Below are 55,728 nucleotides of genomic sequence, written 5' to 3'. Positions count from 1 at the left end.
TGTCTCCTCTCTACCCTAGAGTTTCTTCAAGGATTAGGACCTTAGAGGTAACATGTTTCCAGTGCCTTCCTTTTCTTCAAGTCAGAAATAAAAGACTTGCTTTTGGTTTTCTTTTAAGGTTTAAATGTCAAAATGGTTTTTGTGTTATAGCTATATGGCCAATTTAGTCCCCGTGTTTTCGATTTGGCTAATTTAGTTCTTGTGTTTGTCTATGTTAATCAATTCAGAACATTGCATTCAATCTCTTTTAAAAAATTCATAAGAAAATTCATATGAGAAATAATTACCCTCTCTCATTATAGAAAAATGCAAATCAATGAGAAATAACACATATAAGAAATAAAAATTTCAATGTGAAAAATGATTAAGGTTGTGAATTAGAAAAGAGAGGGGTAATGTTTAGGGATGGGCAACGGTTATGGCGGGCGGGTAACCGCGGTTATTTACCCATAACCGTTTATGTTCATATCCGCATAACCGTTTACCCATTGGGTAATTGCATAAACGGTTATACCCATACCCATAACCGTTTATAAATGGTTAACCATACCCATAACCGTGTACCAATTTAACCATAACTGTTTACCCATTTAACCATAACCGTTTACCCATTTACCATTTTTTGAACCCGTTTATCATTTTTTTTACCCATTTACCCCTTTTTCACTTGTCTAGATGTTTTTTTTTAACAACTTGAAAATTACAAAAGAAAAATTTGTCATAATTTTCGTTTTCTGACAATTAAACACCGTTATAAGTACATTTTAGCATGCATTTTCCTATTTTAATCATTTAAGTCCTCATACAATTCCAATAATTGATATAATAGTTTACGAACGATATTTTTCTGCTACATCCAAAGTAAAAAACAAAAAATGGTGCACTGACTTTCAAGTTTAGCAGCAAATCTTTGTTGTCTGAACCACACCCCAACTCCCTAACCCCCACCATCCAGCAAGCAAGCAAATAAATTAAAGAAAAAGGTATGCTGGTCGGGTTGAGACTTTGAGTTTGGCATAAAAATTGAAAATTTAGAGTGTTTAACTTTTTTTTTTTAATTTTACATATATTAAATTAAATGGGTAAATAGATACCCGTTATAACCGCGGGTAATACCCATAACCGATGAATACCCATTATAACCTCGGGTAATACCCATAACCTTCTATTTAAATTTCACGGATAAACGGTTATACCCATAACCGTTAGTTCATCTAAACAGTTACCCATAATCGTAACTGTGAACTTTAAATGGGTGGGTAACCGCGGTTACCCAAACCCATGGGTATTTTGCCCATCCCTAGTAATGTTAGGGAGGAGGTCGGAGAGTTGGGAGGAGAATAATTTTTTCTTTTAATTTTTTATTTTATTTCATTTTAAATCAAATAAAATATAATTTTATAAATAAGTTTATAATAAATTTTTTTTTTTTAAGAAATTAAATTGAAATGTCATTAATTGGCTAATAGAGATAAATACAATGATCAAATTGGAAACACATGGACTAAATTGACACGATAACTAAAACACATGAACCATTTTAACATTTAAGCCTTTCTTTAAAGTAGCTAGTGATTTGTACATGTATGGGAAACATTGGCACGTTTTTTTGTAGCCTTCTTCATAAAAAGTTAAAAATCATGAGGTTCTTACTTTTGATCATAGTCAAAAACATTGACCAATAATACTATAAACATCAACTTATTCTATACCAAACTTTGGGTATGAAAATTCAACCAAGCTAGATATGAAACGAATGAAGTATTATTGTATCAGTCGGTAAGAAACGCATTAAATATTATCTTATCAGTCGATAAGTATCTGGCTTATATTATTCCTTCTTTCTGAAAAAAATAAAATTATTCTCTCTTTCTCCAAAAAAAGTAAAATGTTGGGTATCCTAGGCAGGTAAACAATTGGCAAGTAATGAACTTTGTAGACCTGGAATCTTAAATTTAATTAAAGTCTCAATCGATTTTGTAACATCTCACATTGTTCAGAGGAGTGGATCATCTAAGTTTTATATGTATATTCTCATCTCTACCTACCACGAGGCTTTTTGAGAGCTCACTAGTTTCGGGTTCTGAGTTCCCAGAAACAAACCGTGAGGGCGTGGTCGGGACCCAAAACGGACAATATCGTGCTACGGTGAAATCAAACCCAGAATGTGGTGGGGTCTGGACCGGGATGTGATAGATTTGCTTTTCCCTTTATCCAAAGGAGTTTTCAATATGCAAAACTTTGGTGCGTTAACTTTTGCTTGATAAAGTTGGCCATGACGAGAGATATATCGAGGAAGCAACAAACATGCATGCATGCTTGATTACAACTTTGATCTTGAGATATATACATATGTCATCAATCAAGAAATATACGTTAAAATAAGAACGGTAGAATAATTACACTGTTTATCTAAATACAGGAAGAGAAATTCAAACTTGCATATAAAAAATGAAACACACCGCTCTAACTAACTCGATTAAATCTGTATCCGCTCATGAAATTACCTTTCAAGACAACGTTATCAACCTAGGCCCAAAGCTTTCAGCTTCATGATTAGTGAACGAAGACGGTGCATGCACTGACTTTCAAAATACACAAGTGCATGATATGCACAAGCTTTTGCTGTCATCTTATCTCCAACAGGGGTGATTAATTTATAAAGATGCTCTCATTGACCAGTATCATATTCCTATTTCTTTGCTGACCATTATTCCCTTTCGTTACCAAAGTAGGTTGAATTTAGGGCTTCAAACAAGGTATTTTATCACGTCAAAGTGTTTGCCCTTGTGATCATCACATTAGTTTTTTAATCTCCTGCACTCTTTCTTTTAAGTGCATACAAAATTATAAATTATTCAAATTAGAATGCAGATGCAAGCTTCAAAATTGTTATCCTTATTCAAAGTTAACTTTTTGACACACGCTTTCATTGGCTTTTTAGTCTACGACATACGACATAGAGTGTGATACTGAGGGATTGATTTTTGTTTAGGTTGCCTAATTTACCCTGTTAGAGCATCTCCATCAGGCTAGTTAAAGAATAGTAATTTACCCATCTTAAGCTTGTGAACAATAACTAGCTAGATTTAGTTAGGAAGAGAAAGGTAAATTTTTGTGAAACATTAAAACTATAAAATTGCACGGCTTATAGGCTCCAAGAGAAGAAAAAGGATTGGGTTGTTGAGTTTAAGGAAAATTAACATTTGTGTCGTTTGACCAGCTACAATAGCAAAAATTTAATTACTATTGTTGGAGATGCTCTTATATTAGATTTTTTTTTTTCTCTCTAAATATTTTTGAATTAAGGGTGGTTTTTTGGTATTTTTCAAATTTTATTTTGTTAAAGAGAGAGAGTCATAGTGAGTATGGGCCATTGGCCAAGCCTTGAGCCCAGTTCAGGCGGGCCGGTTTTCTTTATTCCATTTTATATGGGCAAAATGGTCTTTTGCGAGGCGATAATCTCAGCGCTGATCAAGGGCGCTATTAACTGTCGTTTTCTGAAAAGAAGGCACGGAATCTCAAATGGTAGCCGGCAAATCGACCGTTGCCGTGTCAAGGTTGAAGAGGGAAGATTGCAAGCGCGAGCAAACACGACTCTCACTTATCCAATTGGGAGGTAAATTTTCTGCCTTTCTTATGAAATTGTAATTTTTGTTAATTAACTTTAGTCTTGAATTTGAGGATAAATTTGATATCTTTGGAGATTTCTACTAATTTCAGTCACTATTCGGTTATTTCGACCAAAAAAAAATCACTATTCGATTAAATTTTTTCAAATTTCCTCCAAACTTTTAATAAAAAGTTTGATTCACATAAAAGCTTAAACGCTCTAAATCTCACACCAAACAAAACCATAAATATTTTTTGTTGTTTTAAAGTGTCGATTATTTTCGAGAGATGTCAAAAAAATATGGTGAGTGGGAGAATTTATGTAATATCGAATAAATGACAAAAGAATTGAATTGTCAAAATGTTACATCACAAACTCGACTCCGCCGTAGCACGATATATTGTCAGCTTTGGGCTTCGGCCATGCCCTCACGGTTTTGTTTCTGGGAACGAGAATTTCCCAGCAGCGGATCACCCATCCTAGGATTGCTCCCATCCAAATTCGCTTAACTTCTGAGTTCTGATGGAATCCAAAGCAATAAATTCCCAAAAGGTCTCGTGCTATATAGAGGTGGACATGTACATATAAGGCACATCATCCTCTCTCCGTTGGTCGATGTGGCATATTACAATCCATCCCACTTAAAAATAAATAATTGAACAAAAAAGAAGAGATAATATTCTTAAACCACAGAAGATACAGCAACCACTTAACCTGCGCACATACATCGCCCCATTTCACTGCTAGCCCTCCACTATTGTGCGCAGCAGAAGCGGTAGCCATTTCCAATATGATGCCCGCCGGTGACCTCAGGTGCGCAGAGTGGTCCTCGGACGTCGAGGGCGAGGCCTGGGTGTGGACCTAGATCAAAGCCGAGGCGCGCCGCGACGCCGAATTGGAGCCGGCTCTGGCCAGCTACCTCTACTCGACGATACTCTCGCACTCGTCATTGGAGAGATCATTTTCGTTTCACCTGGGAAACAAGCTCTGCTCCCCCACCCCTTCTCCACGCTCCTTTACGATCTCTTCCTCAACACCTTCTCCTCAGACCCCTCCCTACGCGTCGCCGCCGTCGCCGATCTCTACGCCGCCCACGAACGCGACCCCGCCTGCGTCTCGTTTTCCTACTGCCTACTCAATTACAAAGGCTTCTTGGCCTGTCATGTAATTGATTTAAAATTTAGGGCTGGTAATTTAATTTTCTGTTGAATGCCGATAAAATATGAGGAAAAATAAAGAAATTGGCTTAATCTTTAGGCGCATCGAGTCAGGTTAGTTAATTTCCTGTTTGGATTCCGAGAAAGTGAATTGAAAGAAATGATTTAATTTTTTTTGGCGTGAATCGAGTGAGGAGGTAGTTTTTTGTTTGGCGTCCGAAAAAATGCATGAAATGATTTTATTTCTAGGTGCGCATTGAGTCAGGTAGTTCATTTGCTGTTTCAATTGAAAAAAAAATTGTAACGCATTGATTTGATTTATAGGCGCACCGAGTGGCGCACAAGTTGTGGATCCAAAACCGCAGGCCGTTGGCGCTTGTGTTGCACTCGCGGATCGTGGACGTGTTCGCGGTGGACATTCACCCGACGGCGAGAATCGAAAAGGGGGTGCTGTTTGACCACGCGACATGGGTGGTGGTGGGGGAGACGGCGGTGATCGGAAACAATGTGTCGATACTTCACCACGTGACGCTGGGAGGGACAGGGAAGGCCGGCGGAGATAGGCACCCGAAAATCAGGGATGGAGTTTTGATTGGCGCGAGCGCGACGAATTTGGGAAATGTTAAAATTGGGGAGGGCGTGAAGATCAGGGCGGGGTCGGTGGTGCTGATTGATGTGCCGGTAAGGATGACGGCAGTGGGAAATCCGGCAAGGTTGGTTGCGGGAAGGAACGGTCATTGAAGCACGAGGATGTGCCTGGGCAGTCCATGTATCACACCTCCTTTATCTCCGAGTGGTCCGACTATATTATATAGAATTTTAAAAATTAATTTCTTTTCGACGGTTATGTTAGTTATTTCCCCGCCTCTAATGTTTCAACAATGCAATAATCCTTTGTTTTGTAATTTTTTTTTCAATTAAAAAGGAGAATATTAATTACAAAGATGTTGTATGTGGAAGGATATTGGTTCAATTAAGTTAGAATGATAACATTTTAGATTAATTGGTTCAGTTCGTCAATGTCAGTTTCTTGTAACATTTGATATTATTTTTATCTTGCAATTATCTAACAAGATTTGTCCTACATCAAGGACCTCGTCGAACAAGATGCTAATATGAAGTAAATAGACTTTAATGATAAATTTGAACAACTCGTCGACCGACCACTCACATTCCGCAACCATCCTGCAAGATTTGTACCAAATTGGAGAAAACCTTGTTGAACAAGATGCTAATGTGAAGTAAATGGACTGTTGGAGTGAGATTTCCTACAAGAAGAAATACCTCCACAGACTTGTTGACCGCAATCCTCACGTTCGCCGAATCCTTCTTCGAGATGTCCCAAAATAATCTTCCTCCGCAGTTTGGCGAGCGGGTACCTGCAAAAGATACTCCGACGCTCAAGTCAGTCGATTGATTTCTACTCTTTGGATTCTCTCGGGTTCTCCTCACCTCCTTTGCTCTTTGGCTCCACTCCATCTTTATAGGATTGCATGCCTGGAGAGCAAGTACCACGATCTCTCTCTCCTTCCCACTTCCTTAGTGGTCCTCGTAATATGACTGCATGCTTCGGGAACAAGCACCACGTCATACTTTCCTTTCCCACTTCCTCGGTGATCCTCCGTAATGGAGGTGGTTACCTGGACACGTGCGCCTGCTTGTTCCTCGTGGGCTTTCCTTACGGTTTACCTTGCATAACACCATCCTTAGGTGACTTGGATTGGCCCATGAGTCAAAACCCAGATTTTATCCTCCCACAATGCCCCCTTTTTCCTTTTTTTACATATGTAAAATAGGGGAAAACTAAGTTTTTCGATCACATGTGGCCTTGAAACTATGCTTTTTGAACCTAGCTAACTTTTAGCATTTCTTACTAAGACCAACATTTGTGGGAGTTGTTTTTCTACGGGTAAACTTACCTTCAGTGAGTTTACCAAAGTCATTGTTTCGTGTGCTTGACTCTCGAAAGCCAAACAGGCTGCTTCTCTTACTTTACGAAAGTCACCTCATAACTTCACATAAAATATGGGCTGACACCATCCACGAAAGCAGACTGATATTTACAAACGAGGATTTACGAACAAAGATCTACGAACGAGGATTTTCGAGGACATTACGAAGGTGGACTGAGGACTGACATTACGAAGGACTGACATTAGGAAAGTGGAATGACACAACGGAAAAGACTGACATTACGAAAGTGGACTGACATTACGAAAGTGGATGACGAAAGATGACTGATATTACGAACTTGGACTAACATTACGGAAGAGGACTGACATTACGAAAGTGGACTGACATTACGGAAGAGGACTGACATTACGAAAGTGGACTGACGTTACGAAAGTGGATGACGAAAGATGACTGACATTACGAACTTGGACTAACATTACGGAAGATGACTGACATTACGAAAGTGGACTGACATGGCGAAAGTGGATGACGAAAGATGACTGACGTTACACTAACATTACGGAAGAGGACTGACATTGCGAAAGTGGACTGACATGACAAAAGATGACTGACGAAATTTAACTGTGCAGTCTGACATGTCACACTTATGCGTACTATCTATAACTCATTGTCATGTCCCGTCTTACCTTTATACATACATACATATATATGCATACTTTTGAGGACCTCACGTTCTTGCCAGACTTTTGCACGTTTCCCTATATTTACTTTTGTAGACATCATATCCCGGCCAAATTTTTGCATGTTTTTGCATGCCTTTCTATATGTATATTCGCCTATATATATATATATATATATACCCATGTGGACATCACGTCCTGACTCGGGCCTCCAAGCTTGAGATGAATTGCTGGAACCATCACCACTAGCCGAGCCGAATGTGGGAGGAGCCGATTGCCATAGCATGGATCTTGGGGCTGTGCCGAAGATAGTTGGCGAACCACGCCTAGACTTTTTGGGCCTATCTGCCAGAGGACGCTTATCCGACCTGCCTGCAATTCTGGGTACAGGAAGATCACGTGGAGGCGACGTAACGCAGTGAGACGGTGGAATGTCAAAGGGTGGTGAAGCCATCGCAGGAGAATAATTTGAGTCAGAATTTGTGTCCGATTGCCCTGACTCTTCGTCTTCTCCTCCTTCGTCTTCTTCTTCTGAGCCCTCCGTTCGAGAGTCGGCCACAAGTAAGGAAGACTTTGCGCTGAACTGAAGGTCAAGATCGAGAGCGAAGATAGATTTGAGTAGGGGGTCTGGGGGCAACGACCGGTCGACCAAACAGTACGGGAAGTAAATGATGGAGTTGCGGAGAGAGGTGATTTGAGTGAGGGTGTCGGCAACTTCTCTAGAGCTCCATATCTTCCTCGTCACAAACTTCTTTAGCCAGCATTTTCGGTCTTTAGAAATGATCTGTTCGGGACCATCTAATAAAGCTACGAAAGAAATTCACGGTAAGTAAAGTCCGCATATTTATAAAAAAATAATAAAGGTAAATTTATATATACCAGGTTTAGGACCGAAAGCAGAAGGAATAGATAGTTGTGACAGCTCAGGAGCCTTCTAGTTCCCCCAAATCAGAAGATGACGGTTCTTCCAATCTCTGGCTCTCGAAGGGCCCAATGACAAGAATTTCTTACGATATCTAGGTTTAAAATTAAAGAAGCTAGTTTCGCCCTTAATAACCGTCAAGTCAAAGAGATAGAGAAAATCCCTAAAACCTAAGGATACACCTAGCTTCAAACCCAACGCCAGAAAGGTCGACATAATCAAGTAAGAATTTGGGTTCAGCTGCATAGGGTGAGTATTAGTGAAGAATAAGATGAGATGAATCATAGGGTGGAGCGGGAAACTAATGACCTCTAAATGGTCCGGAGACAAAACGGTAGACCCAGCTGGGATACCGAGGCCCGAATACATGTCGGCTCCGGCAGGAAGTGTGCTAAGGTGTATGTCATCTGGAACATGACCTAGGTCACGAGCCTTGACAATTTCGAAAGGTGGTGGAGTACCACCATATTTAGACTAGGGTGTACGTCTCAACATGATAAACGGGTGGGAGACTTACCGGTCAAAATTTGGTTAGATAAGACAGAAGGGGAATTTGTGCTCGTAATGTTTGAAATATTCTCGCAAGAGGAGTTTGAAATGAAAATTACCTGTAAACTAAGAGGTTTCTGGAGCAAGAAATCACAGGCTTGGAGAAAAAACTAAGCAGAAGAAGTGAAGACAAGCAAAGATTGAGAGACACAAGGTAATGACACGCACACGCACATATATATACATATATATATATATATATATATATGAACAGTACGTGCAGAGATCCGCATGTCAGTATGCAGAGATATGCACACATAAGTTGCTCGTAGGTCAGCCTATATATGCCTACGAATCCAAACATATATATGTGTGTATATATATATATATATATATAGAAAAGCATGCAAAAAAAAAAATAATAATCTGGACAGGACGTGATGTCCCCAAGAGTGCATATACATATATATATATACAGAGAGCTTAAGGGAAGGGATCCCCATTTTTTGAAAAAAATGGGGATTAGGTGTGGGGCCCACTTCACATCTAATTTCAACGATCCGAACCGTCTATTTTGTTAGTCTCGATTCATAGATCATCCTTGCAAAATATTAGCTAAATTGGAAATGTTTAAGACATCTAATTGGGTTCAAGGAAATGAACAAATACTTTGTTATATAAGAAAACATGAAATTTGATATTGATAATTAAATAGGCAAATGGTTTCGGATTGAATTGAATTTTTGTAAGGATGATCTATGAATCGAGACTAACAAAATAGACGATTCGGATCGTTGAAATTTGATGTGAAGTGGGCCCCACACCTAATCCCCATTTTTTTCAAAAAATGGGGATCCCTCCCCTTAAGCTCTCTGTATATATATATATATATATATATATATATATATATATATATATATATATATATATATATAGAAAAGCATGCAAGAATCTAAACAGGACGTGATGTCCACATGGGTATATATATATAGGCGAATATACATATAGAAAGGCATGCAAAAGCATGCAAAAATTTGGCCGGGACATGATGTCCACAAAAGTAAATATAGGGAAACGTGCAAAAGTCTGGCAAGAACGTGAGGTCCTCAAAAGTATGTATATATATATATGTATGTATGTATAAAGGTAAGACGAGACAGGACAATGAGTTATAGATAGTATGCATAAGTGTGACATGTCAAACTGCACAGTTAAATTTCGTCAGTCCTCTTTCGTCATGTCAGTCCACTTTCGCAATGTCAGTCCTCTTCCGTAATGTTAGTGTAATGTCAGTCATCTTTCGTCATCCACTTTCGCCATGTCAATCCATTTTCGTAATGTCAGTCCTCTTCCGTAATGTTAGTCCAAGTTCGTAATGTCAGTCATCTTTCGTCATCCACTTTCGTAACGTCAGTCCACTTTCGTAATGTCAGTCCTCTTCCGTAATGTTAGTCCAAGTTCGTAATATCAGTCATCTTTCGTCATTCACTTTCGTAACGTCAGTCCACTTTCATAATGTCAGTCCTCTTCCGTAATGTCAGTCCACTTTCGTAATGTCAGTCTTTTCCGTTGTGTCATTCCACTTTCCTAATGTCAGTCCTTCGTAATGTCAGTCCTCAGTCCACTTTCGTAATGTCCTCGTAAATCCTCGTTCGTAGATCTTTGTTCGTAAATCCTCGTTTGTAAATATCAGTCTGCTTTCGTGGATGGTGTCAGCCCATATTTTATGTGAAGGTGTGAGGTGACTTTCGTAAAGTAAGCGAAGCAGCCTGTCTGGCTTTCAAGAGTCAAGCACACGAAAAAATGACTTTGGTAAACTCACTGAAGGTAAGTTTACCCGTAAACGTCATACTTTCCTTTCCCACTTCCTCGGTGATCCTCCGTAATGGAGGCGGTTACCTGGACACGTGCGCCTGCTTGTTCCTCGTGGGCTTTCCTTACGGTTTACCTTGCATAACACCATCCTTAGGTAACTTGGATTGGCCCATGAGTTGAAACCCAGATTTTATCCTCCCACATGGACTTTTGACAATAGTTGAATATTTGATGACCAAGCCCACGTGCAAAGCACACAACGACAAAATGACCCAATTTTCCCCATCAGTTCCACATCTTCCTTCTCTTCGCTTCTCACTGGTCGTAGCAGTTTTACCACAACCATGGCTTCTCTAACTTCTCTTCCCCCAACCGGAAACTATATCGTCAATACCCGTTTCAAATCCCGGGTCAAGCCGAATCCGCACGACCAGCTCTTTCTCAATCCCACTCTTTCTTCCGTCCTAAAAATCCAACCTTCTTCTTCCTCCTTCAACCCCACCCCATTCAACCGGCTCTGCACCTCCGCCGTCCACAGCGCCAACAATCCCAGAGTCCGCCGCCGCAACAACGGCTCTTCTCCGTCCCCACCCACAACATCTGGCGCCAATTCCCAGTACAAGACCCAACCTTTACGCAAGTACAACAGGACCCAGCAACCAAATGAACCAAAAGTTGACAGAAATGAATCGAATACCCAAAATGTGAGCGCCCCACTACGTATGAACTCAAAAGATGTGGATTTGATGCGTTTGTGCGAGGAGGGTAAGGTCGGAGAAGCGTTGGAGTTTATGGGTCGAGGTGTTTCCGCCGATTACGGAGTTTTCTGTGCGTTGTTGGAATCGTGTGATGGATCGAAGTCGCTTGAGATTGGGAGGAAGGTCCACGAGTTCATGAGACAGTCGCCGTTTCGCGGGGATATTGAGTTGAACACTAAGTTGGTTCAAATGTATGGGAGGTGTGGGAGTACGAGAGATGCGCGCAAGGTGTTTGATAGAATGCGCGAGCGGAGCATTGGTTTGTGGCATTCGATGATCACTGGGTATGCAGTGAATCGGCAGGGTGACGAGGGGATGCTGTTGTTTGAACAAATGAGGAATTCGGGGTTGGAGCCCGATAAGGAGACTTTTTTAGTGGCGTTGGCAGCGTGTGCTAGTGCGGAAGCTGTAGAAGAAGGGTTCGCCCTCTTCGAATCAATGAAGAATGAGTATGAGATTGTACCGGAGATTGAGCATTATTTAGGACTTATTGATGTTCTTGGGAAGTCTGGTCATTTGAATGAAGTCGAGGAGTTCATTGACAAAATGCCATTTGAGCCTACAGTTGAAGTTTGGGAGGCTCTTAGGAACTCTGCGCGAATTCATGGAGATATTGAACTTGAAGATCGTGCGGAGGAATTGTTGGTTAATATTGATCCTTCTAAGGCCAATGCTGACAAAATCCCATTGCCTCTGCGGAAGAAGCACTCGGAGCTTAACATGCTAGAGGATAAGAATAAGGTGAGTGAGTATCGGAGTACAAACGAGGCGTATGAGAAATTGAAAGGTTTGAAGGGACAGATGAGGGAAGCAGGCTATGTGCCGGATACAAGATACGTGCTTCATGACATTGATCAGGAGGCAAAAGAGCAAGCCTTGCAGTATCATAGTGAGCGTTTGGCAATTGCTTACGGTCTGATTAGTACTCCAGCCAGGCAAACTCTGAGGATAATTAAGAATCTTCGAATCTGTGGCGACTGCCATAATGCGATAAAAATCATGTCGAAGATTGTTGGGAGGGAGCTGATCGTTAGGGATAACAAGCGGTTCCATCATTTCAGGGATGGGAAGTGCACCTGTGGGGATTACTGGTAAACTTATCCGCAGTTAGTTGATAAAGCTTTCAAGAGACAAGGCTGTGGTGCAAAGTTAAGTAATGTTGAATGCTCTGCAGCAAGAAAATTCAGAGTAAGTTTTTTGGCTGGAAATTAACTTTGTCAAAATTTATGAGTGTCGTTCGTTGTAGATTATTCTAGTACTTAAATTCATTCACACTTAATAGAAAACAAATAAACAAGATGTTTTGTTTGCTCGATTAATTCTATGTTTTATTTCTGAAAGCATGTGTCTGGTGCCGTGTATGATTCATTTCCTTTGTTTTATCCTGGAAAAGAAGAAAGAAAAAGTGGCAACTGCTAATGGGGACTGCAAATAGTGAAGAATCATGTATAGAATGAATTCCTTTTTCGCCCGAAAAATGGGAAAAATGGAATCTGGTTCTATGGCAGTGGTGAATAATTGTGAAACATTGATTCGGTGCAATTCGAGTTTCTAGAACCAGTATCTTCAAGCGAAAAGATAGTAAGATGAATCACAAAAGTAAGATCATAAGTATACATTGCCCTGTTTGGATACCTCTTGTACAAAGTAGTCTAATCGACGATTTCTCCTACCTTAAATCGGTGGAACTAGAGCTTCTACAATGTCTAAGGGAAGGGTTTAACCTACAGATGGACTATTATTCAGCTTCAAAGAATGAAATGTACAGCTGAAAATGGTATGGTTGGTACAAGAAGTCAACCTAATACACGATTTAGAAGGGAAGAAAAGCTCCGAATCATTGTGTAGGACTTCTGTTTGAAGTTAAAATTCCGAAAGAAAATGTAACTAGGAGTCAAGGGAGGATGGATGGGTACTTCTTTTGTTGGTTACCACTTTTCTCACAGCTTCAGCTTCGTCCCTTGATGGAACTCGAAGGCAGGACTTCATTATATCGTAAACTGTGAACCCGATTGCCACAGATGGTACGACCTGAATTACACATACAAAAAACGTGATTAGACACGAAAGACAATGGGAAGTTTGAAAAGAATGACTAGGTTCTTTACCACCTTCAAGTAATTGATGCTAAGTCCTGAAAACAATTGCTTCCATCCTTGCTTTTGAGCGATCATAACAAGGGTTTCGATTGTTCCCTTCATCTCTGGACTGCTTGATACCATAATTCGTTGAACCTGTTTGTAGGATTTTCGCCCATTAATGTCACAAATTCTTTTATTTCAAACATTATTTTGAGGACCATTGAAAAGCAAATTACCTGCATCTGCCTCCTCACCACATCAAGGGGATACGTAAAAGTCTGGCCTAATACACCAGCAACAGAACCACATACGAGTTTGAACACAATACTCTTCTTGTGCTCCGGAGGGACATGGCGCTTCATCTCCTCGTAGAAGTAAAACTTCAAACCGGCATATGGGAAGATCCCATAAAGCGACGGAGCTGATAATAATGTTAACGCATTAAATGCAGAATCCTTACAAAGATCACAAAAACTATAGAAACACACAAGGACAGCAGTGGATGAAACAAGCAGTTTTCAAATTCCTACCAACGCCACGGTAGAGGCCTCTAAGTCCAGCCTCTCTGTACGTCATTGAGAAACAATCGAGAATTCCTTTATATATTTGTTGAGAATTCAGTACCCCTTGAACATTTAACTTCTGTGAACCGACAACCTGCAGAAAAGTAAAAAAGACGTGGCTGGACTCAAAAAAACGTTTTCTGGGGTGTAAGAACAACCAACTCCTCCACTTGGGGGAGGTTTGTCAGGATTCAATTAATTACCTGATAGGCCAACTTTGTCCGAACCAAATCAAGGGGATAAGTAAAAAGCACAGCTGTTCCTCCAGCAAAAGATCCTGCCACAAGATCAAGACCAGGTCCCCGCCCAACGTCAGGAAAGGTGAGAATAATCCATCTGCGGTATTGTTCATAGGTCATATAATGCAGGGCTGCATATGGAACAATTCTTGCAACACTAGCTCCATTTCCCCTGTACGAAAATTAGTTAGTTGATCAAAAACTTGATAACAACCTTCACATAAATGACTCATTACTCGAGTATCCACCTGTAGAAACCCATAGGCCCTTCTGTCTTTGCAATTTTCCTAACGGATCCAAAAAGTCCGATGCTCTGGTATTCTGCTCTTCTGGTCTGCAAAAGATAAACAAATAAGCTATCACATGTATTTATCGACGACAACTTACTTATTGGTAAGTCCAATTAAAGTTTGCAACTTGTTTCTGATTGCCATGTGAAAGAAGAGGGAATATCTTAACTTCAATTTCCCACCTCAGGGAAGAACACAAAAATCCGAAACACAAAACTTGCAATCGAAATTAACATATGTACTAAATACAAGTTCTCTTCTTTTGTCTCCGTTTTCGGATAGGGGAAGGAGAACTGAATGGCATGCATGTACCCATAAGTCATCCGAAAACCTTACAGTGTGTACTGACCATGGAAAAAAAAAACAAGTATCGGTAAAACAAGCCCTTGAATCAATTTATTTGATCACATTGTTACTCAATCGAATCAAACAGCCAAGAGAAATCCATTTGCACAAACCATTCAATTTTGTACTACTTCACTCAAAAGCAATCATCTTTCATCAAAACTCAAACTACCCAATGAACAAATCCAAGAAACTTAAACACCCAATAGACTAAAACTAAAAATGCATTACTAATCTCTACAGTTCCCAAAATCAAGAAGCAAAAGTTTCAGTAACTTCCCCGGCAAAAAGAAGGAAAGAACCAAATTGATGTTCAAATCTCCAGAAGAATTTAACGCAATTGTCACCTGAAACAAAATCTTGATGCGCTCGAGTGGCGCAACCACTGTTTTTGCAACCCCGCCGGCGACGCCACCGGCGATCAGCTCCTTGGCGAACACAGGCATGGACTCTATCATCCCGTCCAGGTACACGTTCATCTCTCTCTCTTCCCTCTTCTCTGACATTGTAGCAAACTTGAAGAGAGAGAGAGAGAGAGAGAGAGAGAAAAAAGAGAGAGAGATTCTGGGTTTGTGATTGAAGGAAGAGTTGGAGCAGAGAGGAAGGAATGGGTTGAAGAATCGAAACGTCTCCTTTTGTGCTGTGGATTTTATATGTATCGGGTGAAGAAGAAAACGTTTCTTCAAGTCAGAGAAGTACACAATTGACTTAAAGATTCCCCTTTTTTTAATGTAAGAGAGAGAGAGATAGAGAGATAGAGAGATAGAGAAGAATTATTGGGTGCGGAGTTTTTGTTCAGCTGCTTTCAGTTCTATTTTATTTGTTTAGATCAGGACCGTCCAATTAGTGGGCTAGTTTTGAATTATGGCCCTTTGACGATAGTACTTGGGCACTCAAAAGAGTTCGATGTAGTGGAAGGATTGACAAACATCAAATTTAACAAAAGTGGTAAAGCCTAGTTAAAGCATTTATTTTAGGAAGTTTTAACGAAAAACCCACGGTACTGTTCACTTTAACGAAAAATCATATTTTTACACTAAAAAGTCAAACCTGGTACTATTCACTTTACCCTTTATTTTGTCCTTATCATTAAAACTCAAAGTTTTCAAGCCTTTTTCATTAGTTTTCCTTTTATTTTATAGGGAGCATTTTTGCTCACCACCATTTGGTGTGGTGTATGCTTACCACCTTATTAATTACCGTTAGATGAGTTTGAATTTCAAGATTCGTGTAGTGGATAAACACAAATCTCAAAATTCAAACTCATCTAACGGTGATAAATATGGTGGTGACCATACACCACTCTAAATGGTGGTGAGCAAAAATGCACCCTATTTTATAAAACATTAAATTATGATTAAATTAGTAAAGAACTTGTAATTTAATTGAGTAAGAGCATTTACTTAAGTGGTGGCGTTCAACTTCCCTCCTGTCATGATCAATTGGATCCATTGCTGCACCTCGTCCCTCAAATTCTCCATTTATGTGAATGGTGAATTGACCGGATTTTTTGCTAGTAAGAGAGGTTTGAGACAAGGGAATCCTTTGTCCCCTTACCTTTTCATTATTGCTATGGAGGAGCTTTTTTTATTAATTACCTCTAATATAAATGTTAGCCTTTCTTTCAAATACTATTGGCGTTGTGAGCAGTCCAGTTTGCTCATATTTGTTTTGTTGATGAACTCTTTATGTTTCGTGGAAGGGATTATCATTCAGCTAAGATCTTGAAGGTCTCTTTATGCGGCTTTAATTCTTTGTTTGGTCTTAATGCCAACCCAACAAAAAGCTCAATTTTTCTTGCGGGTGTGGATGAGATGATCTTCCAGAATTATGCTTCTTTTCAATTTTGCCATAGGAATGTTGCCTATTCGCTACCTTGGTGTGCCTCTCATTTCAACAAAGCTTAATTTGCAAGATTGCTCCATTCTTACCGAGCGCGTTGAGGCTAGAATTAGAGCTTCAAGAGAACAAGGTCCTCTCTTTTGCCGATCGTTTACAACTTGTTCAATCTGTTCTCTGTAGTATGCAAGTTCTTTGGGCCTCACACCTCATGCTTCCTAAGAAAGTCTCTGCAATATTGAGCAAAGAGTCCAAAAATTCTTATGGTATGGTAAGCTTTCTAGTCATTAAGTTGCCAAAGTTGCTTGGGATGATGTGTGTCTTCCTAAATATGAAGGAGGTCTTGGGATTAAAAAATTGATTTACTGGAATAAAGCGTTTATGATTAAACACATCTAGAGCTTGCTCATCGATAAAGACAATATTTGGTCTATCTAGGCTAGAATCTATGTTTTGAGAAATATGAACTTTTGGCAGATTAAGACCCTTCAAAATTGCTTGTGGAATTGGAGGAAGCTTCTCCGATTGAGAGATTATGTTCGGCTTTTCTTTTTTCCACAAAATTGGAGATGGTAGGGGAACATCTCTTTGGTATGATACTTGGCATCCTTTAGGTTCTCATGTTGTCAATTAGGGTTGCCATATCATTGCTAATTCCAGGCTTCCAAAAACTGCTTTGGTTTGCAATATTTTGCATGGTTCTAATTGGTACTGGTCTAATAATTCTTCTCATGAGTTGTTGGAAATTCAAATTTCTATGTCTAATATTGTGCCAAATCCTAGCTTGGGTGATATGATTCGATGGACTCCTTCATTGTCTGGCATCTACTCTGCTGCTTCTGCTTGGGATAAGTTTCGGCAATCCAAGCCTACGATAGGTTGGTCTAAGCTTGTTTGGTATAATCCAAATATTCTCAAGATGAGCTTCATTCTTTGGTTGGCTATTAAATGAAAACTGTTTACTATGGATAGAATTTTGACCTTCGCTCCGTCGATTCTTGTCATTTGCGTACTCTGCTCTATTGCTACGGAGTTCTATTGACACCTCTTCTTTGAGTGTCTTTTTACCGATGGTGTTTGGTCTTCGATGCTATTCAAGTTCGGTGTCCCTTGGCTAAGGCTCCCTTGGCCTATTTTTGTCATGTGAGCTACTAGTTGTTGCAAGGGAAAATCTCTATCATCGATAGTTTTGAAGTTAAGTCATGCTAATATGTATTATGTTTGGAGGGAGCGGAACAACTGTAGATTTAAGAACTCATGTCAACCTGCTGCGGTAGTTCTCAACTCAATTAAGTCCACCATTAGACTTTGATTGAGTTCTTTTAAAATCGCTCATTCCGCTGCTAATGACTATACTTTATGGGAAATGAATATAACTATGAATAGTTAGTGTTTATTTTTGCTACTTTGATGCAACGTTGTTAGCTGTGCTGTCTATTTTTCTTTTAGCTGCAACTCTTTGTTGCGTGTTTGTATTTTTAGCCACTTTATGCTGCTTGTGTTCTCTTTTTCTCATCAATATATTTTATTTATAAAAAAAATAAGGAATCGAATTCGATTTTTTATTTTAAATAATGACAAGATTATTAAATATTAAGAGTACCTAAAACACAATTGACTAGGATATCTACGTTAGGGGCGGGCACGGGCCAAACCGGGTTCAAATTTAGTGGAACCAGAACGGACATGTTTGGAAATGAAACGTGGCGGGCGGGTCGTCATATTTTCAAAAATAAAATTGGACTTAACCCGGCCCGTTTGATACATGCCAATTCCAAGAGGTCCAATGATCTATTTCCTAATCTAACGTGAAAAACCTTATGCAAATTTTATGAAGGTAGCGTGTCAATAATGCTTATGTTTATGTTCTATTTCCTCACTATACAAATTCCTAACTAGAACCAAAATGCAAACTCCCAAATCTAGAATTCGTATCCAACTAAGTTCCTAACTAGAACCAAATGCAGAAAAACCCAAATTAGAGAAAGAACAACAAAAAAAAGCCCAAATCAGAACCAAATCAAGTAAAACTCGACGGATTTCCTTAGAGACTTTCTTGAAGAATCTCAAACTACAAAATAGCAAACGAGGGTCGACGGCGACCTTGATCGACAGAGATGGGGAAGGAACTCGATCGACAAATAACGGATAAAGACAAACATATACGGAATGGAGAAACGACGAACAGACTGATGACAAATGGACCAATCGACAACGAATGGACGAAGTCAAGAGACTAAGAGAGTCAAGAGTTGAGAGGTCTAAATCTCAATATTGGACGGTGGATAGGTTTGGGTCGAGGGCCCTTGTCTCCGCCAGTCCCGTTTTATGTATAAAATGTATAGGACTCATCCCTACCCGCAGGTCCAGGACCCGTTTGCCCACCCTTAATCTAAGTAACCCCATCTTAAAAGTTAAACATGAAGATAAAAAAATAAAGTGTACATATTATCCTTCTTCAAAGCAGCTCAAGCAACTCGAAAATTTTAACGATACAGTTCGTGACAACATACTTATTTCTTTTGTAGTTTCTTGTCAAATTTTTGCATTTTTATTTTTATTTTCTCCACTCTAAATGACCCCTATTTTGTCTTCAATAACCATTTACCCAAAAATTTACACACAAAATAGAAAACAAGTTGTCACTTATTACTATGTTTTAACTGTATTCCTCCTCACTTGTTAGTATGAAGTCTTATATTTCAATCTCATGAACCACGGTTTGAAACCATTTACACCTTCATCTCCCCTTTAATATAAATATATCTGTGTATCAAAATTGAAAACAAGTGCATCTACTTTCTCAGCTACAAATCAAAGACTACCTCTTCGGTCAATTTTGACTTGAGTTCTTATTGTCTCAGTGTCATCAGTCGATTGGGCCTTCTAATCACACATGTTCTGTTGTTTTATGGTATATGCTAAATGAACAACGGATATTATATGATTCTCTTTTCAGTACAAAACAACATGATTTATTCTAATTATTCTACTACCAAGTTGCAACAATGATGCGTGTAACACGTGGCAGCCGATGAGAATATTAAAGAAAATAAAGGAATTTCATATCTACTTGTCTAGAAAATAAAAAACAATCTAAGGAATCATTTTTTCATAGTTTATTAAAAAGAAAATCTAAAAGGAAACATTCTATCAGAAGGGATTTTGTGCCTTCTACAGCTGGTGATACAATAGTTTTGGTTTAAATTTGGCGATATCTCAAACTAATCATGCAGTGCCAATTTTTAATTTATAGCTTGCATATATGATAGTGTATGAATGGCTTGGGACGCTGACACAATGGCATACCCGTTGTAGGAAGTTCTATTACGAGTTTGAAGGCTTCATCAGGCATATGGGGTCACTACATTTGATTTTGATTTTCTTCAGAAGAAATTCTGTGGATGACGTGAAGTAATGTCTTCCCGAGCTCCTCTCCATCACTCCATTCATGGATGTCAGCCTTGATAAGCACCGGGTTGCTACAAATGCGCTTCCATAGAGCGTAGTCCCTCCTCGGCATTACATGGTCTCCTTCTACAAGCCTCAAACTCGGGCAATAATCGTTTCTACCATCTCCTAAGTAGACAAACCTTTTCCTCCCATTGGCAGAAACAGAAGCTCGGATTTGGTCAATCACCACACCCTAAGAAGGAAATCATAATCAGAACCTCAGTTTTATATCGAAGAAAGCTACTGTAACGAGGAGGAGAAAAGTTATGCAGTAAAACATATTGAAAGGGAAATAAGCCTCAATAGAATTGAAGCAAAACTTGCATTAGACCCGCTCCAAAACTTTTGTCCTCAAAAAACCATCCGTTCACCCCCATACCAGAATCGGTATAAGTTTTTAGTTTTATGTTTAGTGTGAAATAGTTAGGATGGTGAGTGATAGAAAAGAAATCAAATCATTTTGTCCTGCATATTCTACAGAAACAACACACTTACCTTAAGGGCTAGCATGGAAGGACTGGGGGTATGATATTGATACCTCTATCACAAACCTATCACGCAGCCAAAACGGCATCCAAGTTGTGTGTTTTCTAAATGCCAGTGGAAACAGATTGGAAAGAAATGTGTACCACACTACAATGTGGCTCCTAGATGAAATATGATCTTTTCTAGAAACCAGACAATAATACAATAGAAGTGTCCATCTGTTGTTCTTGAAACAATTCTTCACAAAAGAAAAAGAAATTACAAACTGAGTCTGTCTCCGTTTTGTTGTTATTTGTTTCTGGTCCAAAGCATATGATAGCAAAAATAGAGTCCTCGGAAAGCCATTAAAACCATATTCCTCGATAACCCTATGTATATCAGTACCTCAATGATAGTGCGTAATTTGAATCGAAAGAGAAGCTTGAATCATCCGAACCAACCAGTACTCGTGAAGCAGTATGACACCAGAGACATGCAAGTAATATATAACAAAAAAATGGATGATACTCAGACTCTGAATACACAAGCATCAAACAGGACACAAATGCATATTGGTATGTAAAGAAAATTTACCTTGCACAAATTTGGAGGGCATAGATTGCAGCCATGAGACGATGAACCTAAGTCACAGTGTGGGAATATTCTGAGTCTTCCATCTTGTTCTACAGAGGTTGGGTTTGTGACGATCTGTGAGAAGCATCCTAACAGACCATGACATTCCAAGATAGCCTCAATAAAGAACTGATTCGCATCGCTAACTATCCTCAAATCACATCTGAAACAATGACATTGAACACCACAACATTCAGTCACCACCAATCCATAAGAAAAACATAACTAACTTACAATCGACCATAAAGATTTGGATGAAATACTTACCCCGAGGTGTGAGCTGACTTAATAGCTGCAGTTACCCCCGGATGCATTGGAATTCTTTTAAGACACTCCTTAATATCTTCAGAAGTTTTTCCTTGTAAATGCAGCTCCTTCGTCATTCTATCCTACTAGGTTTAACAATAAACATTAACAAGCCTAGAGTCTTTCGGCATCGTAACATGTTTTCGATCATAGTTGTAAACTTTTAAGTTGTGAATATTCCCAATTTGCCAAAAGAGGGTGGGAAAATTGAACATAACAAAAAAACCCAATAAGTCCATGATCAATGCATTTTATTTTGTACAAGCAATATTGTTGAAGGGGGATCAAACTCGGGACTTCGGGTGCAGAAGTGAATGTTGCAAACTGAGCTACAAGCACCTTGCGTCCATGATCAATGTTAAAATCTCACAAATGCAAGGATCGCTCAGCAATAATGCAAACCCAAATAGTAATTCAATCCAAAATAGCCACACTCAGTGATTTGCATATAAATTCTCAATCTTTTTTCATGTTCTTATCAGGCTAAATGTTCAAAATATAATCTTTCCTTTCTTTTATTTCCCCAATTCTTAGCAACCAATCAGAGGATAAAATATCACTAAAAACACCATTTTTATGTAAATCTAGAGAGAGAGAGAGAGAGAGAGAGAGAGAGAGAGAGAGAGAGTACAGACCATGAGTGAGTTCCATGGAAGAGTAGAGCGAAGCTCATTGAAGAGCTGAGTGAGACCCATCTCCGTCACCACCCACCTATCGCTGTCACCGTCGATTAGGGTCCGGTCAAAGTCAAAAACCACCACTATTCCCGCCATTATGCTCGCCGGAGGTAGTTTCCCGGCGACCCAGAAAAGCGGTTTCACGGTTAACAGCTGAACGCGCCGACCGTCAGTCAAGAGTTAAGCGGCGACGGCTTCTGCTTTATTGTTGTCGGGAGTCTTGATGCTTTGTTGCGTGTGTATTTTTTTCTCGTTATACAAAACTATTCATCCTCACACACGATTTTCCTCTTAATTTGTAAACTAGGATTGTTAAGTTCAATTTTTCTTTTTCTTCTTTCAAAAGAGATTAATGGGTGGTTTTATCATGGCAATTCTTCTTTTCGAAGACGGGAAGATTTACAGATATATTTCACTATTTCCTTACCATCATTATTTTTTTTTTAACCAATCTTACCATCATTATTTCATTCACCAACATTAGGAATCGAATTCATATCGTGTTGTGTGGAATACGAGCCGAAAAATTCATCATGAACTACTAAGCCACACCGTGATGTTTATTAAGTTTAAATTTATGGCCATGATCATAGTCTATGGTTAATGTTGTAACTAGTGGGTATGTTTGCCCATATGTGTATAGTATAAACTCACAAGCTAAATAGTAATCCTTTTGTAATTTTCCATTGAAGTGGGTTTATAAATAGAGCAATTTGATTGTTCAAAGAGGGAGTACATCAAGAAGAGAAAATGAAGAAATATACTATTCACAGTATCCCTCATTTTCTAATATCTTCAATACTTTTGTCAGTGTGATATTTTGCACCACTTCATCCTCATTCTTACCAAAGGTTATTTCTCTACTTTTGCCTATTTATAACACGTTATCAGCATGACTCTCTAACCATTTCTCATTTCCCTTCACCAAAAGAAAAAAAAAATGTTTCTGATAGGGATTTTACTACTCATGTGAATGGGCTAAAAACTCCTATTATACTTGCAAAAATCACAAGGTTGTTGTAGTATAAACAGATCTCGCAAGGTCGTTCTTCACAGGGATTATTAAATAATTCGAAACAAATCAAATTCCAATTAATTATTGTAAAGTAGAAATTGAGGTGATTGATTTTATAACCTACTTAAATTAAAAATGAATTTAATTAATAAAAATAAGACAATTTGCAATATTAAAACTAGAGGGAAAATAAAACAGTTTTGGGAGAAATCAAATTAAGAAAGCATTAGGGTTCCACCATCACCTAACAATCCTATGAACTTTTAATAATTACTCATGATCTACACATGTCACTTTGAAGGTTAGATTTTCCTAATTCATATTCTACTTGGAACCTCCAACATATAACGTATATCTAATATGCAACCCGTCCGGACGTTCAGATCAAATTTGAACATGAAAGACTCATTATGCTTTATGAAAACGCTTTGAAAAACCATGCAATTCTTAAGACGTGGTGTTCATCCTAAGTGAAATTACAATTATTAATCACAAGAAGCCAACGTAAATTTCAGGGAACCTTCCGACCAAAATTGCATCAAATTACTTTTCTAAAAATCCTAATGGTGATCAGGCATTAAGACAATTAGATAGTTTTTATCCCGGTGATTAACAATTCAAAGTATGCATGCAATCAATCATAAGCAATTAAATAAAAATCACATATTCATGCTAAGGCTCAAGGCTTCGCCCTAGCAAAATAAATTAGTTACGCATATTCATAATTGAAATCATAGAAAATATTATTAAGAAAATGATTGAAAACACCTTCAAGTAGAAAATCTCAAAAACCCTAGCAATTCTATTTGTCTCCAAAATTGCATAAAATAAAGCGTAGTGAAAAACTGTAGACGGCCAAGCAATATATCTGCTAAGCCCCCCCCCCCACACAAACCCTAAAAATAGGTCCTTTATTCCCACTAGGAAACTAAAAATAATAATAAATAAAATAGGAAACATAACCCTAAATTAAATGGTAAAATTCGTCTAAAATCTGAACAGCCACGTTTTAGACCCATAAGCTGCTCCAAAACTGGCACAATATAGCTGGATTTAATGTTTGGAATATTATGAACACTTCTCCAGAAGGCCACAAACTCATCCGATGTCATCTTGGGCTCCAAAAACGTAATTTAAGCCCAAAAACGTCATTTTCAGCATTGTGCATGGCTCCTTTATTTTATCGTCAGAAAAAAACCGCTTGGTGGAAAAATCCCAGATTTTGATACGATCAGGCTAAGTGACTCACGAACGTCCTCCAACTGAAATTACTCCAAAATTCGTCCATTTGTTCCTGTTTTGCTCCGGAGGAAGTCGAAAGTCCTATATTGAAAATACAATTCAAAGCATCAAAATTCTTCCAAAATATTAACCAAAATATACTAAGATTAGGGTAAAATATATAATATAAAATCTACTCATCAGTTTCCTCCAAGGTTTTTACTGTTCTTCTTCTTCCTCTGCCTCAATTGCTGAATATATCATCGCGAAGAACTGTTTGGACCATGTTTACTTCTAGTTCTCAACCTAACAGTTACTTATATCTTTGATTTTTTGTTTGGTGTAACTCTTGACTATTAACTCAATGTTTATTTATGCAATCCAAGATGGTACGGTATTATCGCCTATCTTGGACTGCAAATCTAATTTTACTGCAAATTTTAAGTGGAGCGGTATAATCGTCCACCATGCTTTGCATATTTAAATTTTATCGCAATTTAAATTTTATCGCAATTTTAGGTGGTGCGGTATAATCGTCCACCTTACTCTACATATTTAAATTTTCCTGCTGTTTAAAGTAGTGCGGAATAATCGCTTATCCTATACTTGTTTCGATGAGAATGGTGCGGTACAATTGCCCTTCTCATTAATAATGTAAATCTTGAGCCTGAAGTTTCGAGTACTTATCATTTTACCCTGAAGATCAAAACTTTGTAAGAACCAGAAGTTCTAACAATATATTCATCCATAACACATATTATTGCAAGTTCTTACACACCTCATTTTTCTTTTAGAAAAGAAAATGGCAAACTTGGCAAAGCTTGATTTTGCTGCCCTGGACATTACTGGAAAGAATTACCTTATATGGGTACTGGATACCAAGATCCATCTGGAAGCAGTGAATCTTGGAGATACCATCAGGGAAGAGAGTAGCTCATCCTCTCAACATCGGGCAAATGCTATGATTTTTATTCGTCGTCATCTTGATGAGGCATTAAAGAGCGAGTACTTAACGATTGAAGATCCGTTAGCCCTCTGGAAGGCCTTGAAAAACAGATACAATCACCAGACAACGGTGATTCTTCCAAGAGCTCACTATGACTTAACTCACCTAAGGATCCAGGATTTCAAGTCAGTGGCTGAGTACAATTCGGTGTTGTTCAGAATTACCTCTCAGATGAAGCTCTGTGGGGATACTATTACTGAGGAGATGTTATTGGAAAAGACTTTAAGCACATTCCACGCCTCTAACATGCTCATGCAGCAGCAGTATAAAGCGCGAGGCTTCACTGAATACAACCAGCTGATATCTGTGCTCCTGGTAGCTGAACAGAACAATGAGCTCCTGATGAAAAACCATAATTCACGACCTACTGGATCAACACCGTTCCCATAAGCGAATGCTGCTTCCCTTGAAAGGAATACCATATCCTCCCGTGGCAATAATTACAAACGAGGACGTGGCTACAAGCAAGGCCGGTGGAAAGGGAAATGTAAGAACCATGGTGTCCAGTTTCACAACCAGGTTCCAAGGCATAATCCAGGCCCGAACTTTAAAAATGCAAATCGCCAGAAAGGAAAAGCTCATATGAACACTCCTAGAAATCCTGAAGGAGGTTGCCATAGGTGTGGTGGCAACGGACATTGGGCGCGTACTTGTCGCACCGCAAAGCATCTGGTGGAGCTGTATCGAGCCTCCTTCAAGGAGAAGGGTGTCGAGATCAATTTCTTCGACCAGGCTCAACCAATGGAAACACTTGATCCAGTGACCAATTTATCAGGACAGTTAAACATAACCCATCTGGCTACTACAGACTTTATTAATGAAAGAGGGAATAAAGTTTATGGGTCTGATTGAATTATTTATGTTTAATGTACTCTTGTTATTTGTACTTGTGGTTTAATGCTCGCATTTTCAATTTAATAAAAGTAGTATTCAAGTATGAATAAACTGCTTTTTCTTTACTCAGAGAATATGGATAAAAATTATGGTTATTCTCAAAACAAGAGCAATGGCGGAGACTTTTGTCTTGCAGACAGCGCAACCACGCATTCAATACTTCGAGATCGAAAATATTTCTCGAATTTGGTACTTGCAAAAGTAAAGGTAAAAACAATATCAGGGCAATCAAATGTAATTGAAGGCTCAGGAAAAGCCCATATTATGTTACCAAATGGAACAATATTATCCATAAAGAATGCATTATACGCTACTCGATCCATTCGAAATTTGTTGAGTTTTAAAGAGATACGTTTAAATGGATACCACATTGAAACGAAAAGTGTAGAAAATGTGGAATATTTATGCATTACCTTCAATGATACCCAGAAGCGTATATTGGAGAAGTTGCATGGTTTATCGAGTGGATTATATTATACATACATAAAGACAGTTGAGGCATATACCGTCATGAACCAGAAGTTCATTGATTCAAAGGTTTACATGCTTTAGCATGACCGTCTAGGTCATCCATGATCTACCATGATGCGTATAATCATTACCAACTCAAATGGACATCCATTATTAAGCAGAAACATTGTTGTCTCAATTGATAACCTTTGCAAGGCTTGTTCCCAAGGGAAGTTGGTAATTAGACCATCACAACTAAAGGTTGATGATGAATCCCCATCATTTTTGCAAAGAATTCAAGGGGATATTTGTGGACATATTCAACCACCTTGTGGACCATTTCGATATTTTATGGTTTTGGTTGATGCATCTACCCGTTGGTCACATGTTTGCCTATTGTCTACTCGAAATGTAGCTTTTGCGAGACTTCTTGTTCAGATAATTAAGTTGCGAGCACAGTTCCCAGATCATCCCATTAAGTCAATCCGACTTGATTACGCTGGTGAATTTACATCTCAAACCTTTGATGATTACTGTATGGCACTGGGCATTGATGTTGAACACCATGTTCCTCATGTCCATACTCAAAATGGTTTAGCAGAGCCATTTATCAAGCGGCTTCAATTAATAGCCCGCACTCTGCTCATGAAAACGAAATTGACAGTCTCTGCATGGGGGCATGCCATATTACATGTTGCATCATTGGTTAGATTGAGACCCATAGCTAACCACCAATATTCATCAATACAACTCGTGTTTGGACATCAACCAAACATTTCACATTTACGAGTTTTTGGTTGTGTTGTTTATGTGCCTATTACACCGCCACAACGAACTAAAATGGGACCTCAGCGCAGACTGGGAATTTATGTTGGTTTTGATTCACCATCTATCATTAGATATTTGGAACCTTTGACTGGTGATATATTTACAGCTCGTTTTGCTAATTGTCATTTTGATGAGACAGTTTCCCGTCGTTAAGGGGAGAAAAGACCGTTCCAGAAGAACGGCAAGAACTGACATGGGTTGTTCCCACATTATCTCATTTTGATCCGCGAAGCACTCAATGTGAAAATGAAGTGAAAATGATCGTTCATCTTTAAGGTATTGCTAATCAAATGCCAGATGCATTTAATGATGCTTTGAAAGTGACAAAGTCACATATACCAGCTGCAAACGCACCTGCAATAATTGATGTTTATGTTGGACAAAATAAAGTGGCAGCGAATGATTCATCCAGTGCACGCTTGAAGCGTGGTAGACCCCCAGGTTCAAAAGATTCAGCCCCTTGAAAGAGAAAGATGAGGGCACAGTTGAACCCAAATGAAATGATTCATGAAAAGAAAATGAATGATAAATTCACAATTCATGATTCTATACTTCCAGAAAAAGAAAAAGAAAATGTCCTTGATGAGACACATGTTCGTGAAGAGACAGAAGTACATGAAAGAAAAGAAATATCTATAAATTATGCATGTACTAATGAATTGTGGGATCGAAATGAAATAATCATCGACGACATGTTTGCATTTGCAATAGCCACTGAAATTATATTAAGTGATGATATTGAGCCCCGTTCTGTTGATGAATGCAGACAGAGACAAAATTGGCCTAAGTGGAAAGATTCAATCCAGGCAGAATTAAATTCCTTGGAAAGACGAAGTGTTTTTGGACCAATAGTCCAAACCCCGCCTGGTGTGAACCCGTAGGTTACAAATGGGCATTCACAAGGAAACACAACGAGAAAAATGAGATTGCAAGATATAAAGCACGACTCGTTGCACAAAGTTTTTCACAAAACCCTGGAATTGATTATGAAGAGACACACTATCCTGTAATGGACGCAATTACGTTCCATTACTTAATAAGTTTGGTGAATTCAGAAAAATTTGACATGCGACTTATGGATGTCATCACCGTGTATCTATATGGAGAATTAGATACTAACATATATATGAAGGTCCCAGAAGGACTTAAGTTGCCTGAAGCAACTAACAAACCATGAGGTATGTTCTTAATCAAATTAAGGCGATCACTGTATGGGCTGAAACAATCTGAGCGAATGTGGTATAATCGTCTCAGTGATTATTTGATTAAAAAATGATATGCCAACAATGTCATCTGCCCTTGTGTGTTCATTAAGAAATCAAATACTGGATTTGCTATAGTGGCAGTATACGTCGATGATATGAACCTAGTTGGAACCCTTGAAGAGCTCAACAAAACTGCTGACTATCTGAAAAGTGAATTTGAAATGAAAGATCTTGGAAAAACAAAATATTGTCTCGGCCTGCAGATTAAGCATTGTGCTAATGGAATTTTGGTCAATCAATCAACTTACATTGAAAAAATACTGAAGTGATTTGGCATGGACAAGGCTTTTCCACTTAGCACCCCAATGATCGTTCGTTATTTGGACATTAAGAAAGATCCATTCCGTCCAAAAGAAGATGATGAACTGGTCCTTGGTCAAGAAGTACCATATTTGAGCGCAATAGGTGCTTTATTGTATTTAGCACAATGTAATAGACCAGATATAGTTTTTTCAGTTAACTTGATAGCCAGGTACATCTCTGTTCCAACAATTCGTCATTGGAAGAGAGTCAAAGATGTTCTACGATACCTTCGTGGGACAATAGATATGGGTCTCTTCTACTTAGACAAGCCCACAAATGATCATATCCTTGTTGGATACGCAGATGCTGGTTTTCTCTCCGATCCGCATAAAGCCCGCTCACAAAATGGATATGTGTTCACTTATGGAGATACTGTAATTTCATGGCGATCAACAAAGCAAACGCTAGTTGCTACATCTTCCAATCACTCGGAAATAATTGCTTTACATGAAGCAAGTCGTGAATGTTCTTGGTTAAGATCAATGATCCATCACATCCGGAATTCATGTGGTCTACCTTCAAAGACAAACAGTCCAACTGTCATCTATGAAGATAATGCAGCTTGTGTCGCCCAGATGAAGGAAAGATTCATCAAATGTGATAAGACTAAACACATATCTCCAAGATTTTTCAGTGCACATGAACTTCAGAAGGGTAAAGTTATTGAAATCAGACAAATCCGTTCCAATGAAAATTTAGCAGACTTGTTCACCAAATCTCTACCAAAGTGCACATTTCAGAAGTTGGCGGATTACGTCGGCTTACAAATTTGAAGAATGCGAAATCAGGGAGAGATACAATTCAGGGGGAGCATCCATGATACATGCATGTTGTACTCTTTTTCCTTTGATTAGGATTTTTCCCAATGGGTTTTTCCTATCAAGGTTTTAACGAGGCAACATAAGCATGCTCAACACCATCCGGGTAAAATTGTACTCTTTTTTCCTTCGCTATGGTTTTTTCCCACCGGGTTTTTACAAGCAAGGTTTTAACGAGGCAACTGATACTGATATGTGGGCATCCAAGGGGGAGTGTTGTAAATAGTGGGTATGTTTGCCCACGTGTATAGTATAAACTCACAAGCTAAATAGTAATCCTTTTGTAATTTTCTATTGAAGTGGCTCTATAAATAGAGCACTTTGATTGTTCAAAGAGGGAGTACATCAAGAAGAGAAAAGGAAGAAATATAATACTCTCAGTATCCCTCATTTTCTAATATCTGCAATACTTTTGTCAATGTGATATTTTGCGCCACTTTGTCCTCGTTCTTACCAAAGATTATTTCTCTACTTTTGCCTATTTATAACAGTTAACTCATTATATGGCTCAAATTCTTTATTTTTATTGTAGATATATCATTATATTAAAATAATACTAGTTTTCAATGTTCATCAAAACTGAAATATACTTTGGTAAGTTCTGGCTTGATTTTGGTTTTTTAGTTTACAAAAAAATTGTAATCACAATTGTAAGCTCATCGTGAGGCTGAGTCAACTCCCCTCATTTTTAATGTAAATAATATTGTTTGTTCCAAAAAAAAAAAAAAAAAAAACCTATTTCAAACTTTATAACTTCAAAATTGAAAAATAAAAATAAAATAATTATCAAAAGGTCTCTAAGTAAACATTATTTTGAGCCTTGTTGGAATTTTCAAGAACATAATAAGCACTAAGCAGTCTGTTTGAGGACAATGGAATATCCTAAAAAATGTCTTTGGGTTTATTGTACTATTAAAAAGTGGCAGGCCTCAACGATCATAAGTTATTTGACTTGTAGGTGATGTAGAAACAATATGATCCAAACACATCCAATAATTTTAGGTTTACAAGAATCAAATTGATTTGCATTTTAGTTAATAATTTTTAAACTTTGAATGAACTAGTCATTGATTGAGATGGTTAGCAAAAAAGCGAACAGGATCATTGAATCAAGAGCAATAGTCTTTATTCGCTCTTACGTGAATTCACAATTGAAACCAAACATATTTAGTAGAGTTTATATTTACTATGAAGCCGATACAACCGTTATTATTTTGACGATTCTTGGAGATCTCTACTAATACATAGCACAAGCCAAATTGGGACCATCCTCTAACTAAAGTGGAATGATCTATAAAACAACATTTTCCTTCATTGACCCAAACAACACAATTTCAGTTTAGCAAATTTGTTGCTTCCAAATCATAATTCTTGACCACAAGAAAACTCCTTTCCATAACTAATAGCAACCTGCATCTGCTCATTAGCTCAATGGTAGGTTTGTTTCCATTCATAAGAGGATTCTTGTCCATAACAAATTGCTATAAAAAAGACCTGCCAAATATTCTTTCAAATATTTGTTACCCTAATTTTAAATATATTCCTTTTAATGCCAACCAATTCCATTGACACCCAAAAAGGCAACAACTTGATTCATTCCTTGCAAGTAGTTATGTATCTTTTGGGCGAATCACACTCTTAACACACTAGAAGAAATAACTCAAATTTTACATAAAAAATTTATACACATGTGTTAGGTTGTAATTAAGATAAATAAAATAAAATAAAATAACTATTTTCTCTAAAAAAAATTCATCGAAAAAGAGCAACCCACCATGCAATAAATGTGATAAAAAGAGTTATTCCATCGTAATCATATTAAGGTGGCATGATTAATCATTGAGTCAGATGAAAGGCAAAGCAATTGTAACTTCAAAGTCCCCCAAAACCATATAACACTTTATTTTTTCGGTAATGTAACTGCACATATATTTTTATTTCTCAAATTTTCTCTTAATTTTTTACCGTTAAATAAAATGAAATGAAAATGAAAATGATTTAATAAAAAATTACTAAAGATCTCCCCAAAAGGTAATTTTAATGTGGCCGATTTCCTCTCTTTTGTAATCAGTTTTGCTACAACACCTGCTGCTCTAGCTAATTGTCCATTATTTCCAAATGTGATTTTTATGTTATGTATGTCGATCTGTCAAAATTAATTTTTATGTAGAAAAAAAAAGAAGAGGATATGGCCCACATGGGACCCACACCAAAGCTCGCCCAACGACAGGTCTCCACGTCACTAGACACCAAACACTTATAGTCAAACACACAATGATAAGGTAAGGAGGAATGCCACTATCATTTCCCTTTGAGGTAAAAGAAAATGAAGCTGTAAATCCGGATCCGTAAAACGAGCATCTAATTACGGTAAATAGCCGCGAGAAAGTTAACACTAACGGCGCCGTATCGAGACACCCGCCAGAATTTGACAGCGGGTAATAAAGTTTTTAACGACTTGAAAATTCCGTTTGGACGAATTGGGAGTTGCGAGCGTCGGTGGTGGTTAACCGCAGGTTATTTTCTTCGGTTTAGAGAGAGAGAGAGAGAGAGAGAGAGAGAGAGGAGTCGCTTTGTATATAAGCCACAGCGAAGCCAGAGGCCTACGATTTCTTGAAGGAAAGGAGAGAGAAACTCAGAGGAGGAGAAAGAAGGAGGGCTGTTTGGGAGACGCGCGGAGTGCAATTCATGGCTGAATCAAACGACGCCGTCTCCCTCGATATGGAGAAGATCTATCTCGGTGGAAAGGTTCGAGCTTTTTACTTCAAAGATTGAATTTTTTTAATTTTTCTATCCTTTTTATTACCCTTTTGTTTTTGGATTTTGGGTTTGCGAGATGAGAGGTTGGGGTAATTGATTGGCATTGGGTCAAGATTTTGGAGTTTAATCTTTTGAAATTTTGAATTTTCTGTATTTTGCTTCTTGGGTTCGGATTCTGGAAAATCGGGGTTAGAATCCGTTGAATTTGTGGAGTTATTTACTGTTTGGTTCCGAGAAAACGGGGGAAGATGGACGGGAAAGCTGCATTTTTGTAAATTTTGTATTGTGGGTTCTTTGTTGTTCCCTTGCCGCAAGTCCTCTGTGGGCCTGTGGCATGTGACAGCGACTACTTATTTGTCTTGATATCGGTTTTGCGAAAAATTAAATTTTGGGATGCTGGAGATGTAGAAATGGTAATTCTAGATCTGCGTGTGACGTATTTGCTTGATTTCAATTTTCTTTCTACACTGTTTTTTACCGTTATGGGTACATCAAATTCTGTATTTAACATCTTCTTGCTGCATTTGCAATCTCACCTGGTTTGTTGTATTGGTGAAGTATCTTTTCTTTTCCATTCTCTTTTTATTTTAATCTCATTGTGGTATTGTTCGAGTTTCAAACTTTTATGCGAAAAGATAAATGTTTGGGATAAAATTGGATCATTAGTGTACAGATTATTGATTTAGACCCTTTTGTTGATTTCTTTGGAATTCAGCGTCAACTCAGTGATGCGGGGTTTTATCTTTCTCATTCACATTTTTGCTGTTCTGGTTTTCTATGTTTTTTTTCTTCTTATTTCGGTTTCTCGATTCTTTGCTTCTTATGTGACGTTCTTCGATGAGTCCATCTCTGGGGTTTATTCAAAGTCTGTTATCCTATATTGACGAAACCAAAGTTATACCTTCCTTTGTCTTACTTCTCAACTCTATCAACGAGTCTAGCTGTTGCTTTAACAAGCCATCTGTATCCTGTATTTTTTTATCGGTTTCTGATTAGTTTAAAGTCATTTTCTTCTTTAATATATTTGATTCCATGCTTCTCTTTTTAACTGTCACCACTTTCTTTCCTTCCTTATTCAAAAGATTTAAATGATTGATACCCAGAACCACTTATTTGTTTCATCTTTTTTTTTTAGCAAAGTTATGTCAAAGATGAGGCAGGTGAGTTTTGAGTTCCTTGAAAAAGTACAAGTGCTCATGGGAAGCTCTTTAGGGAATAAAATTATCTGGAACACCTGGATTCCTGGGTTTTTTTCCCTCTTTGATTATAGATAAAACACAGTAGATATCTCGAGAAAATGGCTATATGTTTTAACTATATCATATTTAGAATATCATGGTAGTAAAATAGTTTGATTTGCAGCTTTTTGATGTTTTATTTGACAATTACGTTTAGTTGTTAATCTGCAACTCATTTATCATGATTTTTCATCCTCAGGAACATTTTATTCGAACTGGCTGTGGTTCAGTGTCCGTTATCGTGTATGGAGACCAAGAGAAGCCTGCACTTATCACTTATCCTGATTTAGCTCTAAATCGTAAGTGTGATAGAGTCTATTGTCCTGGTTCCATTTTACATTGTTTGAAATGACAATCTGAGATTTACCCTTTGCTATTCCTGATAAAATCTCAAGACATTATTTCCTCAATGGACATCAAAGCGCTCAAATATATTTATGTTTATTAGCTTCTTCTTGACGTAATTAGACTATATATTGCTAACTTTTCTGTTTATTTTGTCAAATTGAGCAGATGTGTCTTGTTTCCAAGGGTTATTCTTTTGTCCGGAAGCGGCTTCTTTGCTGCTCCACAACTTCTGCATATATCATATCAGTCCTCCTGGCCATGAGGTCTGTAAATGGTTTGCTTCAAGTGGATTTTTATTATTATATCTGTTTATCAAATCATATTACTTTTATGAAAAATACTTTATGTAACTGAAAGCCATTATTCACATAGTTTCTCTATGGAACTCTCACAAGAGTTCTTGCAGTTAGGAGCTGCTTCAGTTTGTACAGAGGATCCTGTGCCTTCAGTTGATGACTTGGCAGATCAGATCCTTGAGGTTCTCAATTTTTTTGGGTAACGACCAACACTAAGTCTTCATTTTAATTGATTTTCAAGATGTGAGTGTTTGAAACTCCTTGCTGTTGCTTCCAACATTCAAATGGTGTAGAAGCGTGTTTCCCTTTTTGCTAATCATGTTTTAATGTTGTTTTCTCTTATTGCACTAAAATAAATCTCTTTGTGCAGGCTTGGTGCAGTTATGTGCATGGGGGTGACAGCGGGTGCTTATATCATTTCCCTATTTGCTGTAAGTTCCTTAAACCATTTGCAACTATATTTAAAAAAATTCTATCTCAGTTCACTGATCTGGGTTTGTATCATAGATGAAATATAGGGAGCGTGTCCTTGGATTGATACTTGTATCCCCTTTATGCAAAGCGCCCTCGTGGACAGAATGGTTTTATAATAAGGTTCCTTTTTCTAAACGTAGCTGTTATGTTTATAGTAAATGATTAATTTCAAATATTTTACCTATGATTAGTCATAATCTGTAGGTGATGTCGAATATGCTTTATTTCTATGGCATGTGTGGTTTGCTAAAAGAGTGTTTGCTTCAGCGATACTTCAGTAAGGTACTGCTGTGCTCTGACAATGTATCGGTTCTCTTTCACATCTACTATATTTGGTAGATTTAGTGATGAGTATGTTATGTATCTCGACAGGAGGTTCGTGGTAGTGTTGAAGTTCCAGAGTCGGATATAGTTCAAGCATGCAGAAAAGTCAGTGCTTCAGCTTATTGAAATTTCTTTTACCTCAATAGCAATTCGATTGTCCTTCTTCTTGTTTGTTATGTTTTTTTTAAGTGTTGGATTTTCAAATGGTTTTATCTGTTTGATTCACTTGGAAAGTTTCTTCTTCAGTTGCTGGAAGAGAGGCAGAGCCTAAATGTTTGGAGATTTCTTCATGCAATTAATCGGTAAATAGTGCTGGAGTTGCTATCTTGTTCTCCCTCCGCAGAGATGAGTGCAATATATTTTGCTGTGCTCTAACTTTGTTTTCCCTACTTGCAGGAGACCTGACATAACCGAAGGGTTAAAATCTCTAAGGTGTCGCACACTTATTTTTGTTGGGGATAGCTCTCCCTTCCATTCGGAGGCTCTCCACATGACCTCAAAGTTGGACAGGAGATATAGTGCCTTAGTAGAGGTACGTCCACTTTTTTCTGTTTAGCATGTTTTTACACGTTCATTGGTAGACGTGCATACAGTTGTGAAAATAAGCGAAAGAGCGTGTTCAATAGAGGATGGATGGGGTTGTTAATGCAGGTCCAGGCTTGTGGATCCATGGTGACAGAGGAGCAGCCACACGCAATGTTGATACCAATGGAGTACTTCTTCATGGGGTATGGCCTGTACCGGCCATGCCATTTCAGCGACAGCCCTAGGAGCCCGCTCAGCCCGTCTTGCATCTCCCCGGAGCTTCTCTCCCCAGAAAGCATGGGCTTGAAACTAAAACCGATAAAGACCCGTGTTTCACTTGGCCTATGACATTGTCGGAAGACAGGCAAAAAATTGGAAACAATGCAAGGGGATGTTGGGATTCGAAATCTGCTTCGATTTTTTGGTTCTTTTGTTAAAATTTTCATTGTTTAAGGAGAAGGGTAGCCGAAGAAGAAGCGTCCGGAGGGAGGGGGGAAGAGGTTGGTGTAGATACAGAAGAGGAAGAATATGTGGATGTCATGAATATATTATTAAATATAATCAAATGTTATATTAAATGGTAGGAAGGAGACTTTCATTCATTCTTTTGTAGTCACTCAAACAAATTGGATGGACATTTATTTATGATGACGAGAAATCAATAACAAAGGGGGACAACTCTTCCCATTCATTCACACAATCTCTCTCTCTCTCTCTCTCTCTCTCTCTCTCTCTCAAGCAAAGTATTCAATCATTCACGAGATTTTTCAGTGTGATCGGCACACGGAATGATACATCACGTGTTACTATATAAATAGTAGAATATATATATTAAAAAGTTAATAACTTAAAAAATAAAATTTCTCACTACTAGCATAAAAACACGTGGTATATCTATTCGTATTCTCATCACAATGAAAATTTTCTCCAATCATTCATACCTAAATGAATATGGTTGGCTTTTGGCTTGTGATATGTGGCTTGAATAGTTACGGGTGTTCATCTTTGCACATGAAATTCAAGTACTTTTGAGACTCAAAAATATTTTCTTTAAAAATAGTTTTAGTCATTTTAAAAGCATTTTCAGAACGAGTAATAAAAAAAATTATCTCTATAGTAGGGTTTCTAGGATAAGCCTGTTTATAGAACTTACAACCGTTGGATTTCATCTAACGGTGTCAAGACGATACCGCAGCATTTTGCATTCCCGTTATCCGTACTAAAACCATTCCGTAAAGAAACGACATCGTAGCTCACACTTCATCTTTATCCAGAATCTTTATCCAGACAATAGGAAGCGGACCGGCGAAAATCCCGCGAGAACAGCCGTGGGTTTAAGACTTCAAGTAAAACCCATACCCTACCCTACCCAGGAGAGAGAAAGAGAGGGAGCACCAGCTGCTGCTGCGAGAGTCGGCAACCACCGTTGCCGGCGTTCATCCGTCACCGTCTTGGTTGCACCTGTAAGTGAAAAGCTTCAATTTTTAACTTTTTTTATTTCTGAAAACTTGAATTTTTTGAATTTTAGTTCCTTCATTTTGGAAGTTTTCTGGTGCACTGACGTTTTGGTATGATTTTTTGTTTTGTTTGTTTGATATATTTGATGATTAAAAACTGTTTGAAATAGATGGAATTGGGCTTAATTGGTGTTGAAATGTCACCTGCTTTCCGGAGGCTCTTGTTGCCCATTTGCCAAAATCCCTCGCTTCGATTGCATAACAAGCTTAGTCCAGTTTCCAGGTCACTATTGCTCCCTGTTCAATTAAAGCCTTTGTCTTGTGCTGCTTTGGATGTGATTGACTCGAATCCCATCAGTGGGTCGTGTCTCGAATTTGCCCCAAACTCTGAGACTCAGCTTCGTCAAGTAAGATTAGATAATGGCTATTCACCTGATCAGGAAATTGTAGGAAGCAATGTGAAAACCAGGCCTTTAGTTTTCGATACCAAAAAGAGGCTTATGCATTATTCTGGGATGCTTCGTACCTGTGTTTCGCTAAGGTCTTTGAATGAGGGGAAGGCTATTCATGGACAGGTGATAAAAGAAGGGATTGATCCGGATTCGCATTTGTGGGTTTCATTGGTTAATGTTTATGCAAAGTGTGGGGACTCCGGGTATGCACGTAGAGTGCTTGATGTGATGCCGGAAAGAGATGTTGTGTCGTGGACTTCTTTAATTCAGGGGTTTGTAGTCGAAGGTTCCGGTGTTGACGCTGTTAAATTGTTCTGTGAGATGAAGAAAGATGGTACAAAAGCAAATGACTTTGCATTGGCAACTGGGCTGAAAGCATGTTCTTTGTGCTCCGATTTAGGTTTTGGGAAACAGTTGCATGCTGAAGCAGTGAAACACGGGTTGTTATTGGATGCTTTTGTTGGTTCTGCTCTAGTCGGTCTTTATGCAAAATGTGGTGATATGGAACTTGCAGATAGAGTGTTATTTTGTATGCCTGAGCAGGATGTGGTATCATGGAATGCACTGCTGAATGGGTATGCTCAGGAAGGTGACGGAAAAAAATCTTTGGAATTGTTCTGCAGAATGACAGAATCAGAAATAAGGTTGAGCAAGTCCACCTTGTCCACTGTCCTCAAGGGTTGTGCAAACTCGGGAAATTTGAGCGGAGGCCAGTTTTTGCATTCTCTAGTTGTCAAAATTGGGTTTCAGATAGATGAATTCTTGGGTTGCAGTCTCGTTGATATGTATTCAAAGTGTGGGATGGCAGTCGATGCGGTAAAAGCATTCAGGACGATTGAAAATCCTGATGTAGTGGCCTGGAGTGCAATTATCTCATGCCTTGATCAACAAGGGCAATGGCAAGAAGTGCCTCAGCTATTTCGTGAAATGATAAGTACAGGCATCTCACCAAATAAATTTACCCTTTCTAGTATCATTAGTGCTGCCACTGATCTCAGAGACCTTCATTTTGGTGAAAGTATCCATGCTTTTGCATGGAAATATGGTTGTGAAGCTGATATTTCAGTCAGCAATGCTCTAATCACAATGTATATGAAAAGTGGGCGTTTGCTAGATGGTGCTCAGGTTTTTGAGGCAATGACAAACCCTGATTTGATTTCATGGAATGCCCTTTTATCTGGAGCACACAATCATGAGTTATCTGACCTAGGGCCAAGAGTGTTCCACCAAATGCTTGTGGAAGGTTTGAAGCCCAACATGTACTCATTCATTAGTGTTTTAAGGTGTTGCTCTAGCCTTTTGGATGTGGACCTTGGAAAACAAATACATTCCCATATTATCAAAACTAACCTCGATGATAATGACTTTGTTGGGACAGCTCTCATTGACATGTATGCCAAAGGCAGGTTTGTAGAAGATGCTGTGAAAGCTTTCAATAGATTGAGTAATCGAGACCTCTTCACTTGGACAGTCATCATTACTGGTTATGCCCAAACTGATCAAGCAGAGGAATCTGTTGCTTGCTTCAATAAGATGCAACAAGAAGGCGTGAAGCCAAATGAGTTCAGCATCGCTGGCTGTTTGAGTGCTTGCTCCCGTACAGCTATGCTGGAAAATGGGCGGCAGCTCCACTCAATGGTAATTAAGAGTGGGCATCTGGAAGATTTGTTTGTTACTAGTGCACTTGTTGATATGTATGCAAAATGTGGGTGCATCAGTGATGCTGAGGATATCTTTGAGGGCTTGGTTTCACGAGATACAGTGTCATGGAATATCATGGTGTGTGGATATTCCCAATATGGGCAAGGAGAGAAGGCTCTTGAAGCCTTTTCGACAATGTTGGATGAAGGTGCCATACCAAATGAGATCACCTTCATTGGTGTTCTTTCTGCATGCAGCCACCTGGGTCTAGTCGAAGAAGGGAAAAAGCACTTCGACTCACTGAGCAATGTTTTCGGGATCACTCCTACAATTGAGCATTATGCTTGTATGGTTGATATTCTCGGCAGGGCTGGAAAGTTTAATGAGATTGAAACCTTTATCGAGACAAAGGAACTAACACCGTATGCCATTATTTGGGAGACTGTTCTTGGGGCTTGTAAGATGCATGGAAATGTTGAATTTGGTGAAACAGCAGCAAGAAGGCTTTTTGAGCTTAAACCTGAGATGGATTCAACGTATATCTTGCTATCTAATATCTTTGCAGTCAAAGGCAGGTGGGACGATGTTAGCAAAGTCAGGAAATTAATGCAGAGTCAAGGTGTTAAAAAAGAACCTGGTTGTAGCTGGGTTGAGGTTGATGGTCAAGTCAACATTTTTGTCTCTCAAGATGGTACGCATCCAAGAATTGGGGATATTCATTTGAAATTGGAGGAACTAGGAGAAAAGCTAAATTCATTAGGTTATATACCGGAAACAGAAGACGTGCTTCATAGAATCACTGAAAGAGAAAAAAAGGAACATCTCCAATATCACAGTGAAAGGTTGGCTCTTGGTTTTGCCCTTATAAGTACCAGTCATCCAAAAACTATTCGGATCTTTAAAAATCTACGCATCTGTGGAGACTGCCATGACGTTATGAAGCTTGTCTCCGATGTCACAAATCGGGAAATAGTTGTTCGTGACATCAGGCGGTTTCATCATTTTAAGAATGGAACTTGCTCCTGTAAGGACTTCTGGTGATATGGCATTAGAAGCTCTATGGTCTGGATATGGGTTCACCCACAGCAAATTCTAAACACTTTCCTCGTTACGAGCTGAGCCACAGTTTCGTACCAAAGGAACTCCGCTCTAATCTTATCAGAGTACTTCTTCTCGACATATTATGTGCTTCTTTTTTTCATATCATAACTAGACAATTCAAAAAATTGTGTTTCCTGATTAAATTTTTTTTTCTTTCTCTGTTGAACAAAGTGAGCAGGTATGCCCCGTTCAAAGTCCCTTTTTGTCCTGAAGCGGCTGCTTTCATGCTCCACATTTGCATACATCATATCAAATTCTTCTTGCCACAAGGTCTGTAGATGGTTTTCGTTGAGTGCATTTCTATTATCTTTGTTTCTAGAATCTTATAATTTTTGGGAAGAATATATTATGAATCTGAATGCTGTTATTCAGTCGTTTCTCTTCAGGACTTCACAATAGTTCTTGCTGTTGAGAGCTGCTTCGCTCCTGATGATCTTGTGCTTCTGTTAATGACATGGCAGAGTCCTTGGGGTTCTCAACTATGTTGTGCAACTACTACTGTCTCTTCATTAGTCACGTTTGGTCCGTACATGAGTTAAGGCAAACGAGCTCGTGGCTTTGATACATATTCTTTGTATGCAGAGCACCAGCTTGGTAGGCCGAGTGATGATTATGCTATGCATCTCAATAGGAGGTTCATCGTTCTTCTGAAGTTCCAGAATCAGATATAATTCGAGCAAGCAGTATCCTGTCTAGAGAATGAGTTGCCTTGTTCGTGAAGTTGATAGCAGGGGCACATCCAAGCACGTCTCTACTTCATCTATGTAAAAGAAGAAAGTGCAGTACCTCTACAAGTGGAAATCCTGGGCCGTGTAGACCGAACGGGGAGTCGGAAACAGCAGTATAAAACTGCAGCTGCTCGGCGTCTATGCTATGTGAAGTTGGAAGGCCAGACGGTACCATCGTATTGGCTGCTGTCGAGTTTTATCTTCTCTTTCTTCTCAGCGTTTTTCCCTTTTCGTTTTCTTCCCCTTTTCTCCGACGATGTCATTGTATGCGCAGCATTCGTGGATCTGTTCACCTTTTCATCTTCCTCATCTTTGTGTTCATCTTCTCCCTTGTTATCTATGTAAAAAAGAAGTTCATCATCCACTTTCTTGCCATCCAACTTAGAAGCTGCTGGTTGCAAGGAGTCTGATTTGGATATGTCAAGAGCCAGTTTGGTACGAAACTTCGCAAGAACACATTAATATAACCAAGAATCGTTCCCACAAAATACCTAACCTTTCTCATCACTTTCTTCTCTCTCTTCAACGACAAGTCCCTCTTGAACAAATCAACAGACACATTGTACACCTCGCGAACCACCGGAGCGAGCAGCGCGACACTCTTCGAAGAACCGCAAGAAGCAGAGCACATGGACTGCAGCTGAAATAAGTCCTCTGCGGCTGACACTCGATCCAAAGGGTCGTCTTTCGGATGATTCCGGCTCCGAAAGATCAATGCGGCGTAGAACCGAATGGATTCGAGATGCGGGTCGACTCGGGCTTGCATCAATTCGTAGAATTCCTCAAAAAGTCAGATAATTTGGGGTTTTGCTTGTCAAATTCGGATAAAAGGTTTTGGATTGATTGGATTAGCTTGAGGTCGTAGTTTTTGCCGATTAGAGTTTTCATGTTTGGCGTATCTGGAGAATTTGTGGAGCCAATTAGAGCGAGAGCCATGGTTGAATGCTGAAATGCGACCAATTTGTGTTTCGGTGAGGAATGTGATAGAGAAGGAGATGAGCTGAAGAAAAACCCTAATTCTATGCAACGGTCTAGGGTCCAAGGGGGGTAAATGATTGAAAAACACCTCATTTGAAAGTGTACTTTAAATAATTGAAAGCATTTTAGTGAAAATATTATTGAGTATTAGAAGCATTTTGAAGTGCATTTTAAAAGACCCAATCGTTATGTACTTATTTTAAAATTCACTTGTATTTTTATTAAGAATTAGTTTCAAAAGCATTTTTATATGATTCTCAATAAAGCTAAGTGATTTTACAAAAGCTTTTCGAGTGCTTTTTAAAAGTGATTCAATATGTCTTCTAAGTTAGTTCCTAATTTACCCACTATAAAAAATAAAAGTTATCAGCTATCCATGTTGTTTATACAAGAATTTAATGTAAGTGGTACATTATTTTGTAGTATTACTAATTCATTTATCGTAAAATAAGTGAACGACATAGTTAACGCTCTTTTTACTTAATGTATATTATTAGTTAGATAATAAGATAATTAGATCATTAGATAATAAGGTATATTATTTGACAACAAAAAGGATAATTAGATACAAATCCATTTACACACTCAAAAACTACTTTTTTTTTTCTTCTTATTTTTAGTTACGCCCACTGTAATTTGATTTTGATCTTATTTTACATCTTGAAGCTCAAAGTTTGCTCCATATTACCTTGTTTCTATTATTTCCGTCCAAAAACCATCAAATATGCTGATGTGGATTAAAAATTACATTTTTAGAAGACTTATTTTTAGTTACATTCTCTGAAACTTGATTTCGTTTCCACTTGCCCCTGAAACTCAAATCTATTCAATATCAAAATTGAAACAAGACAATTTAGAGTGAACTTTGAGTTTTAAGGAATAAAGCATCGACTTTTGAGTTTCAGGAGATAAAGTATAACCAAAATCGAGTTTTAGAGAGTATAATCAAAATATAAGCCAAAACTTAACAGTTATTTAATGAAATACACAAAAACAAACCAAAGCCAAGCAAATATTGGATTTTAAGGAATAAATGATGATTTTTGAATTTCAATGCCGATATCTAAAAATATGCTTTGTTTTTTTCTTTCTTCTTCAAGAAGAGATTTTTCAATGTAACTGGAATACGAAGTGGTATAACACATGTTACTATACAAATAGTGGAATATATGTGTGTTAAAAGTTAATAACTTAAAAAATACAATTTTTCATTACTTACATAAAAACATAGGGTAAACTGTCGGTTTACCCCCTGAACTTTCACCTCACTTTCGATTTCCCCCCTGAACTTTTCTATTGGAAAATTAAGGACTCAAACTAATTTTTTTAGCCAATTTGCCCCCTACCGTTAGTTTTTCATATATTCCATCCATATTTCCGTTAAGTGAGACCATGTGCATAACATGTGAGGATAGTTAAGTCATTTCAATTTAAAAATGATTAAAAACTGAAAATAAATAATAATAATAATTTTCCCTCTATTTTTTCCCGCTAATTCCTATCCTCAATTTTAATTTTCCCTCTCATTCCTATGCATGAGAAATAACATATGGTGTTATTGTCTTCATAAGTAGCTAAGTTAATCTTTTTTTTGAAGCATGTACTACCATTTTTATTTTCTCTAACAAATTAATAATTTGACAAATGCTCATGATGTTATTATCTCAAAAGCAGTGCATTAATATAAGAAACATGTCCATAAAAAATACTAGGGTTTCTTATATTAATGCATTGCTTTGGAGACAATAGCACCATTAGCATTTGTCAAATTATTAATTTGTTAGAGAAAATAAAAATAGTAAACAATAACACCATATGTCATTTCTCATGCATAAGAATGAGAGGGAAAAATAAAATCGAGGATAGGAATTAGCAGGAAAAAATAGAGGGAAAGTTTTGCTTTTTTTATTATTTTCAGTTTTTTAATCATTTTTAAGAGTGAAATAACTTAACTACCCTCACATGTTGTGCACATGGTCTCACTTAACGGAAATATGGATGAAATATATGAAAAACTAACGGTAGGGGGCAAATTGGCTAAAAAAATTAGTTTGAGTCCTTAATTTTCCAATGGAAAAGTTCAGGGGGAAAATCGAAAGTGAGGTGAAAGTTCAGGGGTAAACCGACAGTTTACTCTAAAAACATATGCTACCGTAGCGATGAGTTGCGTCGTCACCTTGAAAAACTTCTCCTTCTCAAGACGACCAGACCATGGACGTGTCGTCTCGTACTCTATTGGTTGAAAAGTGGAACCACCACATACGTTACTCTGGCTAGCCAATCAGATGCTGAGAAACACGTACAGCAGCCAAGCAAATCGATTTCACGACTACATCGTTGTACTGACAAAACGAAAGATTGAACCTGCCAAAATATAAACAATAAAGATCGTTTCTTTTCTGGTGAAGAATCCTCATAACGATCCACCAACTTAACTGCCCTCCTCACTGTTCGATTCAATCTCTGCGTTCTTGTTCAAATTCCAAAGAGAGAGAGTCATGGCGAAGCTGAAGCAAATTCTAGTAGCTATCTCAGTGTTGTTGGCGGTGTTAGCGTCCGTGCCGTTCTCCGAGTGTGTTAAGAAGCCGGCGGCCGGCGCCAGGAAGGAAGACATTCCTTTCATCAAATGCCAAGTCTGCGAGAAGCTCGCATCTCAGCTGCACCAGCAAGTCGAGAAGAAGCGAGCTGAGATCGCCCCAAAGAAGGTATTGAGATTTCCAAGTGCTTTTGTTTGAGATTTCGATTAGTGGGTTTTGTTCCTTTTGTTGAATTTGATTGAGGGTAGTTTGTATTTTTTTGGCGATAGATCTCGGAGTATCAGATCATTGAGATTTCGGAGAATGTCTGTAATTTGAAGAAGCAGGAAGCTGATTGGATTTTGCAGATTGATATAGTTGAGAAAGGAGATAAGCTGGAGGTATGAATAGCAATTGCTTTGGGTTTGATGTTTTTGGATTTTGCTTTGGAGGTATGAATTGGTGTTTTCTGTGCTTTTACTTGATACGGTGTTTTCATCAGAGAAATTATTGCTTTAGTTTCATGAAGGAGAACATCTGTTCATTGTCCTCACCTGCTAAATCATTTATTACTTTTCAGTTGGTGGATCAAGGTTCTGAAGGACAATGTAATTCCGAATGCAAGACAATCGAGCGAGCTTGTCAGGAGGTGAGGTTTTCTGGGTAAATTTGCTTCCTAATACAATTGTTCCTTGAAGCCAATCTAGTTAGATTCGCTGCCTTTTCCTTTTGGTTGACCGAGGAAGTCGACAACTGCCGAATGATTTCTTAATAGAATAACAAGTGATCATTCCATATCGAGATGAAGTTAATCTGTTACAATTAAACTAAGTTCGAATCCGGAATATTGCAGGTTTTGGGGTATTCTGATACAGATGTTGCAGAATATCTATATACATCCAAGCCTGACCTTGGTTCATTGGTGAATTATCTATGCAAAGACCTCACTAAAGCATGCAGTACCAAGCCTCCCCCAGTTCCTAAGGTAACTGCTTTCTTTGACTTGATATTCAATTCAGTTCATTCTTTGCGGCAGTGCGTTTGCAAGGATCATGCTCTATTGTGCGTCTCCATACTTTATTTTCGATATGATCCATGCAACTATTGTGCATTTCCATCTACGTACTCTTATCTTCGACTTGATTCTGTATGTCTTGAACTTAAAGGTATGCAAATTTGGTTTTTGAAGCAAACAAAAGATGCTGGCCTTGAAATTTCTTTTTACACTCATGCGTGACCACCGACGGTATCTTTTTATTCCATAACCTACAAAATTTGAGACCCTAGTAAGATTGACATGGAGATTTGTGGCTGCTACCTCGCATGCATGTTAATCTCCAGTCTCTACCACTATTATGGAGGTCTCAAGTATCATTATGTTACATAGGATAGTATTCTAGATGTTTCGCTTTGCACAACTTGTTCCACGATCAAGACACTTACTTTGATACTCATGATAGTTTCTTGTGTGTTCCAGAATAGGATTCCTGGGGAAGCTTTCGTGGCCAAGTCGGAGAAAGAAGCTGAAATGGAAAGGATAATGAAATCTATGGAGGTAATTGTCCTTACTTCGCTGAGAAATTTCACACCGTTCTAGTGGTGCTGAACTTTGAGCTATATTCTGCTTTACCATTCTTCAGGGAATGCCAGGAGCCCCAGGCATGAAGATGTACTCAAAAGATGATTTGATGAACATGAATAATTTTGGTGGCAAAGATGCTGATGATGAAGATGATGATGACGATGATGAGACTCTGTTACCCTCGAATTTGGTAATTACAAAATTTTAACTTTAAAAATTCTCCAACCAAAATCGTATTGTTTCTATCGACATTTAAAAATTTTCACTCAACAGGGAAAAATCATGAGAGAAAAAGAGAGTGCAAAGAATGACTTGAAACAGAAGATCACCACCGGAATTGTGAAGACCAGAGAGACACTAAAGAAGCATGCAAACAAAGTCTCTAACTGGTTCCGGCAAACGTGGCGGCGAGTGAAAAAGACGGCTTCGGAGAAGAGTACGAAGGGCAACAAGGGAGAGCTTTAGAACACAAACTCAGAGAGTTATAGGAGTTGTAGTAGAGAGTAATCAGGTTTTTGTTAATTGTATCAATATGCTTATGACATTTTAGGTACAAAATTTGATCAAAAGTTGGAAGACATTTGCTTGAGGTTTTATACTACGTTGTTTTTCATTGCAATTGTAGCAATTTCTGCTACATTGCTCGAGTTTTTGAGTTTATGCGAACGAAAAATCTTAAAGAAAGAAGTAAGAACAGATGAGATTTATAGAATTGCAAGACATCAAGTAAAATAGATCAATTCAAAACCTTTTAGCATCAAAATTTTGACATTACAATGTTAAGAAATGAATAATTCGAAGTACATAGGCTACAATGCTGCCTCCTAGCACACGTCTACTGAGGCAACAATCCACAACACTGAGTTTGTTGCAATTATGGATTGCTTTCTTGATGGAGCAATACCAAAACGCAACTTAGCGCATTTTGTAGCATTGAACCCTCGAGACTGTGCATCGTCGGCCATTTAACGAATACTTGAGCACTATGTCAATATCACGGGGATTCTTTTTGTTTTGCGCCACAGTCATGCTTCCGACAATTGACTCTCCTTGACATACTGTTAGCACATCTTCCAGGTACAGGACTGTTTGCTTCCAGTGAGTAGACCGTGATCTCGGCCCTGCATTACATTTCACTTTGTCAGAAAAGATATGATTACCTACGGAGAAGCAGGTTGTATACAAAAATAACAATTCACTTCATCCGAAAACACCATACAGTAGTTTACTGAAAAAATTGAGTTGCGGAACACCACTGAGGAAATTATAACAAATTTACTAAAATGAATGCTGTAGAAAACGCTGGAAACCTATGAGCAATCTATTCTTTTCCATTTCTATGTTGCTATAAATGGCCTTATTTCTAAGACAAACTTTGATCCACAAATGAATAAAAATAAGCAAAATTATTGACCTGTGGAGAAGCCCATCAATTTATGACACTTCGTAAATGACACGTCAAAGTAGGCTACAAGAGCATGAATGAAATCATCACGCTCAGCAACAAGCTTGAAAGGGGCCGTGAAGGAAGCATCTCCTGGAGTCATCTTAGATATATCCATTGTCTGAACGAAGGAAACTGAAGAAAATTAGTGGAAACAATTGACAGCACAAAGGGGGCAAAGACTTATTTCACGTAGTGTAGCAGGGCGAAAACAGGATATGTGTTTCCCACCTTGAGTAGCTGACTGTTTGTAACAATTTGGTTTTGGTCAACGGTGTCCACAAGGGGCTCCATCATGGCTTGCTTCTTGATGCAACTCATGTCAAAGCCATAAACATTGTTCCAAACTGGAATAACATGCAAAGTAGAGGCAAGAAGCAAAAAAATCAACAAGATGCACTGCAAGCTACACGTTCATTTGTGTGACACTAAAGAACATTTGAGCCTCCACAGACACGCACAAAAATTCAAAAGGCTTACATTCTATCTTGTCCTCTTTGTACTCTGCATCCTCAATAGCTGTCAAAAAGAGAGACGCTTTGTCTGGTAGTAGAATTCCATCATCTACCTAAAAGAAGAAAAGACAGAACACATTCAAAAGATTATGCCATGGCTCCATATTTTCTATGCAAAAATCAGCAAGTAGCAATCAACTAATAGGACCCTAGAACACTAAAACTGCAATGACTGTCCCTGGAAAGGGTCACAGGAACCTATCGCCCACCCAACTGAATGGATAGTTTGCATCAAGTTTAGGTATTCTTGACCAAGATACCACAAACAATAAATTTGGAATGTAAATACTACTTACAAGCCATTTATCACGAGCATAGAGGACTGTATTTAACATATTCTCAAACAACAAAAAATATCCCATCCATTCTGAGATAATAATATCCACTTTAGGGACTGGAAGCTCAATTTCTTCAATCTTCCCCTTCAGAACGGTTATTACTGCATTTATCAAATAACGAATGTGTAAGCATAATACTCAGTTTGTCAAACCAATGTCAAGAGACTGAACGAAACTACAAGCAGGAATGAACTTCAAAAACTTTACGATTAGAATATCCGTTTGTTTCAACAATCTCTTTTGCCATGTCAGCCATGTCGGAGCACTCAACCTGTGGGTAAAATAATTTGTTAAATCAATAATATTAAGGAGACATAAACAAACTACATTGCAAAATAGGAAATACTATACATTCCAAGAAATAAATTTTTAATAAACTTTCATTAGGAAAAACATACCGCATAAACATGCTTTGCGCCCGCTTTTGCACAAAATAGGGACAAAATTCCAGTCCCAGCTCCCACGTCAAGAACAATCTTGTCCTTTATTAGAAACTTATTCTGATAGATAACATTCTGATATGTCTTAGTCCTCACTAAATCTTTCAACATTTCCTGCAACATAACAATAGTCAGTAAGCACCAAATCAGCATTACAAGAACGAAATACAGAACCGTTTTGCACCCAAGCGGAATGCACTTACTTCATGAATACCTGCAATCAAAAGAAAACACAAAGATAAGCCTTTCAGTAGCATCGTAATTTTGCGACTCGCTCTTTTACTTGGTGCCATTAGCACTTAAAATCAAAACTCCCAATCAACTAAACTAGCACAATATCTAACTTCGAAAACAAAATCCAACCAAGTTCGAACTTTACAAAACCACACCCGAGCTCAAAACCAAACGCAAACAATTCGAGACCATTCTATTACTTGCTTCCATTGCACCTTAAAGCAACGCTCCCAATCAAACGAAAACCAGCACAAAAGTCTAACTTCCAAAACAAAATGCAACCAAGTTCTGAACTTGCGATACCCACACCGAAAACCCAATCACGAAAACTAAAAAAAACCCCTTTTCCAATCCCATTATCTAAGTTTTCAGACCATCCAAACAAAAACCCAGAAGCAAAAAACAGAGAATCGAAGAAAGTAAGTTTTTTTTTCTTTACCGAAGTGAGAGTAGGAGTCGAAGTAATAGTCAGCACTGGTCTTGCCATCGGCTTCGACGAAGGAGACCTCCGGCTCGCCCATGGAGTCATCGACGGCCTTGTCGAGCTCGGGGTCGCACATGGACTCGTCGGGGTTGGAGCTCTCGGGGACGTCTTTTACGGCTTCGCCGGGGTGGTCGAAGCCCGCCCCCGAGCCCTGGTTGCTGCTGCTGCTGCTGTTGGTGTTCTTTCGGCGACCCATTGACAGGCGGATTTAGGGTTTTGCGAGGGGTTTTTGGGTACTTAATGGGCTCGCAGATTTGAGCTTTTATTTTTTGTTTCCAAAATTAGCGGAAGAGGTCCTTTTCCTCTTCAAGTGGCCGGAGACTTTGGTACATGCTGATGAAACGACGTCGGCAATAATTCCAATAGACAGACAACCATGTCAATTAAATGGATTATTTTTAGTTTTTTTTTTTTTTTCTTAGCTGTTACCCGCATATAGGGGATAGGGTAATGCACTACTAACTTGAGAGTTTATGACGTGTTTAATTTGACATCAACATAAAGTAACAATGAATCAATCACCCACCTGACTCAACAATTACTTTAATGTCCGCTGTTACCCGCCTATACTTATTTGCAAGCCAACACTACCAAACTTGACATTTGTTTGAATTCACTTCACAATTTAATTTTATGATAGTGATCAATTTTCTTTAAATGATTATTACCTTAACAAGTTACTAACTACCAACTTAACTATCAGTGGTTGAGCGCTCGTGTGAGGCTTTCAATGCTGATTTTGTGCCCTAAATAATCAACATTTTGTTAATAAGTTGATTCAAAATTGTACAAAAGTTGTCGTAAGTGAGAAAAACGTCACCGAGAAACTTACCGTAGTGAAAATTATATACACATTCTAGAAGTGTTTGTTTTACTTTGGAATTCTTTTATCGTTCAATCAGGGAAAATATTGAAAAGCAAAACAAAGCAAAACAACCAAATGGTCATTTATCACAGTGGTGGAAAGATGTTGAGCCATTGCATGATGACGTGAGTTCAAACTTCATCGGTGACTAATCTAACATCTAATCTTACAAAATCTATTGTTTGACCCAAAAAAAAAAAAAAAAAGCAAAACAAAAGTTGAGGAATAACGACCACACATGTATAGTGAAAGTTTACAACAAGAATTCAAAGCTCTTGGAGAGCACATCAAAGTCATTTATCAAGTGGCCATGGCGCCCCTGCCATTACTGCTTCAATCTCCGATATTTCCCGAGGAACGTTTGTCATGTTCTTACAACCGTTAGCCGTGACAAGCTACAAAATGCAGAACCAGGTATAAGCACACATCACCAGTACAGAGAAAATAAGATATGCATGAAATCACAAAGGCTGAAGTGAGATCAGCAGCATGCCAGCATGTACAGTTTTAGGCATAGCATAGGAACAAGTAAATTCCGGTACACAATGCAAATTTGACCAACGGAAAAGGGAACGCGGGTCAGAAAGAAGTAAAAGGAATCATAGGGTTCAGAAAATGGGGTACCACATCACTTTCAATTCGAACTCCACCAAAACCTTTAAACCTACTAACTGCTTCATGATTGAAGAACTTGGTAGTATTTGAGTTTCCCATAGCTGGAACCAACAAAGCATCAATGAAGTAGCAACCAGGCTCTACCGTTATCACCTACAGAACAACCCACCAAGACAAAGCGTCAAATGCAATAGAATTCATTTTCGCCAGGGTTCAGAAAATAAAGATTCAGAAAACCGGTGAAAGGGTTCGATATTTAATTCTTTATATATTAATGGGGAAAAAAGGAATAAGAAAAACAATCACACGAAATTTGATACTAACCATTCCCTCTTGGAGTTCTCTTGTTGTACGTAAAGACTTCAATCCAGGTTCTTTTGATCTCTCCGTTCCCTGCAAATTATGCAGTTGTTCCCAAGTACTCCCAAGGAGTAATGCCAAAATTATTTAAAAAAATAATGAAAGATAAACCAGAAAGGTATAGAATAACTTGTTGAAAATAACCTTTGGGTAGCCACCAGTATCATGAGTGTCAATACCAAGCAAATGCCCAAGACCATGAGGCATAAAAACAGCACCTAGTCGTTTGACCATCATATCATCAACGTTCCTAGAACCAAGAACCATGAGCAACTTATGTAAAGTTATCCTCCCGAAACTAGTGAAAACTTGCACATAATTGGAATCCTAGAGTATACAATCGAGATACAATGATTGTTACCCGACTAGGATCCTCCCTCTCTTCAATGATTCAAGAATAACCTTTTCTGCTAGTCTGCAAATTATAAGGAGGCAAAGAGAATCAGAATTTAAATGATATTTGCAAAAGCCTAAATATTTTTTGCAGAACATGGTTGACTTTAGACATACTTATGCATATCAAGCCAGCTTACTCCAGGTTTCATTGTAGATATAACAGCATTGTGAGCATCAAGGACAGCCTGCAAAAGCAAGATAATTAGACACAAAAAGTAAATATGTAAAAATGCTATAAATCGTTGGACGCAGAAATATGAATGTTGTGTAAACTAAAGCAGGCGCTACACACCAGTCAGGAGCCATAAGCACACACATCATGCATGTGTGCACATTCGTGCACCAAAACAAAGAGCAAGAAGAAAAATTATAGAAACGAAAAATGCGACAATAACACTAATGCACTTACATTATATATAAGTGCTTGGTCAGGGGTAAACTTTCCGTTCACCTGCAGATAAAGTTGAAAGAATTCTGAGAAAACCTCAGGGAAAATTCAAACAAATAGGCATTGTCCACAGTACCGTAAGAAGAGTCTCCTGCTTACTTCTATTTATTACCCCTCAGTTCAGAGAACCTCAACCATAGCTAAACGGACAATTTTAAACAAAAATGCACATACTCACTGGATAAGAACAAGTGATGTCAGAACCATAGAAGTTGTATTCAGCTCCCATATCAAGCAATGCCAAATCTCCATCTTCCAAGATCTGCACAAAAGATGTTATGAGTTTTAGCTAATTTTCATAATTTTGACAAAGTACTCAGTAGTGAAGTATAGTTTACCCTGTCATTCGGAGCTGCTGCATGCCCATAATGGAGAACAGCACTGTATTTTTCAAAACAATAGATTTTTTAGCAATATTTTACAGTTGAGGTTTAACCTCAATATCAATATATTCATATCCTATAATGAAATAAAAATGATCTGTTAATTACTGGAACCAACTGGATTATTGGGACTACCTCATGGAAACAAAAACAATAACTTTTGATGACGAAAAGCCTACCTATTATCACCAGTAGCACAAATACATGTGTACGAGCAATGTCTACAGCCACCATACATGTAGGTGTGGTGAAGAAACATGCTTTCCAGCTGATACTCATACATGCCTACCCTAATTTTTCTCATAACCTGGTCAAATGGAACATTGCAAACATGACTAAGAAAAAGAGAGTCAAGTTTTGAAACATTCTGATGAGAAAGAGCCCAGAATCAGGATTTCAACGTGCACAAAGTTCAAGCAGTAGTGAACTAACTGGTCCATTCCTAAGCTGTTTCTTGCTATTAGAAGTACATAAAGGGCATGTACTCACAGATATACTTTCAAGGATTATATGCAGAAGTGTTAAATGGACGTTTATTAATTAAAATACATATACGATGTATATATCAAACACATTTGTGCAATCGAACACTTTCATAAAAGATTACCTCCACATGAGCTTCAGAGCTTATATCATTGGCAAACTGGATAAGGGCAAGCTCCAGATCTGATTTTATAACACGGCATTCACTCAAAACTGGATGCAAGGTAGTCAAATCTGTGTCAAACTTATCAATCCCCTATACAAAGATTAAGAATATATATTAAAATTTAAGAATCTACTTAAAGTAGGAAGCTTACTTTATAAAACCAATGAAGCTTGTTACCAAGTCCTTAAAATCATCAAAACTATTGAGGGAAATATAAATACCTATTTCAAGGTAGTTATGCTATCAGTAAAGCAACAACAACAACAAAGCCTTATCCCACTAAGTGGGGCATGCTATCAGTAAAGCATTATAGAAAAATGTGTTTGAAAAGGAGAATGTAGCATGTCATTACCATATATTGTTGTTATTAATTTGTTTAACTATTCAACCTAACACTTATCACTCTCCAAGGCCAGCCTTCTTAACCATCCTAACCATGAACTTGTGTAGCAAGTCTTATTCTGAAAGTATGATTGATATAAAAGGGGCGTATACCTGAAACTCCGCAGGTTTCGAGAATAGATCACTATCAGTGTTGATCCCATGCAAGAGAAACAATACAGGTTTACCGGATCCCTTGTATTCATCATGCAAAACTGTTGCGATCTCATCAGTATAGTGTACCATGCTAACCATATATCTTTCCTGCAAATGAACAACACAAATGTGAGCTAACGAGTAATGACTGCTTCTTATGTTGACATAGAAATGTATTAAAAATAACAATCACCTTGAAGTAAGATAAAGGCTTTATCTCTCCCAACCAAACAGCATATTCAGCAGGCAATCTCGGAGCAAAGAGAACAGACTTCCCTGTTGCAATGTCCTTCGGGAAAAATGGAACAAAAAGATCAGTTCCGAAGAAAAATTAAGTGTGACCCACAAAAGCTTATCTATCTCAGCTTCAACATTACATAAACAAACACCTAATAAAGATATATTCACATTCGAGAACAACCCGAATGTCACAACTATATGTACTTACTATAGCTCCATAGAAACCAGGCTCTCTTACTCCAAACAAGTAAGCAAAGTAACTCTCTTGTCTGTAACAAAATCAAACACTAATCAGAAAATAAACAAACAAATCATCCATCAATAAAAATAAATAAAATAAATAAATAAAAAGCATTGATCTTTCTTATCCAAGTTAAATTAAATGGAAAATTTTAATCTCTAATATTAAAATATAATCACACTGGATAATCAAAATGTCCATTTTACATACTGGGATTCCATTAAATCAAATAATACTTAATCATGCAATGCAAAAACCGAAAGCTACGCTGAAAATTAATAATAATTTGAAACATGATTAATAATATTAATTATTTCAACTGGGTACCTGAAGAGCTCGGTGTGATCAGTGTCATAGCGATTCTGCTCTTCGCCTCCCTGAACAAGAAGTTGATCAAAACCAAAGTTTATTAATTTTTTTTATAAAATATATTTAATAGAAATTAACGACGAGAAAGTGGATTACTTGGAGGAGAACGAAGCCGTAGAGGGGGCGGGAAGATTCAGAGAGGTGGCGGCGAAGTGAATTGAGGAGCGTTTCGCGGTTGGTGACGTGGAGCTCCGGTGGGACTGGAGGAGGAGTGAGAGACGACGGCGAAGCCATGGGAAATGGCTTTTCTTTCCAGGCCAAATGGACCCACAGACTTACTTATATGGATGTGAAATGGATTCAACCCAACAGTTTTATTCCTCTATTTTGGGCCTAGACTCAAGCCCACTACAAGCTCATCAAGGCTGAATAATCTAGGGTTTCTATTTATTTGTTTGTTTATTTATTTATTTATTTATTGTATGAATTAATAATATGAGCCCGTATGAAAACTATTTTTTTTTTCAATTTTTTTTTTGTGAAACGATATATTTTGTTATGTTAGATTAGTCACCAAAGAGGTTCAAACCCACGCCATCATACAATTTTTGGAAATTAAAAACTTGTTTGTTTATCATTTTTCAGTTTTCAATAAAATGCAAGAATTGATGATATAAATAATATTTAGTTATTATATGTGTCGAACAAATCGACACAATTATTTTAACATCCTCATGATGAACTTTTAATTTGTTTGATTGATTGGATGAC

The 55,728-nt window shown here is 38.1% G+C and overlaps 9 protein-coding genes, 1 long non-coding RNA gene and 1 pseudogene across 13 annotated transcripts; 7 read left to right on the top strand and 4 right to left on the bottom strand.

Moving 5' to 3' along the window:
* Nucleotides 1-4,373: 4,373 nt before the first annotated feature.
* On the top strand, nt 4,374-5,692 carry LOC103400797 (serine acetyltransferase 5-like; annotated as a pseudogene).
* A 5,152-nt stretch (nt 5,693-10,844) lies between these two features.
* On the top strand, nt 10,845-12,688 carry LOC103400791 (pentatricopeptide repeat-containing protein At2g15690, mitochondrial-like). The gene has a single exon (XM_008339459.4). It carries the CDS (start codon nt 10,935-10,937, stop codon nt 12,441-12,443), a length of 1,509 nt encoding a protein of 502 aa, XP_008337681.2. The 5' UTR covers nt 10,845-10,934; the 3' UTR covers nt 12,444-12,688.
* A 225-nt stretch (nt 12,689-12,913) lies between these two features.
* Nucleotides 12,914-15,573, bottom strand: LOC103400789 (mitochondrial carrier protein CoAc2). Its single transcript, XM_008339457.4, has 7 exons — nt 15,214-15,573; nt 14,480-14,565; nt 14,196-14,403; nt 13,960-14,086; nt 13,666-13,850; nt 13,460-13,582; nt 12,914-13,379 (listed from the first exon to the last, which is right to left on the bottom strand). Exons 1-7 carry the CDS (start codon nt 15,370-15,372, stop codon nt 13,236-13,238), a joined length of 1,032 nt encoding a protein of 343 aa, XP_008337679.3. The 5' UTR covers nt 15,373-15,573; the 3' UTR covers nt 12,914-13,235.
* Nucleotides 15,574-19,748: 4,175 nt separating this feature from the next.
* On the top strand, nt 19,749-21,090 carry LOC139192124 (uncharacterized). Its single transcript, XR_011575961.1, has 2 exons — nt 19,749-20,403; nt 20,473-21,090. It is a non-coding gene; the product is annotated as an uncharacterized lncRNA (long non-coding RNA).
* On the bottom strand, nt 19,803-22,645 carry LOC103400787 (thiamine phosphate phosphatase-like protein). The gene is made up of 4 exons (XM_008339454.4): nt 22,198-22,645; nt 21,524-21,645; nt 21,218-21,419; nt 19,803-20,351 (listed from the first exon to the last, which is right to left on the bottom strand). Exons 1-4 carry the CDS (start codon nt 22,333-22,335, stop codon nt 20,070-20,072), a joined length of 744 nt encoding a protein of 247 aa, XP_008337676.3. The 5' UTR covers nt 22,336-22,645; the 3' UTR covers nt 19,803-20,069.
* Nucleotides 22,646-25,436: 2,791 nt separating this feature from the next.
* LOC139191727 (uncharacterized) lies at nt 25,437-25,871 on the top strand. Its single transcript, XM_070812729.1, has one exon. It carries the CDS (start codon nt 25,437-25,439, stop codon nt 25,869-25,871), a length of 435 nt encoding a protein of 144 aa, XP_070668830.1.
* A 6,481-nt stretch (nt 25,872-32,352) lies between these two features.
* On the top strand, nt 32,353-36,704 carry LOC103400786 (protein NDL1). Its single transcript, XM_008339453.4, has 11 exons — nt 32,353-32,787; nt 34,237-34,336; nt 34,551-34,648; nt 34,792-34,880; nt 35,052-35,112; nt 35,189-35,275; nt 35,360-35,437; nt 35,528-35,584; nt 35,726-35,781; nt 35,876-36,011; nt 36,131-36,704. Exons 1-11 carry the CDS (start codon nt 32,728-32,730, stop codon nt 36,350-36,352), a joined length of 1,044 nt encoding a protein of 347 aa, XP_008337675.1. The 5' UTR covers nt 32,353-32,727; the 3' UTR covers nt 36,353-36,704.
* A 494-nt stretch (nt 36,705-37,198) lies between these two features.
* Nucleotides 37,199-42,529, top strand: LOC103400785 (putative pentatricopeptide repeat-containing protein At3g23330). Of its 3 annotated transcripts, none has more exons than XM_029094228.2 (4): nt 37,199-37,467; nt 37,632-40,717; nt 40,834-40,925; nt 41,042-42,529. In XM_029094228.2, exon 2 carries the CDS (start codon nt 37,632-37,634, stop codon nt 40,593-40,595), a length of 2,964 nt encoding a protein of 987 aa, XP_028950061.2. In that variant the 5' UTR covers nt 37,199-37,467; the 3' UTR covers nt 40,596-40,717; nt 40,834-40,925; nt 41,042-42,529. The 3 variants fall into 3 exon arrangements, with proteins under 3 accessions (XP_028950061.2, XP_008337673.3, XP_070669970.1); XM_008339451.4 differs by having other exon boundaries at nt 41,028-42,529; XM_070813869.1 differs by having other exon boundaries at nt 40,827-40,925; nt 41,028-42,529.
* Nucleotides 42,530-44,497: 1,968 nt separating this feature from the next.
* LOC103453722 (uncharacterized) lies at nt 44,498-47,078 on the top strand. Its single transcript, XM_008393285.4, has 7 exons — nt 44,498-45,066; nt 45,168-45,278; nt 45,458-45,526; nt 45,731-45,862; nt 46,355-46,432; nt 46,518-46,649; nt 46,733-47,078. Exons 1-7 carry the CDS (start codon nt 44,860-44,862, stop codon nt 46,922-46,924), a joined length of 921 nt encoding a protein of 306 aa, XP_008391507.3. The 5' UTR covers nt 44,498-44,859; the 3' UTR covers nt 46,925-47,078.
* Nucleotides 47,079-47,181: 103 nt separating this feature from the next.
* LOC103453721 (probable protein arginine N-methyltransferase 1) lies at nt 47,182-50,253 on the bottom strand. Of its 2 annotated transcripts, XM_008393284.4 has the most exons (9): nt 49,870-50,253; nt 49,400-49,410; nt 49,155-49,310; nt 48,964-49,027; nt 48,715-48,857; nt 48,384-48,471; nt 48,135-48,250; nt 47,874-48,024; nt 47,182-47,580 (listed from the first exon to the last, which is right to left on the bottom strand). In XM_008393284.4, exons 1-9 carry the CDS (start codon nt 50,108-50,110, stop codon nt 47,375-47,377), a joined length of 1,176 nt encoding a protein of 391 aa, XP_008391506.3. In that variant the 5' UTR covers nt 50,111-50,253; the 3' UTR covers nt 47,182-47,374. The 2 variants fall into 2 exon arrangements, with proteins under 2 accessions (XP_008391506.3, XP_070669276.1); XM_070813175.1 differs by lacking the exon at nt 49,400-49,410 and having other exon boundaries at nt 49,870-50,189.
* Nucleotides 50,254-50,839: 586 nt separating this feature from the next.
* LOC103453720 (uncharacterized) lies at nt 50,840-55,303 on the bottom strand. The gene is made up of 16 exons (XM_008393283.4): nt 55,114-55,303; nt 54,976-55,025; nt 54,616-54,676; nt 54,361-54,456; nt 54,126-54,275; nt 53,589-53,720; nt 53,161-53,288; nt 52,937-52,979; nt 52,777-52,860; nt 52,560-52,601; nt 52,265-52,335; nt 52,116-52,169; nt 51,899-52,004; nt 51,719-51,787; nt 51,404-51,547; nt 50,840-51,174 (listed from the first exon to the last, which is right to left on the bottom strand). Exons 1-16 carry the CDS (start codon nt 55,249-55,251, stop codon nt 51,073-51,075), a joined length of 1,470 nt encoding a protein of 489 aa, XP_008391505.3. The 5' UTR covers nt 55,252-55,303; the 3' UTR covers nt 50,840-51,072.
* Between the last annotated feature and the right edge of the window lie 425 nt (nt 55,304-55,728).

This window comes from Malus domestica, chromosome 15 (assembly GCF_042453785.1).
Source record: "Malus domestica chromosome 15, GDT2T_hap1".
Lineage (NCBI taxonomy): Eukaryota > Viridiplantae > Streptophyta > Magnoliopsida > Rosales > Rosaceae > Malus > Malus domestica.
Note: the sequence above shows the minus strand (reverse complement) of the source record. Positions and strands in the feature narration are given on the sequence as shown.

Coding starts and splice junctions, on each gene's coding strand:
- LOC103400791 (XM_008339459.4), top strand. CDS start 10,935: ATGGCTTCTCTAACTTCTCTTCCCCCAACCGGAAACTATATCGTCAAT.
- LOC103400789 (XM_008339457.4), bottom strand. CDS start 15,372: ATGTCAGAGAAGAGGGAAGAGAGAGAGATGAACGTGTACCTGGACGGG. Junction 13,851..13,959: donor AGGCCTCTACCGTGGCGTTG/GTAGGAATTTGA, acceptor CATTATTATCAG/CTCCGTCGCTTTATGGGATC. Junction 13,380..13,459: donor TTAGCATCAATTACTTGAAG/GTGGTAAAGAAC, acceptor TGTGTAATTCAG/GTCGTACCATCTGTGGCAAT.
- LOC103400787 (XM_008339454.4), bottom strand. CDS start 22,335: ATGGCGGGAATAGTGGTGGTTTTTGACTTTGACCGGACCCTAATCGAC. Junction 21,646..22,197: donor TTCCATGGAACTCACTCATG/GTCTGTACTCTC, acceptor TAAACCTAGTAG/GATAGAATGACGAAGGAGCT. Junction 21,420..21,523: donor AAGTCAGCTCACACCTCGGG/GTAAGTATTTCA, acceptor TCATTGTTTCAG/ATGTGATTTGAGGATAGTTA.
- LOC139191727 (XM_070812729.1), top strand. CDS start 25,437: ATGATTTTTATTCGTCGTCATCTTGATGAGGCATTAAAGAGCGAGTAC.
- LOC103400786 (XM_008339453.4), top strand. CDS start 32,728: ATGGCTGAATCAAACGACGCCGTCTCCCTCGATATGGAGAAGATCTAT. Junction 35,438..35,527: donor TTCAGCGATACTTCAGTAAG/GTACTGCTGTGC, acceptor GTATCTCGACAG/GAGGTTCGTGGTAGTGTTGA. Junction 35,585..35,725: donor TAGTTCAAGCATGCAGAAAA/GTCAGTGCTTCA, acceptor TTTCTTCTTCAG/TTGCTGGAAGAGAGGCAGAG.
- LOC103400785 (XM_029094228.2), top strand. CDS start 37,632: ATGGAATTGGGCTTAATTGGTGTTGAAATGTCACCTGCTTTCCGGAGG.
- LOC103453722 (XM_008393285.4), top strand. CDS start 44,860: ATGGCGAAGCTGAAGCAAATTCTAGTAGCTATCTCAGTGTTGTTGGCG. Junction 45,279..45,457: donor AGAAAGGAGATAAGCTGGAG/GTATGAATAGCA, acceptor ATTACTTTTCAG/TTGGTGGATCAAGGTTCTGA. Junction 45,527..45,730: donor TCGAGCGAGCTTGTCAGGAG/GTGAGGTTTTCT, acceptor GGAATATTGCAG/GTTTTGGGGTATTCTGATAC.
- LOC103453721 (XM_008393284.4), bottom strand. CDS start 50,110: ATGGGTCGCCGAAAGAACACCAACAGCAGCAGCAGCAGCAACCAGGGC. Junction 48,858..48,963: donor AACAAACGGATATTCTAATC/GTAAAGTTTTTG, acceptor TGATAAATGCAG/TAATAACCGTTCTGAAGGGG. Junction 48,025..48,134: donor CAAACAGTCAGCTACTCAAG/GTGGGAAACACA, acceptor TCCTTCGTTCAG/ACAATGGATATATCTAAGAT.
- LOC103453720 (XM_008393283.4), bottom strand. CDS start 55,251: ATGGCTTCGCCGTCGTCTCTCACTCCTCCTCCAGTCCCACCGGAGCTC. Junction 55,026..55,113: donor ACGGCTTCGTTCTCCTCCAA/GTAATCCACTTT, acceptor CTTCTTGTTCAG/GGAGGCGAAGAGCAGAATCG. Junction 52,170..52,264: donor AGCTGGCTTGATATGCATAA/GTATGTCTAAAG, acceptor TATAATTTGCAG/ACTAGCAGAAAAGGTTATTC.